Genomic DNA, 72089 nt, shown 5'->3' with positions numbered 1-72089 from the left:
AATGTTAACAAACCCATAGAAAACAGAGCATTCCAGCTGATTTAACAGCTCCCATATTCATTCAACCGGGTGCTGGGTGTAGACGGTTTTCTCGATTCGTAAGTCTAACTTCATTGAAGTCTAGAAGGAATTGAGAGTTGTACTTTTCTTCTGCCCTTACCTTCTTTAAAAGACATATGTATATGCCCTTCCATCTGTACGTTCTGGGGAATGGAAAAGATAAAGGGTATCAATGACACCCTTGTGCTTGTTTTGGCAACACGTATACAGAGAAAAGCATTGAAGAAAAGAAGGGGGCAGGAACTGATGGGCGGTATGCTTCACTTTACTATGGTGGAGAGAAAGGACAGCGGAGAGAGGAACCTGGAAAGAATGGCATTTGCAGTGGTGAATCCCAAAGTTTTGTTTCACATAACCTTTCCTATAGTGCAACAGAAGAAACTCGCTAGGAAGTGAGTAAGCAACTTTTATCGAAAAGCGCTCAGAACCCAAATGGCAAATCTAAAGGGTATACATTTATAGAATTTGCTTCATTTGAAGATGCTGAAGAATCTATAAACCCCCGGAATAAAATGGAAATCAAGGGCAGAACAATTAGCCTAGAGTTACAAGGAACCAGGGTACTTCTTATGGCCAGAAGCCAGTCACGTAAACTGAGTCACGTCTGTCAGAGGGTACCACTGCATCACATGAGGGCTCTGTCTGAGCAAGAATAGTCACTGACTGGAAACTGGTTCCTCCAAAGAGTTTGGCTCTGTAGAGTTCAGTAGCAAGGAAGGTGCCAAAGTTGCCATGGAGCCCATGGAAGATGGAGAAACTGAGGGAAACAAACCTTGGACTGGGCCAAACTTGAAGATGAAGGTGGCTTTGGTGGCCTAGGTGCAGGCAGAGGAAGGTTTGGAGGCTGAGGTAGGGGCCAAGCAGGAATAGGCAAGTTTGCTCGTAGAAGCCAAAAGATTTGGAAGTCTAGGAGGACTCCTAGGTGGTAGGAGAAGGAAGAGACTTCGAGTCACAAGGGAGAAAGATGGAGTTTGAATAGTTTCTTTAATCCCAAATAAAAGAATTCTGTTGAGTGACAGAGCCTTCTGGAGATATTCCAATACAGTATACAGCCATGTGGCCTACTTGGAATCCATATAGATAACATTTCCAGAGAGATCCCTCTTGGTGTTGACCAGTTATTCATGCAAACTTCTAAGAGATGAGTGATAGAGCTAACCCTCACCTGTATATTTTGAATTTATACTGTTTCATCCCATGTACAAAACCATTTCTTCCTACAAATACCCTTTTCTTTGCCTTCTTGTTTTGCATCGAGGACTGTAAAGAAATGTTTTATCATGGTTTCCTTTTGATTCAGTGACTTTAGGACAAATTAAAAGTTCTAAACTCTGTAAAAATAATGACACTCTTATATTCTCATTGATCTCTTTGATTCACTCTGAAGATAGCAGAAAACAAATGGACCCAACCTCTGCTCTGGGTTAAGTTCCTTTGGGGACTGGAGGTGGCAAGAACATGCTGTGTTTATCATTACGGTGTCTGCACAATCAGTTATCTGGTAGCTTGATTTAACACAAAGAACATATGCCTGTGTACCACACACACAACTGGTGCTTGCAGAGGCCAGAAAGAGAGCACCGAATCCCCTGGAAATCACTCACAGATGGTGAGGAGCCATTACGTGAGTGTGAAGGATAAATCTCAAATCCTGAAGCACAGCTTATCCTCTCAACCCGGAGCCATCTATTCAGCCAAAGAAACACATCCTTAACAAGAGTCAAACACGTATTTGTCCCAGGTAAAATCAATTGAGTAGCCACCACCTGATTCATATTGTCTCCAATTTACGGATGAAACGAAGACACGGCTTTAAAATAAGTGGACATGACAAACACTTGCGTGGAGAGTGACCCTCCCTGACAGTCATGATGAGGACAACAGCTGGAAAACACAAGGAACACATTACATTGCACCACGTGTAATTTTCCTATGTGTTTCCTATCTTGTGTTCCAGTTAAACGATCAGTTAACTACATAGCTTTACAACTTTATTTCAGTGTATAACAGCAATAGCTCTAAAAGCAAGAACTGATGTTGCTCACCAATGTTAATACCTACATGCCTCTAGCACGGCTGTTGCTAAATTATGTTCACCCAGACTTATAGCAAAAGCACAACAGAAAGTAGTTTTGAAAAGTATATTTTAGTAAAGAGAAGATTACAAATTAATTTAAAGTCATAATACAGGTATTCATAAATTCACTGTAGATAGGAATGAAATAGGACCCAAAGTGTAACTATATACCAGGGGAACAAATTGCCATCTCTTTTTAAGTTTAGTACTTTTTTCAATTATTTTATTTTTAAGACTATGTAAGTATGTATGTGATAATATCATCATTACCCTATTCTTTTCCCACATTGCTCTCCCTGTTCATTTTCACATTCGCGGCCACTTTTTCCATCAACTAATAAACCTACAGTACAACTCATTCACTTAACAAAGGTTCACAAATCACTGAGGAAGTCAGGGGCAGAAAGATGAAAAGAATCAGAGGACCAGCAAGTTTGCTGTGAGACCTTGTCTCCTAAGAATGCCAGAAGCTAAGCCCACAAAGTTTCACCAAAGTCATTGCCTAGATATAAGCCCAACCAAGACAACATCAGACATGCTAAAGGGTGATGGGAAAAGTCGGTGAATCTCCTACCCTAAGCAAAGACCTACAGGAGATTAAGAAATGGGAAGAGAGGCAGAAATTATACTTTTTCTACCCATTTTTTTCTTTGTGTTTTCAATACATCCTGATGGCTGATTTCCATTCTTTCCTCCTTTCTAGCCTCCCTCCCTTCCCCAGATCCACTCCTCCTCCTCTGTTTCCCTTCAGAAAAGAGCAGGCCTCCCAGGGGTATCAAATGAAATGGCGTAACAAGCCCTCCTACCAAGGCTGAGAAAGGAAACCCAGTAGGAGGAAAATGCTTCCAAGGGCAGGCAAATGAGTTAGAGACACCCCATCCTCACATCAATATAAATCTAATAATCACAGCATGCATGCAGAGGATCCAGTGTAGCCCTGGGCTGGAGAGATGCCTCAGCTGTTGAGAGCACCAGTTGTGCCTGGCGGTGGTGGCGCATGCCTTTAGTCCCAGCACAAAAGAGCGTTGGTTGCTCTTCACACATGTACATGAGTTAAAAATAAAAGAGTATTTCTTTTAAAGGACCCATTCAGAAATGATATTGTAATAACAGATTCTTTCCATTAAGTGCTCTGGTGTGTAACTCAACACATTCATTTAAAAGAAATTCTTCTAAAAAAGAAGAAGAAGAAGAAGAAGAAGAAGAAGAAGAAGAAGAAGAAGAAAAAAAAAAAAAAAAAAAAAAGCCTGTGAGGCTTGAACTTGCAGCAGAGCGTCCTTCTCAAACAGGATCACACGAGGAAATGTCAGTTCACCAGGCAGGTACTAAGAGGCTGCTGGAGTGTTTGTCAAGAAGGTCTAGTTGTTTGTCTTGAGCTGGTCTCAGAAATTTTTGGTATAGAATAAAACTTATGGGGCCATCAGAATTTTCACCAAATTTCCAAAGGAAAGCAGATATAGCCAATCACTGAAGACCAGGTTTGGATTCCCAAGCGAGAGCCTGTAGGAGTCAATTCTGAAGCTGTAAATGGGAAGCCAAAGCACCCGTGGAGACTCCGGGATGTGAGAGATGCCTAGAATGTGTGATGCTTACCAAGGAGAGCTGCATGCACCATGTGGAAGCAGCTCAAGAGACACCGGGTGCTTCCATTAGACAGCATGGAGGTGTGGATTCTTGAGCGTGCTTGCGTGCAGAGTGCTGCCTTGGGTTCCGCACTCCAGACATGAAGCTGTGGGGATCTGATCCTTGCTTTGTCAGTTTGCATTATTGCTTTGGTCCAGACCGTTCTTTCTATCTTCTTCATTCTCCTTCTTGGAATGGGGGTGCTTGCAACCATGTCATTGTGCACCGGAAATGTGTAACTTGTATTGACTTTACCTAGATTTCCAGTGGAGTCTTTGATATTTTAGTAGATCAAGGCTACGGATACCCTTCAAGTTTGACTGACTGAACACCTTTTAATCGTGAGATGACCATGAGCCTGTGGTGTCCAAGAGTACCCAAGTGTGGAAGGTTATGTTTTGAACGTGAAATATCCTCTACAGATTTATCTGTCTGGACACTTGATCCCTAGCTAGTGAAACTGATTTTAGAGTTTTTGAGGACATCGGATGCAAAGCTTAGCTAGCCCAGTCGCAGCCCACCACTGTCAGGCCTTTGAAGGTTGTAGTTCAGAGGCATTTTGCATTCTACACTTGGCTTCGCTATCTGACAGGGTTGGACGCCCGCTCTAGTCTCTTGTCTGTGCCACCACGAGCTCTTCTATGTCAGAACTGCCATGACTGAGTGGGTCAAACTTGCTCTGTCATGATGGATCAACCAAACCTTCCCTGACACCACAGACTCCCGTCTTCTCCCTTTCACGATGGACTGAAGCTTTAAAACCGTGGGACATAATCAATAGTTCCTTGTTCAAGTTGTTTCTATCAGATGTGTTGTCACAATAATAAGAAATGTAACTAACGGATGCATGTATCTTCCCCTCCATCTCTAACTTATTATTATGTGCCTTTGTTACCTCACATGGGAGATTTCCATCCTATTAAGTTTACAAAAAGCAAAGGTTAAAATAAAAATGTCAGCGCCACAGTCCTTATCCATAAATTTGCCAAGGAAAACTTCTCTTACTTTGTTTTTATTTAACATTAAAGCAATCTATAATCATACTTTTAGAAAAAGTAATAAATTATGTATGGCTTTGCTATTGTGACCATCCATGCATAAAATGTTAAATTGCTCCTTTATAAAAATCATTGTGTTTAATTAAGTGAATGATTACTTTGAAGACTAATGAATATAATCCAAAAACTGGCTTTTGTCTCTATAAGTTAGAACTAAGGAAAAAACAAAAGCTGTACTCAATCCATTGAACATCAGAATGAGAACTGACTTTTTGGAACAAAACCCAGAGTCTAATTCTATATTAGCATGTAAATAAAGTGAGAGTCAAACTATTTATTTATCTTTGCAGGGCCTGTAATTGTCATGTCCTGCCATGTGAGGCCAACACATCTTGGTTGTATTGTGCTGTTGTGGTTGTTATTGCTGGTGTGGAAGAACCTGAACCCAGAGAAGTATTGCATTCTTTGGAGAGCTGTTGCCTCAAGAGTCATTATTTACTTGAATAGAGAGACATCTGGGTGATGCTCTCTACCCACTTTCAAACTGAAAATAGTTTCCTACAGAGGAAGTGTCATCTTGCCAGGTCTTACAATTCTCCCCTTTGGATATGTGAGAGTATTTCTGTGGCATTAGGCCTTTACGTCTGTGAGAATTTCTTATAGCAGCAAATGGAAGATATATGTATGTATGTATGTATATTCTTAATTTCATGCTAGAGATTCATCTTCTTATATTTTAATGTTTCATCTTTTCAAGATAAAATAATATAACATTTCCTCAATGGATTACCCAAGGCTGGTACTTCTCTAATGAAAAGGCCAAATCTTAAATATATAAAAACTATCAAAAACCCATGTTAACCATTCAGAAAGCCTCCATTATATTACAAAGTATGGCATGAAATCTTTATTAGGATACGATGATGTTAAAAATTCCTGAATAATTTATATAGCTGATCCAGTCCTAAGCATTATTAACATATACTTATGTATGTCTTCATTTTATAAGTAGATCTTTTTTCCTTTGTCTCTTTCAATGATGTTTATTTTTATAATGTCCTCTGAAGACTGAACACATGCCTTGGCTGCATTTAGTCAAGAATTTTCTACACTGACATATGCCTCTAAGTAAAGCAGATGCTTTCTAGAGTTTATGTATATTTAGTAAGCATATGACAGTTGAAGGAGGTGATGATAAAATAACCCAATCATAAGCAATGGGAAAAACATGGAGAAATATGAAAGGATCTTTAAGAAGCTAAAATTGAACAATGAGGAAGTCTAGACTGCTTCCTGAGAAGGGGACATGGATGTTGGTCAGAGCCATCGTTATTGGAGGAGAGCCTTGAACTGAAGCCTTGAAAAATGATGGGTCAAGGCTAGCTTGGGAGTGAGATACTTTCTTAAGTGAGATACACTTAAGTGTGGGTATCACACCATGAGAAGTCTTCCACTGAAATAAGGTGTGTGCAGATGAGAGACCTGACTGAATCTGTTGCTTTGTTTAAGTATCTTATTTTAGGTCTTGTGAATTCTGACCAGCAATGGCATTGGGAATATTCTAAAGTCAATGGCAATGTCTCTTTTGTGTCTCTAAGGTCCTCACATCTGTCTCAGGTTGACAACAGTAAAATGTTTGGTATCATATGGTAATAACTAGAGAATTTTGGGGTTATTGCAAATGGATCCTGTGGGGAGGAGTTTTCCTCTCTGCTTTAAAATATGGTGTTGAGACTGAGACATTCATTTTTTTCAGCAAAAGCAAATTATGGTTAGATGCTGCTGGTGATGGTGATTTATTCCATGTTGTAAGAGTCCACCAATCCAGCCACAAGACCTTTAACCCACAGCCTTTCCTGTCAGAAAGATGGGTTAGTGGTGGTTCAGAGCTTGTGTGTATGGACAACCAATGCCTGGCCTAACTTGAGGCCCAAGTCACAGGGAGGGAGCCCATGCTCATGACGAGAAACCAGAATCTCGATGCCTCAGAGACCTGGGCTAGAACCAAATGTGACTGAGGAAAAACACCAAACCAAACCAAACCAAACCCACAAACCCAACCAAGCAAAAGGCTCAACAAAATGATTCCTAATGGTACTCTGCTATATTCATAGATCGGTGCCTAGCCCAATCGTCATCAGAGAAGCTTCATCCATAGCTGATGGGAACAGAATCACAGATCCACATCCAAACACGACGTAGAGCTCTGGGAAGAGGGTGAGGAAGGATTGTAGGATCCAGGGGGGTAGAGGACACCAGGAGGGCATGACCCACAGAATCAACTAAGCAGGACTCTTGGGACTCAGAGGCTGAAGCAGCAATCAAGCTTTGGGTTTTTGTGGAACACATACACATACATACTACACACACACACACACACACACACACACAGAGTCCAGTTTCTTTCCTCTCAAGGTCTTCTCAATGTCTTTTATACATGTTAAACATGGCTGAGTGGTTTTGACACTTGCCATACGTCCCCTTTTCTACTCAGAAAGTGTAATGTATCCCTCTAAGGTTTAATCCCCTGTGTGTCATATGTTATCCACAGAGGAGAAATAGGAAGGAGAGGATGGAGATGATGACAGGAGACAAACAAGAGTAGGAAGAGGAAGAGGAACTATCTACAAAGACGTCTCCGCGCAAATTGAAGCCTTCTAGAAAACATGTCCACATCATGAAGACTTGTTTTTACTACAGCCAAGTTATTTCCACTGAGGACACCTGACTTGATCAAAAAAAGCATGGCTCCATTTATAAAACCAACATATTAAATAAAGAAAGAAATGCTTTTCTAGCAGCATGTTGGCTGTTTCAAGAGCTGCAGTGATGCCCAGTACTCAGATGAGAGAATGTGGTGTGAGCCAAGGGAAGAGTCAGCCACCCGCCCGGCGGCTTTAAGACTTCGACTTCTGCTACTTGTTGTACTTGTGACCTTTTACACTTCAACGGAAAGTGCATGCGCTGTTCTTCTCTTCCGGTCTGCTTTACCCAACTAGGAATATAGCCGTAACATATTTTCCCTGGCTTCCTCTAGAGCTCCCACCCCAGGATAGCTCCTGAGCAATATACTTACGTTGAGGAATTACAAAAAAGAAACATCTCAGTACCTTGTCGGTTCGTATCATTTCAGTTTTGGATTGCTTTCCAGTTAGATAATTACTAAGAAAGAAGTACTAATATCCTCATGGGAGATTTGTATAATGTAGTTATTACTAAATAAGAACAAACATATTATTCCCCGGAAACTAAATACTCACTGGAGGATCTAAAAAACATCAACCCTTGCTTTTTGTTTTTTTAAATCTTATTTTCTGCTAATGTGGACAGAAAGTGCTAAATAGTGATTAAGTCCTACCCAACTATAAAAAATGAGTATGCTCAGGAGCTTGCAGCTTCTTGGTGCTCTGTATTATTCTCTGTAGGCGTAACTATCACTGTTCCCAGTTCAGTTTGCCCTTCCAAGCCCAGTTTCCCTCCTCACTGACAATCCTGAATGTTCTGCCTGCCCTTATATTGAACCTCAGCCCATTCCTCAAAGACACTTTATGAACGCATTGCCAGGCATGAGACAAGGGTATGGAGATCACAATATTTAACGGCATTTCCATAGGAAAGGGTGTTGAAGTAAAGTATTTGTAGTAAATCCTTGTATTAGGAATGGTAAAATACAAAGGCCGCATATTATTAGGCTCCTTACCTTTTTAGGTAAGAGAACAGAAATTAAGATTATGATTATGCCATTTCTTTCTTTTTTTTAAATTTTCTTTTGCAGGTGTGTGTGTGTGTGTGTGTGTGTGTGTGTGTGTGTGTCTCAGAGGACAATTTGTCGGAGTTGGTTCTTTCCTTCTGGGGATCAGTCTAGTGGCAGTGGTTTACCTTGATGAGTAATCACTGAAGTCTGGTTGCTTTATTTCTCCAAAAATCAATGTTCTTGAGACTACTGAGGGAACTCACTAGGCTGGCTTATATTCCTGACATTTTCTAGCAGCAAGGGACAACTCTCACATTTTGAGGTATCCTGGAACACAAGTACTCTCTGAGCCCTGTATGTTAGAAACTAGTTCCCTCCCCCAACTGGGCCTGTCTTAGCTGTTTTGGGTACCTTAAGAAAATCAATGCTTACCTTTCTGTTTAATAAAGTTTACTGTTGATTTGACTTTCACTTTCCATGAAGTATAAAAAAATTCAAAATATGCTTCCCACTTTAAAATATTTTTGTGAAGAACTTGTGCAACCAGGTAAAATGCACATTTCTCTCTCTCTTTTTTTTAAAAGTTCTTACTGGATTTCTAATAAAGCATAAAATGTCACAAGTTTGGAAAATCAAGTCATACTTGGTAATAAAATTCATGCTTTTAAAGTATTTATATTTAAAGCAGAATAGACCAAACAATTTCAAAAATTGGAAGAGCAATCCAAATGTATAAGAGTAATAAAAGGAGAGGAGAAAGATGTGGTAAGCAAAACCAAAGTAGGAACTGCAAAATCCTCACTAAAAATACTCATAATTCTCACTATTAAGGTTGGAAGGAGAGAAATTGGGGGGGCCGGGAGAAGGGGAGGGGTAACTGGGGTTGGTATGTAAAATGAAAAAAAAAATACTGTGACAAAAGCAAAAAAACAAAAAAATAAACATAGAAAGTCGAATGCCCAGGATCTCTGAGTCACGCACTAACCATCAGTGACTGCAGAACTGGCTCTCCTATCCAGGACCATCCTATACTTCTTCAGCATATTGTTCCAGAAAAATGGGCTTGTGATCTTGAAAGGGCCATTACAATTTAACCTGTTCTATTAAGTCTGAAACTTCCTCACTGAACCCTCCGACACCATCTTCATTCTGTTTTCCGTGGTTATAGTTGTTGCTGCTATTGTTTTAATTTAATTAAAATGTGTTTACCCCCTTTCCGCTACGTATCTATCTTTAAATCCTGTCCGTGTCTCCCTGTTCCTCCCAAGTTCAAGGGCTATGCTTCTTTAATGATTGCTGTTAACATCCACATAAGCCAATAAACCTAAAGAGACAACTTGCTGAGCCCATACAGTGTTGCCCACCTGTGCATGATTTTAGATTTGACCATGTGGTATTCATCCATCTGCTTCCTCTAAACCTACAGGGAACTGATTCCAGTACACCCTCACAGATGCCAAACCTCACAGAACTTTAGTTCCTTGTGTATATAAACTGTATATCTGTATATAAACTGAGCTGTGCATGTCTATCCTTCTTAAGTTTTAGATTATCTCTAGTTGACTTGCAATATCTAGAGAAAGTAAATTATATATCTACTGTATTGTTCAGGAAACCACAATATGAAACATCTATGCATGTTCAGAACAGTCAACATTCTAGCAATACTTGAGACTGGTCTGCTGTTGATTGAATCCATAGCGTCTGAGGCCCTGGAAATGCAGAGTCATCTGGGGTTCCCATGTATTTGTTATTCATGTACTTTCTGCCTTGTAGGCCAATGAATATAATACTTTCCAAACTTTTAAAATTGGACATCAAAAAGAAATATCTGTTACTTGGATACTATATGTCAAGGAGATGTGTTTGGTAAAACTGTTTCTGAAAATATTTAAGTGTGTGTATTTGAAGAATGTCTTGAGTGGCATATGATTTAAGTGCTATGAAAGTAATAATACATATACAATAATTTGTATACGGAGGACATCAAACACAGAAGCTAGTGTATTGGCTATTATGTTTTAGAAGCATTATTATTATACCTCAAAAGAAGATTTTTAGAGTATATGAGAGAAGAAATACATTCACATTATTTAATTTGGGTTATTAATTTTGGTGATGATGTATGGCAGTAGCTGCCGCTTTCCTTTGTAATACATTCACTCATGATCTCTACATGGAACTTCCTGATTTGTGTTTCTTGAATCTACTAGAAGCACAAACAACTGAGATGCCTCTTCTCAAGAGACTTAACTTTATCATTTAGCATTTTATGCATTTCAGGAAAAATATAGTTAACTCACATCATCTTATCACATTTGATTGTGTATCAACTGAAGAAAAATATGATGGGCAGAATCCAACCATTTCTATACATACACACACACACACACACACACACACACACACACACACACACACGCACACAGAGAGACAGAAACAGTGAGGGACACACAGAGACAGAGACACAGAAAGACAGAGAGAGAGGAAGAGAGAGACATGTTGAGAGGTTGAACTGATGACAAAGTTTAGCTTTATCTTTTTATCACATTCCAGTTCACCAACCTCAGTAAATTTTAAGTCACCCATCATTAATCGTGCATTTAATGAAAGTCTATTTTCATGTGCTTGGGATGAATTGTCAACTTGTAAAGTATTGATTTATGAGCTAGTAACAGCCTAGCTGATAAATCCAGGGCAGCATCCTGTTGTGGAGTATTATTTTAAATAGGCAAAGATGTGTTACATTTGTTTATGCTTTAGAATATAACTTAAACCATGTAAAGGTGTGTTACATTTGTTTATGTTGTCTTTGTTAAAAAGATGTGTTACATTTGTTTAGGATGGATTTGTTTAATTATATAAAGATGTATTGCATTTGTTCACCTTGCTTACTTAAGGCTCCTAGTTGGCCTAATAAAAAGTTGAACAGCCAGTGGCTAGATAGTAGAGGAATAGGCAGGACTGATAGGCAGAAAGAATACGTAGGAGGAGATATCTGGGCAAAGAAGAGAAGAAGGAAGAGAGAATGAGGGAGAGAGGGAGGGACATGCCAGCAGCCAGGCACTTACTAGGTGGACATGGAGACAGCAGGAAAGAAAGATATACAGAAAGAAAGAAAGGTCAAAGCTCCGGGGCAAAGTGTAGATGAAGCCAAACGGTAGAATAAGAGCTAAGCTGTGGGTGTCTGCTTCTGCTTCCATAAGCTTCTAGAGGAAGGATTTAGAATGGCACATAACCTTGTTTCAAATTTAAATTTTAAAAAAGGGGAAAAAAATAAGAGCTAAGATAAGACCAAGCATTCATAACTAGTCAGAAGTCTCCATGTCATGATTTGGGAGCTGGTTGGTGACCTAAAAGAAAAAGCCTGCTACAACTTGTCAGCTAAGCACAATAAAAATTTTCTAGTGCAATGGGAACTTTTAATAAAAGTCAGAGAAGGATTGACATTGAGCTGGACCCATAGGAAAAAAAAAAGCAGAATTTCACCAGTAATTGGAGCAAGGTTGAAAATATTGCAAATGAAATAAAATGTCTGGAAGTATTTGAGAGAATGTCGGCTTATTTCCATGTAGCTACTGTCCTTTCTCCACTTGAGCGAACTATTAGGTTAGTTGAAAATACCAGTAAATATGCATCAATATTATTTTGTGACCTTTGTCCCATATAGTTCTTCACCCAGTACATTAATAATTCTATTATATTCTGTCTTCATGATCAATCCAATCTACAAATGCTTATACAACCTTCATCTAAGCATTCACCTTCCGATTAGTCATTCACTTTGCAATGACCCAAGCAATAAACATTCACACAGCGAATACATATTGTCCGTCACTGAGAAATTTAAGGTTTTGAAATTTGGAAGAAAGGTTTGACTTGAATCAAGTTAATAAATATTAAAGAACAGAATGAAAAAAAATAGAATTTGAATTTTAGAAATCAGTGGCAGAATACGTAAATGGAAATTATAATTTCTATGCAGTGAATGAAACTTCCATGTTATGTGGAATTTAAGCAGTCGGTAAGCTCCAACTTTATGCTTTCAATTGTGTCTGAAGACATAAGGGACTTGAACTCCCTCAGAGGGGACAGAAAAGGTCAAGTGCAGTAGGGTAGGTGTACAAGGCAGGCTACCTTTTATTTCCTTGTCACTTCAGAGCATGAGCCGCCAGCTCTCACAATGCTATAAAGGCCAAAGGCATTTAGATCATTGACTCAACCCATAGTTTTCTATGGATAATATTCTGAATTATATTCTTCCCAAGACTGTCAAAGCAAGTGGAAATATACAGCCCCACTTGTTTTATAATTGGATTCTTCTCCCTCATTCAGTAATCACTGGGCATGCAAATTGAGATTGTCCTCGATCTCTATCTAGTCTTGTTTTGAGGCAGCATGGCTGAAAATATGGTTCCACAATCTTTTTATCATGAAAGTCTAGCACCCTTTTCTCAGAATCTGGTAAGCTTTACGAATATTTTGAACCTCACCAGTGGCTGAAGAAACACTATATGACTCCACAGACAATGTTATGGTCATGTTTATTATCTGAATATCAAGTATTTAGTTAAGTGTTTTTGCTGTGAAATAACCTAGCTGGTTTGACATTTTGTTGTGTGGGAAAGCCTGAGACTGTGGAGAAGCTCAATCCTGTGATTAAATTCTTTACCTGCTGCGATATGCAGCCTCATAACAGAATAGCAGTGATTATTCAATTAGCAAAGTAATCCTATAAGCTGTATTATTTTGGTACCCTCACTAGGTAGATGAAACTAAACTCTGAGTTGAGATTGTGGACACATAGGATAACAATGTACAGACATCCCTAATCAGTGACATGTTTATGCCCTCCAATGTTTCTTGGTATCATGTCACTTCAGTTCAAAGGATAACATTTTTCAGTGTGTCAACAGTAAGATAAAGTTATTTTCAGTTTGCTCTATACAGAAAGAACCTTACTTCCATAGGTATATTAACCGAAGGTTTGTTTAGAAAAAAAATTAGGGTTTTTGAGGCTGGCCTTCAGGGGCCCTGCTCAAAGCCTCCTGAGGCCTGGGGCCTCCACACACATGGAGGGAGCCTGTGCCAGTGGATCAGTCCATACGGAGCCTGCCTGCAGCCTAGCACCACCTCCACCCATGGGAAGGGGGAAGTGAGGCCTGGGGTAACCCATCCCAGGGGACCAGCCCATCCAGAGTCTGCCAGTGCCCTGGTCCTGCCACTACTCACTGGAAGAGGACAACCATCTGAGTACTGGACCTGCTTGCACCCACCAGAAGGGAACCTTTGTCCCATACCCATCAGGAGAGGGAGAGACCCCATCAGTATTCACTGGAAGAAGGGATGGATAGATGAAAGTATTATAACACAGTCAACAACAAAAAGATCAATATGGCACCAACAGAGTCTAGGTACTCCATACCAGCAAGACCTGAACATCTCAACACAGGTGTAGCAGAAGAGAACGACCCTAAAAACAACTTCATGCAGATGATAGAGATCCTAAAAGAGGAAATCTCAGGCGTTGAAGATACACTAGGAGAAACAGATTCACCAAACAAAGAAAATCTTAAGTCCAACAAATCCCTAAGACAAAATATCCAGGAAAGATGGGACACCATGAAAATACCAAACCTAAGAATAATAGGTATAGAAGAAGTAACCCACCTCAAAAGTACAGAAAATATATTCAACAAAATCATAGAAGAAAATTTTCCCAACCTGAAGAATGACATGCTAATGGAAGTACAAGAAGCTAATAGAACCCAAATAGAGTGAACCACAAAAAAGTCCCCTTTACACATAATATTCAAAACACCAAACATATAGAATAAAGAAAGAATATTAAGAGCAGCAAAGGAAAAAGGCCAAGTAACATATAAAGGCAAACTTATCAGAATTACATCTGACTTCTCCTTGGAGACTATGAAGGTCAGAAGGTCCAGAACAGATATTCTACCAACACTAAGAGACCACGGATGCCAGCCCAGACTACTCTACCCGGCAAAGCTTTCAATAACTATAGATGGAGAAACCAAGATATTCCATGACAAAACCAGATTTAAACAATACTTATCAACTAGTCCAGCCCTACAGTTGTGGAAAGAAAACACCAACCCAAGGAAGTTAACTATACCCACAAAAACACAAGTAATAGATAATCACACTTTACCAACAGACAAAAGTAAAATGGGGAGAAATCCACACACAATACCATCACCACCACCAAATCCAAAACAAACAAGAATTAAAAATCAATGGTCCTTACTTGCCCTCAATATTAATGGTCTTAAGTTACCTATTAAAAGACACAGGCTAGATCTACATGACCCCACCTGGATGGCATTGCCCTACATGTGGAATTGGGGTGGGGGGATGGGAGGGGAGGGTGGTCAGGGTGCATGTGAGGGGGCAGAGAGGGTAAAAGTGAGGGAGGGAAGGAGGGAGGGAGGGAGAGGGAACTGGAACCGACATGTAAAATAATAAATTAAATTTAAAAAATGTTGGTGCTTGCTTTTAGGAATAAAATGGGAACATGAGAGCAAATAATGAAATGTGTTATTATTAAGTCATTTATGTTATCAAAAAGGAAATTCACGCCAGAATATGAGAATGAAAGATGGCTGACCTATTTCACAGTTTAGTGAATTTAATAATTCTTTTCATTGACCCATTCATTTAAATGAGCCAAATGTGTCTCCGAATAAAAAAATGATTATTAATGCAACTTCCCAAGTCACTGCTTACTTCCACTAGTGTCTGTGTATAAGTGTGTAGCTCAGGAAACCTCCTCAAACAACTAACCCTGGTAAGGCAGAGCACGGATCTTCTGGGCTGGTGCAAGATGATTGGGCTGGCACTTTCATCATTAGAATATAGGGGTTGGGTTAGTTCCTGTGAGAGGAGGCTGTTTGAAGTATAATTCATTATAATTATTGCAACAGTAAAATAAAATGGCATGTGGTGGTACCCATAAAGACTGTGTAAATAGAATCTATGTGCAGGAAAATAATTATAAAGCATGAATGTTCACAGGGAACTATGGTTCTCACATGCCGGAAAGGGGGCACTCACATTCAAAACATTGCACTCTGGAACATACTTGACCTATCTGATTACATTCTTCAGTGATTCCCTAATCTACTTTATATCCTGGAATTGCACTGATAGATGAGATGAAGCCATAAGGGGTAGTGTGGTGAATGAGTTTTTAGTTATGTTCCTTTTCTATTCATCTCATCATTTGCATAATTTTAGAATGTTCCTCTCGAGACCCACTTTGTTTTTAGTCCTCTCTTAGGAAATTGGCATATGGAGTAAAGTCAGTCATTGAGCAATATATTTTTATAAGCAATTTGATTAGCTTCCTGATAGAATCATAAAGAAATTGCTTATTTATGCCTGCAAGATAATGGAAACAGGAAAATTTCAATTTATATCAGAGAAACTGCAAATAGATCGTAATGGCCTCTTCTGTCTGATTTGCTGTCTGCCTGTCATGAATAGGTTTAATGAGCAGGGTCATAATTTGCATTGTGCTATCTTTCTATTTATATATTGTATTTAAAGTTGTTCCACTAAATACATAAAATACCATAAAATTGAAATTATATGGTTATACTTTATTCTTCACAACAGGATTATCTACAGTATCCCAGGAAAGGGATATTTGCACTTAGAATATGGCTACTATAAATAATTTCTAAAGTTAGCTAGCTCTGAAATCATTTGTGCTTTTATCTAGGGAAGATGAAACATGAACACACAGGTCATAGCAAAGCTCAAGGCCAGCCCTGTAGAGAACTCATATATTGTTACCCATGATTCCTCAAAACCACGGGTGGAAATGTGATCCATATCCTGATGAAAAGCATAAGTTCTACTCTTATCAGTACAAAAAAAAAAGCAACTAAACATGAAAATATCTTTGTCATATCTTGTACAAGAACCATTTACTTTTGAGCAAATATAAATAATTTTCAGCAAATTTCTTTTCCCCTTTCATTTCTACTGGGGGCTGTTTTTGCCTCTCTAGACAAGTACTTTTTCACTGTGATATATTCAGAGCCCCTTTAGTTATTATTGTTTTTATTTTGGTTTTGAGTATGGTCCTCATTAAGTTGGTCGGGTGGCTTTTTGCTTGCTACGTAGTCTAAACATGTCTAGAAGTTGAAATACTCCAGCCTCAGTCTCCCAACCAACTGAGACAGCGGCTATACAGCATCACTCAGAGCCTCCATTTATTTTCTTATCACCAGATTCTGTTTAGAGCACTTTGGCAAGCAGTTCTTCAAATGCTGCCATATAACAATGTGTTTTACAGAAAATAACCCTGAGACAGGCTGAGTGCCTCAGATGGTAAAAGTGTAAGTCCACAACTCGAGTTCAATGGCAGAGGCAGAGAATGGACTCCTGAATGTTGTCTTTTGATATCCATATTCACTTCGTAACACACACACACACACACACACACACACACACACACACACACACACACACCAAACAACAACAACAACAACAAAAACCCAAACCAAAAACACATCTGAAAACAACAATATTTAGTTAATTCCCATAATAGCCCTTTCTGGGCCAAGGAGTTTACTCTCCTGTTCTCAGTAAGAAATTAATTCAGAAACTCATTTCTCACAGATACTCCGCATTGCATAGTTTCAGACTCAGAAGCTCAGCTGCAGAAGCAGTGTTTCTAAACATCAGCATAGCAAATATCATTGTGATAAATTAGCAGATATGCACACTGGTTTATTAAATGCATTGTTATGTGCTGAGCGCCCTATTCATAGAAAACGATCACAGTCTGGGGTCTAATTGCTCAAGGAGCCTGTGCATTGTGAAACCGGAGTAATACAGCATTTTGGTTTTCTTTTGTTTTCTTTTTTGAGACACGGTTTCTCTCTGTAAGCCCTGGCTGTCCTTGAACTCACTCTGTAAACAAGACTGGCCTTTGAACTCACACAGATCCACCTGCTACGGCTTCATTTCTACCCTCATAGTAAGTGGGTATAGACTACATTACATGTTTGTAGTATGCAAACGTGGTAGAGTGAGGTATAATTAAGTGGTTAGCTAGTGAACACATCACAGGAAGAAAAATGTCTCAAAGACGCCACTCTGATAGAGACAAATGAGAAATTGCTTTGATCAGCTGTGGAGGAGGAGAAGGCGCATGCTTGTATGGCATTGAATATTTTCTTAGTTATGGAGGTGATCTCTTAATTATTTTCTGTCTTGACTGTATGTTAAACATTTTGAGTGACTCCCAAACTCATTTGTGTCCTGGATTACGGTTTAGTCAACCCGGGCATCTTTGAAACACCCAACAATTTGAAAATACAATCCAGTTTGCGAATCTTGTCTGTGACGATTGTAGGCGCACTGAACTGGTCGTTCTTAAGAATTGCTTTGCCCAAGATTTTTGGCAGACAGGAAGGTAATAAAAACCCATGTTCACTTAGAATCTAGGCACAAAGCATTATGCTATTTTTACTCAGATGCCAGGAACTTCTGATTAGATCCATAAATGACTTTCTTTGTATTAAAAATCAAAAGCTTTTAAAAATTAGCTTGTCTGTGTTGAAATCCCAGGGCCATGCTGAGCCAACCCTGACCTTCTCAGGCTCCAGGATATCCAGCCCTGCCCTTCACTGGACACTGCCTTAGGAGAACTGGCTGCTCTCTCCCCTCCGCCTCCATGGGAGGAATGGCCCCACCTCTCACCACAGGCATGGCAGAACTGGCCCAAATGGTGTGGGCCTAGGAGAGCTGGCTCTGCTCTATGAGGTGGGTGGTCCTAGTAGCCCAACTGCTAAGCTACCACCTAGACCCATATCCTGAGCTGATAGGAAATATTATCTTGGATATGTTTCTGTTATTGGATGATGAATAAAACACTGTCGGGCCAATGGCCAATGAGACAGGAAGATGGGTGGGAATAGAAGAGGAGGAGAAGTCTGGGAAAAGTAGTCAAGAGAGCCTGCCAGGACAGTCTTGATGTAGCAGGCAAAGGAGTTGCAGATCCATTATTCTCTGGTAAGCCAAGACCATGTGGAAATACATAGATTGGTAGTTAGGGGTTAATAATTAGGGCAGAATTAGCCAATAAGAAGCCCAAGCCATCAGCCATCAGTTTCATCATTAATAAAAGTCCCTGTGTGTTTTTGGGAGGCTCTAGGGCCATGGGACCAGGTGGGACAAAGGACTTTTGTTACAAAGTGGTGGCAAACATGAGACAGAAGCAGGAGAATCAGGAGTTTGAGGTCAGCTTGGGGTAGAATGAACTCCAGCCATCGGGGCCTAACACTGCCTCATCTGTGACCTGCTGGAGTGCATGAAGGGACTGGTCCTGTAGAATGATGACTACAAGATCTCGACGGCTCAGAGCAACAACAGGGTATTTGAGAGGAGTTTCGATGGAAGCCCAGTGGTGGTGATGTACCAGATACCAGGGGCCTTGCACCAGAATGACTCATGGCAATGAACGTCTTCTGGGTGGGTGGGGCTGACTATACGAAAAGGGTATACTGCCTCCCATACTGCAGCTTCCAGTGCAACTAAGGTGAATGTAGAGGTGTTGGAAAGATGGAGGATTGAGGTAGGGTTTTTTTTTTTTTTGTTTTCTTTTGGGAGGGGCAGATGTGGAGGAATTCAGAGGTGAGCAAGATTGTGCATGATGTGCAATTTCCAAAGAATCAATAAAGAATTATGCTTTAAAAATTAGCATATCGTCCTCTTACATTATGCAGCTCTCACAACTGTGACCTTCATCCGTGTGACTAAGGCAGAAACCTAGATAGTGAACTGTAGTTTAGAAAGACAAAGATCAACAGAATTACATATTCTGCGGTGGATTGAAACATGTGTCCCCTTAATGCAATTTCAGCATTTTCCCTGGTCTAGTCTATCTGTGTTTCTTTCCTTTGTTATCGTTTATAGCATTGCTATGGGGACCCTGATAGTAAATGCATTTTCATATTTTTTGTTTCACTGTTATGCTGAAAGTATGGCTACACTCTGTGAGTCGATACACTGTACCCTCACAGTGGGACAGTTAAGGAATGGCATAGTTATGTTGAAAATGACTGAGATCGTACTAAGAACTTAATTGTTTAAGTGTTTGTTGTATTTTTGTTTATGTGCATGTTTTTCTTAGAGTGTATCATCAGAGGTGAGATCCCTTGGAGTTAAAATTGCTTGTGAGCCACCTGACATGGCTTCTGGAAACAAATTCAGGTCTTCTGCTAGAGCAGTGAATGCTCTTAATGGCTGAGACCTCTTCCAGGGATTTTAATTTCCTATTCTTTTTTTAATTCCATGCTTCTATGGACCACATTCCCAGGGATCCAAAATACTAAATGGTGATTTTTTTTCACTGTTTTATAAGGTTGGTGGTGATTTTTCTTGTATTTTTGTGCATAGATCTAAAAGACTTTATGTTACAAAACATACACATTTTCACTGTTTAGTAGCATATGGAAACACGCCAATTGTGTAGAAGGCAATCTAGTTTAATGCAACATCCAAAAAATATATTTTCTAAAAGAATGTTGAATAAGAAAATGAACACACATTAAATTCCACTTCAAGTTAATTCTCTGCAAACACCATTCCAGTCTGATCAAGAAGATAAGCCCAGTCCCCTTTCTGAGGACAAGACCAAGGTGTGAGCTACAAGACTTCTGCCGTGGTGTGGTAAAAATACCTTTCTGAGGAGGTAAGATAAAAAGGAACTCATGTCAGAGAGAACGATGTGTTAGCGACTGAGGAGGATGCAAAGTTAGAGGGTAAAAATGCATAACTGCCCCTGCTCAGGGGAAACACAGGGGGTAGGTACATTGTTAGAACCTGTGGGACTAATGGTTCATATAACGGGCATGCTACAGTACAGGTGACAGGAACATTGCAGAGCAGGCAAGAGCTGTGGGATTGATGGCTTACAGCGCAGGCATGCTACAGCAGCCAAGGAAATACGTACAGAATGAGGAGAAAGCGTACGAACTATATTATACATTTTCTCCAGGAAACTCACAAGTCTGTAGTAGTGTAGTGAACACATGGCTTTAAAATATATAAACATGTATATTACATGTACACAGTGTATGCACATACAACACACACACACAGTACTGTAACAAGTACGGTTTTTCTGCCCGCCACCTGCTCTTGTTCCGCCACCAAGCCAGCCCCAAATAACACACTGAGACTCTGTATTTGATATTATACTGTTGGCCAGGTACTAGTTTCTTATCGGCTAGCTCTGTCTTAATTATTAACCCATTTCTGCTGATCTATGTATTTCTCTTACCGGGGAGCCGGCGGCATACTGCTTTCTCCAGACTCTCCATCTTGACTCCTCCTTACTACTTCCTATTTCCTCCTTGTCTCCTAGTCCCTTCTATCTTCCTCTCCTATTGGCCAACAGTGCTTTATTATTAACCAGTATGAGAAACATATACAGAATGACATCTCCCATCACAGTACTTGGATAGAAAGAGAAGGCTTATATCATGAACCTTCTAGAAGCAATAAGGTAACATCAGCTGTTACCATTTGAGCTATTTTTGTCTTTTTCTATATACAGGCTTAAAACTGTTATTTCAGATATCTCTCACAGATTTCAGGGAGGGCCACACGACACACCACTGAGAAAGATTTCAAAGGCTGGGAAGGAGATCAGGAAGAAAATCACATGTATAGTAGTTTCAAGAGAAAACTAAAATACCAAGGCATAGATATAACCAAGGGGGAACGAACTCTAATATGGAAACTGAAAGATGAAGGAAGAGGGGAAGAGGGCGCTGGAGGATGCAGACGACTCCCGCGGCCAAGGATCAGCAGAACTAATATTGTTTAAATGGCTTTGTTACTGATAGTGAAAGTGAGTTATGGTTTGAATGCAACCTTGATGAAAACTGTAGTGACACTCTTCTCAGTACTAGGGGAAAATGCTCAAATTATATACAAGTATGGATCATTCCAAATAGCTCAAACAATACTGAGCAAAAGAAGGAACACTGGAGATAAAACAAGACCTTATTGAAACTGTTCCACAGAACCATAGTAACAAAGCCAGCACAGTCTGGCCACCAAAACAGATATGTACGATTGTGGAAGAGAATGTAACACCTAACAATAAGTCTATGCAGGGACAAGCAGTTTGCTTTCAATAAAAATATCAAAAGCATACAATGGAAGACAAAAACAACCCTTTCAAACCTTGTGCTGAGAAAACATGGATAGTCACATTCACAAGAATGAGGTTAGATTCCCCATCTCTCACTCTGTACAAAACGATCCAAATGGAACAAAATGTAAGACCCAATGCTTCGAAACTGTCATGGGAAATCATTTCAAGACAGATTCTCAGAGACTGTCTGAAAAAGGATCCCGAACAGTCCATAAAGTAGTGAGTATTGGGACTGCATGAAACAGAAGTATTTCTGTTCAGCACAGAAAACAATTAACAGAGTGGTAATACAGAAGACAAAATGAGAAAGTCCTCAATAGCTATTTATTTAACAAGGGATTAAAATGTAGCATATATAAAGAACTCAACAAATTAATCCTCAAAAGTAAATGAACAGATAGATGAACCAGACAGCTCTCAAGCGAGAGAGGAAGATACATGCTCAAAATATTTTTTAAGGTTCTTCTTAGAGAGTTCATCTCAGTCAGAATGCCGATAATTCAGGAATCAAAGAACCGACACTGGCAAGAATATGAAGAAAGAGCATTTAGTCTTTGCTGGTTGGGATATAATATAATCAACCCATTTATGCAAACAGGAATGGAAATTCCTCATGAAGTTGAAATTGGTACAACTCTCCTGGTACACTCTTGAAGTACTCTGTGTCTGAATACCATAGAGATGCACGGTGGCCACGCAGTATAGAGATGCACGAGCATCCCATCCATTATAGCGCTAATCATACTAGTCAGAACATGGAACTAATTTAAATGCCAATCAACAGAGGAACATCAAAAGAACATGTGAGACCTAAACACAATGAGGGCCTCCAAGCCCACAGAAGACAGGTTTATATTATCATCAGGAAAATGCGTAAAAGCTAACTCTTTGTGTTAAACAAAATAAGTCAGACTTAGAAAGAGAAATAACACATTTCCCCTGTCTCAAATATTGTATAGATATGATAGATAAGATAGATGGACATACAGATGAGTTAAAGTTGAATAAATTGGTGATGATAGATGGTACAGCTAGATACTTAAATGATAAAGATATGTAGGTATGGCTGTAAATATAGAGATAGGTGGGAAAAGGCTATTTGGAGAAAGGATGACTGACAGGGAAGAGGGAAGGGGGAAGGAAGCTTATGATGTGTGATTATTTAACAATGTACAAAAGCTTACATGTATGGAAACATCAAAATGAAATACATAATTTTATACATTATTGTTCAAGGTTAAAATTAAAAATACTAAGTCAAAATAGATGTAACTGATGAAAATTGGCACCGTAGCATGGAAGACAGATGCTTATTTCAAGTGCTCACATTACTACAATCCTGCTAGAGAACAGAATTCCAGAGTTACAGAGTAGAGTGTCAGGAACACCATTTCATGGGCTACAACGAGCTCTCTCTAATGGTTAGTCAGCTAGATGTGCTAATTTAAAAATTATGCGTGGGTCAAACATTTAATTTCTGCATTCAAGAGGAAAAGATGGGCAGATCTCTGTGAATACAAGGCCATACTGGTCTATGTAGAGTGTTTCAAGCCAATCAGGGGTAGGTAATGAGTCCCTGTCTCAAACAAACAATAAATAAATAAACTATATGTGGACTGAGATTGGAGATCTGTGGGAGAATATTTGCCTAGGTTGCGCAAGGCCCTGGGTTCAATCTGTACCTTCCTACACAAAGCATGCTACTTTCCTTTGATAGAGGAAAAGTATCTCGTGACTGATAGGCTTGATTTTCTTGTATATGCTACACCATGGTATGCAATTCAGGACTAAGAACAATATTATCTGCTAGGGGCCTGCATAGAGATTGTGCCCTGAGCACACATAAAACACAATTTCTGCCACTATTAAAAAGATGAATAACACAGATGAAACATAAACATTACACAAGCTTTTAATGCTAATCTCTAAAACAGAGTGCTGCATATTACGTTAGCCTAGATTTATTGAAATTCATCTTAAACAATTGGATTTTTTTATTATTGGGTTTTGAAAAAATAAGCAATCTGAAAACTGCTTGCTTAAATCCTCCTTACTCTATTCTGCGATACACCAAGATAGATAATAAATATTTATTAATTTCAATGACAGGAAATACATTTAATCCTAAAAAAAAATCAATAAAAGCAACCCGTAGTAATTTCCTCAGTATATTCAAGGTCATAAAGAGCCTACTTGTAATAATTCACTTAAGCAATATAGTTTGAGTTGGAGACAAAAGTCACATGCTCACATAATTGAGGGAGACTTGGCTGGAAGTCATTTGTTTTAGATGACATTCGCTTCCACCCCAGGACACGGCGCTAGAGGAAGGCCACGCCTTGCTCCTCAGTGTGAGATTGTGTGAGGAGTGTGCCTTTGGTCATTTCAAGAAATTTTCTGAATGCCTTTTCTGATGAACACAGAACAGGACATTTCCATTTGTTTGTATTGTTTGAGACAATATCGTGAGATTACATAAACTACTAAACCTTACATGCCCACAATCGCAAGTAGCAGTGCTAGAATAAGAATAGTAAAAAATAAACAGGACTTAGGCTCATCTGTAGCACATCACAGTGCTCACGCCATGTCCCTGTTGCTCAAGTAGTCTTCGATCTTACCCGTACAGCCTTGCGTGTCTAGGTCAGGCTGCTGTTCATGACATGTATCCTAACTGCACTTGATTAGGGAGGCTGCGGTTCCAAGGTTCAAAGGACCTGTTTGAAACACAGGTCCTTTCTCCCACAAGCCTTTCACATTCTCTGTGTTTATTTACACACAGAGCCTACCAAGTTGTTTCTGTAGTGACCAAAACAAAGTGGGAAGTCAGAGTTTCTGATGACAGTAGTTAGCTGTTGGGAAATTTGTTGAGACAACGCTCAGATCATTTAGTTACTCTGAAACATGGAGGCACATTAAAATTCCTAAAAATACAATTTTTTTTTTAAAAAAAAGTGAATGGAAGCCAATACAAAATTATCTAATTGGCAAGCTGTGTGGTGAGGTCCTTTGTGTCAGACTATTTTACATACTGTGAAATAATTCTCATAGGCCGAATGTTATATATGTAACTTAAATGTGCATGTTTTTATGGGGACGTAGCTTATGATTCCAAATAAGGTTCATATCTGTGCTGTTTATGATAATATAATACAAGTATGTTTTATAATTACTAAAAATTTATTTTTCTGTTTTTGTTGCTGCAATGTCAATTGTAATTTCCTGCTTTTGAATCAAGTTCTTTGATAATAAAACATTGTTTTCTGATGGGCTTCCCTGCGTGGCCATAGGGACAGCAGACTGAGCTGTTCTCTGCTGAGAGCTGCCTAATCATTCCGTGAATTTGCTGTCCTGCGTGGGTCCAGCATCTTGAGTATACACAATGGAGCTTAAAGACGATACTTTAGTAGTCATCACTGCTGACACACATGGATAAAATGTACCTTGATTTTTGTCCTCGAATCTGGAAACTTGGAAGTAATTGTCCTGGGTGGATGCAACATCTGTGTTGGATTTGATGGGCTGAGACTCAAAGGAGGAGGCTGATCACGGAAAACTGATGTCAAGCAGAGCTGGACAGTCTCTTTCATGGCTTTCATCTGTGATTCCTGAGAGAGAGGGAAGAATTCATATTTTTACCTGCGGCTCTTGAACACCATTCCCCATATTGGTCTTATCCTACATTCACTCGATATCAACTACAGACAGATTTCCAAATGGAACTTCTTGTTCTGTTTCAATGTGGTGTCTACAGTAGGTGCTCTACTTGGACACCTTGTGCCCAGCTGATGGCACAGTTGAGGTTGTGGAACCTAGGCTGGGGGAATGGAACACTGGGAGACAGGGCCTAAAGAGGAAATAGGATGTGCATACTTCTGACCTGATTGTCGATCTCCGATTAGACTCCTGCTCTCTGATCTCTTGCTTCTCCAACCTTGCATTTACTTTCTCTCTTCCCACCTCCTTCATCTCTTTCTGCTATCTGATCTGGTAAGATTTGATCAGGTATCCCTAGCTACCACCACTGCCTCTGACAGCCATTCCTGCTACCATGTACTCTCTCCCAGGATGACCACGGATGTCTCCGGCATTGCTATGAGCTAAGAATGTGGTCCAATGCATTTGTATACATGATGTTATTTCACATTGTCAATAGTATGGATACTCATGAAACCTCTCAAACCATAAGACAGACTAAATCCTTCTCTCTTTTTAATCTATTTTTTTTCACCATATATTTGGTTGCGTTGTTGAGAAAAATAACTAACTCGGGAAACTGAAGCCAAGATATAGGTCTCTTGCCATTACAGACCTGATCATGTCATCCGTAAGTCTTTGGAACTGGCTTACAAGGATATATGAAACAGTTGGAAGCTTTAGGTAAGATAATTGGAAGAAACCAGATGCAATATTTAGTAGGTGATTCTGGTGGGGGTACGGAGGAGCAGTATCCTATCAGAGGAAACTGAACCTTAGCTCAGGAGGCCTCAGAGGGCAAGAAGAGTTATATAAGACCTTGACTGAGAGGTCACAGATGCTACATTCTGGCAATTGTTCTGCCTGAATTCTGCTTCTACAATGAAATGTGCACATGGATGGATAACTGGTTTGATGGAAAACATTTCAAGAAGGTGTACTGTCAGGCTGTGGGAGGGTTGCTGTTCATTGCGTTTAGTGAGGTTTAGAATAGGGCTTCAAAGCAGGAAGTGCAGTGGGAAAATGCATGTGAGTGTGGTTAAGGTGGCAGGCATGTGGCAGATACCAATAAACTGCATACAGCTATTAAAAATTCTGACACTGTTACGGTGAAATTACACAGTCTACAGGGAACAATAGGAAGGGACATTTAGGTTAAGCCCTTACTCTAGAAGGTTCTAGGGGAGACAGTGTAAAGCCATTTGAAAAGAGAATGCTTGTACATAGGAAACGTCCAGGGTATCTTTTTTGACAGTCTTAGGGCTTCAGGCAGTTAAGAGTGTATTCTGTTCCTATAGAGGACTGGAGCTTGGCCACCAGAATCAGAGCATCCAACAGTCTTCTGTCCTTTGGTAGCATGGTACTTATATATAAGATATATAAGATACCATGACCCACTACACCCATACATATAATTTGAAAATAAAAATAAATCTTAAGTTGAAAGATGATCATTGGCCTCTAGACTTCTGATTATTGTTAGGCATATTAAAGATTATGTGGTTTTTGATGTTGGACTGACTGAATTATTATCATGAGATGGCTATGAATATCAAGATATAAGTCTATGATACTGAAAACCTGTAGAAAGCAACACCATTTCCTGGTTACATGCATTTTTTTCTTTCTTACTGTTCACACACACCATACACCTCACAGATGAGTCTTTGAGAGATTGCAGTGTCTTTCCAGTTGGCAAATAAATCTCTAAGTCAGAGAAATAACTCAACTCAGTTGCTAGAAGTAATGAACAGCCATGAAGTGGTGATTTTAAAGTAATTATGTTTTGGTATATTGTGAAAGACAGTGCACATATTTCAATTTTACTTTAAATTCCGTGTCAAATATATGCACTCAGAGGCCCTTTACCTCATCAGGAAATCTTCAGGTTATTATAGTCAACATTCTGTCTCTAACCATTCAAGGGGTGTCAGAGTGATTTGTACTCTGCTTCAAGCTGTTCTTAACATGTTCCTTCCTGGGTTTCATCCTTGGGACTGCAGCCTGAACTGGACCTCTGCTCTTACATTTTGGTAGAGTTCTTTGTTGACAGTCTAGACAGATGCTACCAGAGATCCCTGGTCTGAGATTTGTCACCAGAATTAGTGCCATTGTTTTTCTATCACCCTAACAGAATGCCTCTCATTGAACAAGCCTGTTTCTTTTGCTGCCAGTGTTGTGTTCACATAGGTTCAGGGACAGACTCCAGACAATGATCTGATAGCACAGGACATTACATCATCATGATGCTTCCAGGGCTGTCTATACTGAGGCTTCAAGCAGTTTGATGTTGACTATAAGTGATGTCCCTTACTGAAGTATGTGGTAATGCATGTCGCTTGCTTTCCTCTGAATCTAAAGAGCTATTCTTTTCTCAGATAACTCTTGACTTTCCCTTTCCCTTCTTTCTCCAAACGACTTCTCCCATTCGTTTGGCCCTCTACTCTTGAAGTTAAAGAATCTGTAGCTAAAATGCCTCATCTTTCACTTTACTCCAATTATAGCTGAATGAATAATTAATTTTCTGGGAACTCAGAATTGATGCATAGAGTTGGAATTCCTTTGGTTACTTTTCATAAGGAAAATTGGCATTAGAAATAACATTCATTAGAAATAACACCGAGAACAAAGTTAGAACGTGAAGATGTTCCCACAGTCTTCTGTGATGGTTAAGGTTAAGGTTAAGGATGAGGTATAGGACATCAAGGTAAACATGCATAAGGTATGAAAACGTCTCCCATAAAAAAGCATCAGGGAGGAGTGAAAAGCAGTATCTTTAATCAGTAATTTTTCCCACTATAGATTGAGATACAACCTTTCCACCTGAGTTTAGAGCTACAGTTTTTAAATCTCACATGCATCTTGCTTGATATTTGTTAAAACCAACCTCTAATAATGTGCAATTTTTTTATAGTTGTATGTACCAAAAAAACGAGGTGACAGAATTATAAAGGTTAAAGATAAATACTCATCACAAAAAGGCAATCTCATCTCATTCACTAGTGCGTAAGCTTTCCGTGTATTTTCCACATGACAGGCAATATTCCCATCAGTCTAGGTATGCATATAACAACTCAAATCACTCCTAAGGTTTATATGGTATGGCTGACTGCTATGAAGCATAGCACTGGGAGGATTTGAACATGGCCAGTCAACAAAGGATCACTCAAACACAGGAGAACTCACCCTGGAGGATAGCTAGCCATGACTCCCAGACGAATATGTGCCATGGCAGGGTATAGAGTCAATGCACGTGGTGCATAGGAGTGACACATAGTAGGACATCACACAGAGCTAAAGGTGAAGGGCCAGCTCTGCATTCGCCCCCTCATTCTTTGTCACGGGACTATTTCTAACCAGTAGAGTGTTATCCAGAAGTACTTGTGATGCATAGATTCATTTTCTATTATTCTCTTGTCTTGTGGGTCAGAAAGAATTATTTCTTGATTGGTCCATTTCATTTGACATCGACATCAGAACAAAGATCACATTTCATACATTTTCTGATTCCTGTCATGTCCAAAGAATAGCATCTCACAATAGCTATTTTCATACCTAATATCCATTGATCAATTAAATAATTATATCGTGTCAGATCGGGGAGAATATTTTAGATAGAATAATTCAATGGCCAGACATGATAGTCTTAGAAGTTGGGATATTACTGCAGGTCCTTGAAGATTTGATGTCTTCTTAGTATACAATAAACTTTTTCAGAGACAGTGGCAGCAAAGACAAAGAATAATTTTTAAATGGAATCTAGGAAAATTTAAGATTGTATGTTTCCCTTGGTTTTCTAATTCCACTAATTCTACAAAAGTCCCATGTCTTTTGTATAAAGCAACAGAGCATGAGTGGTATGAGATGAGGGGACCATCACTGGAAAACCTTGAAATTAAATTTTTTATAAAACTAATTCTGGTGAAATGAGTTATGCCTGATCTACTCCGAAGACTAGAAGTCAGGCTGCCCTGAACTATTAAATGTTAATAACTTGGATATGTTAATAAATGGTAATTCCAAAGGACCAAGGATGGTGAGATATCTACTTCTCTGAATATTTAATTTGTCCCAGAGCTCTAGATCTTACAGAGGAACATCATTAACAGTCAGATATGTCCTTCCTAATTTCTATATTGTGACACAGCCTACACACTCCTACATAGCCTCTCTCCTGTCTGTTCCACAGCAAAATATCCACAATTCATGTTGGGTAATTAGGAGGCAAGCTTCTTTCTTTACAAATTCTCTGGGTTCATATAATAAATTATTGAAGAAAATAAGTTCACAAATGCACTGGTGTTCCTGTTCAAGTTTACCAATAAAATTATTACTAAACTGTGGTCACAAGCATAGAAAGTCCTTGACAGAAGGCGGAACACTCTAAGTTTAGCCAGCTGATTTTGAGAACTACAAGTCTGACAGGAGATGTCATTCTGTAAATATGTTTCTCATATTGGTTAATGAATAAAACACTGTTGGCCAATAGGAAAGCAAGATAGGTGGGACTAGGAGACAAGGAGGAGAGAGGAAGAAGTAGGGAGGAGATTCAAGATGTAGGACCAAGAGAACAGGGGTCCCAATTCTTTCTCTGATAAGACCACGTAGAAATATTTAGATTGGTAGAAATGGGTTAATATTTAAGACAGAGCTAGCCAATAAGAAATGCTAGTAACAGGCTAACAGCGTTCTATCTAATACTGAGTCTCGTGTGTTATTTGGGACTGGTGTGGCTCTGGGACCAGGCCGGCTGAAAAACCTGCTCATAACACAAGGCTATGCAGACAATAATATTATGCATGAGGTTAGCAGCAGTCTGAATTGAATGTGGAAAGATGTCTTCATAACCACTTAATATAGCTGTATTGTGCATAAAGTACAGACAGGTACATGTTTATAATGCAAATAAATATGCAGGCATCATGTGCCTAATATTTATATCTGCATATATACTGCATGCATAGCATACTTGCAATGTTTATATACACACTACTACTACAGACTATTACTTTGCATTTATTCAATGAGTCGAGGGTGAAATGTGGTACATGCAAGTGTTCTTTGCAGCAATCTTAGAAAATCATTAAATCCAAAATTTTTAATATTTGTTTTTTTCTTGTTCTACCACCATAAATACTTTAAATATTTGTCATATGTTTGAAGAGTTATTATTTATGAACAAAAATATATTTTATTTTATTTGCAATTTTTATGTTTGGATTTCTATTCCAAAGTATGGCTATACAGTAAATACGATGTCATATATCCTCTGTTATTGACAATATTGCTTCTACCTGTAACATCCTTGTGCACATTTCCAAGTTCTCAAACACGAGGAACAGTTCTAAGGCACAGGCATGTAAGACAGATTTTTAGCTACTCATGGTTACTTCCATGTTGTTTGTTTCATCCAGAATTAGCAGAGAACAGAATAGTTTCCACATTAAGTGCACTTCTCCATGGTGTTATGGAATAAATGTGCCAGTAAGATAAAAGAAAAAGGAAGTCATAAACGTGCAGCGGTCACCCTGTTTACTGAGGCAGAGAGAAGGAAGAGAGTATGGAGTACAGGAAGACATCACACATTCAGGAGGTCTACGATCAGCTTTTGTGCAGCAGCAGTGTCTAGAATTGCACTGGATGACTGCATGCACGGGCAGCAGCTAACGTGTCCCGTGTGTGTGTCTGCAAGTCGAGTGGTGATGGCTCCCACATGGGAACTTACCCTGTCAAGAGCTGCTTTCTCAAGTTCGGTTTTGGCTACAGCTAACTTTTGTTCCAATTCGGTGAGCTGTTGGGCCTGTAACAGGGAAGAAAGGCAGAACATTTTAGGAAACCCTATAATCTACACACTTGTCCTTTACCAAAAAAAGAATAAAAGAAAGGGAATAGAGCCCGTTAGTTTAATTTAAAATTCAGATTACAAATACAAAGTTAAATAGACATTTGATATGTATGCAGAGAACACTGTGATCTGAATGAACGAGGACTAAAGCCTCATGGGTTGAGTCACCTTGTAAAAACTAAATTCAAACTTTCTTGCATTTTTTTGTAAGTCCTTTCGTCACAGATATTTCTAGTCCTTGGGGACTGAACTGTATCTCCACGCATTCCTGTGTTGATGCCTGACTATCCATTTGAGTTTTACTTTTTTATTTGGTGATAGAACAATTGAGAATATAATGATGTTTAAAGTTCTCTCTCTCTCTCTCTCTCTCTCTCTCTCTCTCTCTCTCTCTGTCTCATAAATATCAAACATTCAATGTGAAGGTACCATCACCAAATCACCAGGACAGTACATGTACTTTCCAAACACCGACTCAAGGAAAATATGAAAATGTTAGTCTAAAGGTTAGAGCTTGACCTATCTGAGGGGCCCCTGGAAGCAGGAACAAGATCTATCCCTGACGCATGAGCTAGCTTGTTAGAGCCCATTCTCTATGATGGGATGCCATGCTCAGCCTTAATGTGGGGTGGGGGAAGGGCTTGGCCCTGCCCCAACTTAATGTGCCAGGCTCTGTGGACTCCCCATGGGAGCTCTTACTAAAGGAGTGGATGGGGGCTGTGCTGGGGTGATGCAAGGGGGGTAGGCAGGAGGAGGAGAGGTTGGAGGGAGAACTTTGGTTGAAATATGAAATGACAATAATAATAATAATAATAATAATAATAATAATAATAATAATAATAAAATGAATGTCTAGTCTTGAGGGCTGTGCAGACATGTTTCAAGTGAGCTGCCCAGTCTGCAAAATCTTTTTGTGGTACTCCAATAGGATTAAAATCACAATGAACGATCTTTTTCTTTACTTTTAAGATTTTACCCCCATGTCACTGTATCTTAGCATGTCTCTGCATTTCTCCCAATGTCATAACTCGGCTCTTCAGTGAAAGTAACAGTGGATTCATAACTGAAAGATGTATATTCTACAAAAAACACCAAGCTAACCGCCATAACATATATGCAGAGGATTGGCGACTAGGACCATGTGTCTCTGACTCTTCTGCCTGCTCTTAGAGCTGTTTTCCTCTTTGGTTGCATTGTCCAGCCTTCACATGAGGGCCTTTGTCTTTTCTTGCTGTATTGTATTTTGTCATATTCAGTTGTTGTCTCTCAGAAGCCTTCTCTTGTCTGAAGGGAAAAGGGGGGAGGTGTGGATCTGGGAGAGAAAGGAGGTTCTATTGGGGATCTGGGAAGTGTGGAGGGAGGGAAAACTGTGGCCAGGATGTATTGTATGAGAGAAAAATCCATTTTCAATAAAAAAGAAAAGAAGAAAGATGTATATTCTAATTTTGCCTTAGCTACATGATCTTGGACAAAACAGTTGACACTTGTAAACAAAGCCGACAGACGTTTCCAGTCGTAAACCCTCACTGTGAAGCTTGGGGGAGTTCATTACCAACAAACACATAGTATTTACCCCACTTCTGCTTCTTAACCCTCTGAGAGTATCCCTTCCAGCTTATTTCTATTTACATTAAGAGCAAGAAACACTAAGTACCTTTATTTCAATTTGTGTTAGTAATGCTGCTGTCTTATTCCCTATTGGGATTAATTCCATCATTTCCTAATATAAGCAACAGTGACCTTGTAACACATACAAGACATGGATTGTGTGCGTGACTATATACTGAGGAAGAAATAATGGCAACGACGAAACGCTTCCCTATCATGTGAGTTAGTTAGCGACAGCTGTTTCCAGGAAAATGGGGAATGCAGGGGTCTACATTAATCCCTGCTTCTCAAGGCTCCTGCCCCTTAGCTGGAGGAATGGTTTGGTGGTGAAGGCTCACTGTTCTTTTAGAGCTGAAGTTCAGTTCCCTTCACCCATGTAAGGTGACTCACAACATCCCATACCTCCATCCCCAGGGGACTCAACACTGGCATCTGGCCTCCATGGGTACCCACACTTACTTGCACATATTCATGTACAGATACGTGAACGTATGTAGAACTTTACAAATAATTCAAACCTTTACAAAATAAAATGATCTCAACCCCTTTGCTCATATAACCCATCCTTCCTCTCCTACACCAGAGCTAGTGGAAGCTCACTGGCTCTAGACGGATAGCTGGGGAGCCTGCACAGGACTGAACTGGGCCCTCTGAATGTGGGTGACAGCTCTGTGGCTTGGGCAGTTCATGGTGGCCACTGGCAGTGGGACTTGGTCCTGCCTCAACTGGGAAAGAGGAGGGGAATAAGGGAGGGAGTGGGAACTGTAGTCAGCACATAAAATGAAAAAAAGAAAACTTTTAAATAAATAAAAAATTAAAAAAAAATAAAATTGAAGAAAAAAAAAATCATTCATGTGTTTGGTCCCGTGTCTTGTAGTTCTTCCTCTCAAGAGAGCGTTTATGTTCTTGATTCTGAATGAGCTCTTTTAGGTTCCGATGCCATCTTTGGCCATTGGAATACAGGAAAGTTCTTGAGAAGCAAAATGAGATGGACATGCAAACTATCTCTCAGAGTGGGGTGGCTCTCCTCACGTCCCCACGGAGAGTCCGAATTGAGATCAAACCCGAGTGAAAACAGGCCAGTGGAAATATACAGCCACGCATGTACCCAGCCAGCATCACTGGCTCCTTGTAAAATGGCTGGTGTAGGTGGTGTCACAGTACAGCTTATTGTGACTTAAGATAGCCAGGTCACTTAGCCAGAGAGTAAACTGGTTAATAAAGTTAATTTTATAAAGTTTACTTAGGAAAACATAATGCACTATAAATTAAAATATGATGCCACCTCGGAAAACCCAGTATTGACTCTGGATGAGCTTTTCATTCTCAGATAGTCATTGACTAATATTTGTGACACGACTAATTTTTTTCCAAGTCTAAAACAAATAAAAGTGAAAAAAAAACCAGAAGAAAAAGCATGCACAATTCAAGTTGCTGTATGAAATTTGAACAGCTAAACCGTGGTTGAGTGTTAGTGACAACTGACAGAAGGAAGACATGTCAGCGTGCCTGAGAGAGAGAGTTAGACAGAAGCACAACCAAACCTTCCATTTTCTCACAGGGTGCGCTTCCCTAGGAGCTGTAAACTTATTTCCTGGACGAGGCCCTGATCCTCTGTGGCCATCTGTAAATACTTGCAAATAAGGGCAAAACTAAGTGGATTTGTTACTGCGTTTGTGCAGGAAGAGTAGAAGAAGAGGTCATGAAGAGAGGGGATGAGGCGAGGAGGGAGTTGGAGAAAGAGAGAAAAGGTCTATAAATGGTGGAAATACAATGTATTTATGTATGACATGCTCAGATAAAGGAAAGGAAACAATGGTTTGGGTACTGACATTAGTATCATTTCTTAATTTCTTTTTCTAAAACTGTGACTTCAAATCTCCCATAAGACACTGAAGTTCTGGCTGTCATTACGCTTGAGAACAAGACTTTCCTAGAAGTCTTTCTCGGGTTTTTTTTTTTTTTTTTTTTTTTTTGTTTTGTTTTGTTTTAAGAATTCACTTTCACGTCAGCTGGGCAATAATGAGTAAAGCAGTTTGATCCTCAATGCACGAGTTGCGATTTTCCCTTCTAAGAGCATAAAGATTGATTGTTGCACACAAGGGCACATTTTATTTGAACTTGCATGGGACTATTTTACAAAATATTTTCACATGACTAAATCTGTGAGAGTTCAGTCTGTCATATGTTAGCATGTAAATCTATGTTTCTGGAAATCTTGTTGATAGGGTTATTTCTATTCACTCCCTATACTTTCCCCCAGGTAACCATAGTCTTGGCTCTGCCTTCTCTAAAAGGCTGCTCTAAAGTGTACACAATGTAAAATGATTTATATGTTTTATGATTTCCTCTGGAAAGTAAAGTAATTTTAACATTGAAGATTATAAGGTTTTAAACACAAATTGAGCATGTTGGGGAGCAAATCAGAAAGAGATACTAATAAAGGGAGCATAACTTTGATCCTTTTGTCGGGTCTGAGCTGTAAATTTGTTTCCACAATTCTAATAGCCAGTTGCTAGTGCCAAGATCCTCATAAATGAAAGAGACACAGAGCATTCAGAGTTGTCCAAGTAATAGATCCTTAGGTAAATTTTTAATAAATGTTAGAATCCTACGCAGGAAATCATTTTTGTTAGTTTGTTTTCTGGCGCCAAGAAAATGAAATCTAGGTCTGTATTTAATCTTAAACAAAAGACAAAATCTAGAATATATTGTATGTGAGTTTGCATGCCATGAGTGTGTGTGTGTGTGCGCGCGCGCGTGCGTGTGTTTTTGTGGTTTCACTGCAGAAATCCTAAGACTGAAGTTCCTTTTGGGGGCATGAACAACACTAACTATACTACCACATTCTGTTGAAGATTAACGAAAATACAAATTAATGGCATGAAACGAATCATCTCAATTATAAGCTAACATCTTTTTTCCTCTGAATCTCAGATCTTCATAGTTAGTGGTACCACATAAGTTGCCTCAAGAAAGAACACAGTATGACGTTAGTTCTCTTTTAAAAATGAAGAGAAATGAGAGAGGTTAATGAAATATCTTGCTTATTATCACGCAGTTGTAGAATTTGAATACAAGCAGATTTAGAATTTGAAAATGTGCATACCGGATCTACAGCTGTACTCATAATCACTGACAATGTTCGTGTACAGAATTCACAACTAAATTATGTGCGTATATTCAATGGCATATGCTCAAAATTCACTGATGTACTATATAATTTGAAATGTTCCAAGAAAAAAAAATAGATGTCTCAGACGTCATGGTGAACCTATGAAAGAGAAGGTTTTTAAGATCACTTAATGAAGTTTTTGGTTGTTTATTTGTGTGCATGCATGTGTGCTAGCTTGGGTTTGTTTGGGACGAGGGGGAAGATATCCAAAGAAGCCAACGAGGGTACTAGCAACCCCGAAACTGAAGCTGTAGACAGCGTTAGGCCAAGAAATCTAGACAGGTACCAATTCTGTGTCTTCAGGAAGAGGAATAAGTAATTTTAGCTGCTGAACCATTGCTCCAGCCTCAAGAGATACACTTAACTGTCAAACAGAAACTAGATAGCTTGATAAAAAAGACACTATTGCTGACAGTGGAACCAGGATGTATCCCTGGTTCACGAAAGGACTTTGGGAGCACATTCCCCACGGAGAGATGGAGGGATTCTCCCTTATCCTAGAGGCAGGAGGGAGGGCCTAGTCCCTACCCCAAATGACTTGACAGATTTAGATGACCCCTCCAGGAAGGCATCACCCTAAATGTGGAGTGGGGGGGTGGGTGGGATGGAAGGGTGGTTGGGGGGCTTGGGAGGGTGGAAGAGAGGGAGGGAATGGGAACTGGGATCGATATGTAAATTAAGAAAAAGAAAATAAAATAAAGACACTATTGTATTTTGTGCAAATTATCCATGAGCTTGTAAGAACACACCCCTTACTCGTCATTAGTCCTAAACTAGTATTTATGGATCACTCTAGGGACACAGAACACCAGATGGCAACACTTCATCACCTTCATTTCTAAGTCACATTTACCATAAGGTTACACAGCAGACATAATCACAAATGTCATTCTGCTCTTTAACCCTACTCTAATAGAAGTACAACATTTTATTCTTCATATGAAGTGTGGCCATCAGGTTATTTGATGTACTGTCTGCCCTTTTCAATATTAATAACTTGGGAACATATCTGAAAAAGTTAGCCAATACATTGTATGAAACCAAAATGAGTTCCCAAGTCACACAGATCAATTTATAAAATCCAAGAAAACTTTCTTTTGAGAAGTATGTTTACACATACAATTTCCAACTTCAAATTCTTGTAAATATAATTTACTTTCCTCATGCAAAAGTGAGTAGCATGTGGGCTCCCTGGCCTCTGAAAGAAATTACACTTGAATAAATATCTATGGCCTTGAAATTTATTCCCTTAACTCCCAGACCTCAGGAAGAAAGTATGTTTCCTAGTGACTTATTTTATATGAGATCTGAAACCTCAAACATGAAGATGAGGATATAATAAATTATTTTTTAATTAGAGTGGGGTTCATTCAATATTCAGGTTATCCCAAAACTCACTATGTATTTTAGGCTGGCCTCAAATTTATGGCAACCTTCTTGACTTAGCTTCAAAAATGTTGAGATTATAGTAATGAGACATCACAATTGCTTTGGGATATGACCTGGTAAAGGAATCAGCCAATCTCAGCTCTCTGGTCAACAGTTGTGATTATGTTAAAACATTTAATTAAGAGGTAGGAAATGTCTTGATGGGCAAGATAGTAAATAGAAGCTTTAGAATAGGCATGTGTAGATACGAAGGGTTGGATAGAGAGTGGTCAATAGGTTAGTGGCAGGCAAGTAGATATCGAAGCTATAGATAATCAATGGACAGATAGTGATAATTTGTGCTGATGGGTAATGAGTGGATACTGATAGATTGATGCTGGTGGAAAGGTAAGGGTAGGTCAGTATTTGATGATAGTTTCTTGTGATTGGTGTTTGTGGATATGTCCTCATGGGCAGGGACTGGTGGATAGGTACTGCTTGTTGGTAAATACTCATAACTCATATACAACTGCTGACCATTACTACAATAAAGATTCTCTCTCTCTCTCTCTCTCTCTCTCTCTCTCTCTCCTCTCCTCTCCTCTTTCTTCCCCCCTCCTTCAACTAAATGAAGGTAAAGACAATAAAGTCTAGTCCCTCCCTCCCGCTCTCTCTTCCCTCTTCCCTCTCCCTCCCTCAAGTATGAACATAAAGTGTATTTTTATTCTCTGCATGAATATATTTATGTATAATTTTAAAAACTTAAACACTCACCATTTATTGAACAAAAGGTAACAGCATGAAACTATTACTCTTATGGAAGAAAGCAAAACAGAAAACCATACCTAATTTAGCGTGGGTTCACCGAAGACTTGGAGATCTTTGTATTCAAACAAAAATCTTTAATCAGCCCTTACATTTTAAGTTGGCAAAAGTAAAGCAATTTCCTTATATTCAAAAACCTTATATTCAAAGCATGCATTACTCATTTATGTTAGCGAAGAATTGTTTGAATCCTATTCTTCTAGGCATGGCAGAGTAAGCAGAATTATAATAGTCCTCCCACAAACAGCTGCGATTCAGCTGTGCCTGATGGGCTATTGATACCAGAAATATGGAACGTCCTCTAAGTGCATCTGTCTTCTAACTGGGGACCATTTCCTGACCAAAGTCTCAAGAGCTATGACCCTAAGGGCTCATATTTATGTAACAGTGCTAATACACTTCCTTAATAGTTCTGCACGCATCACTGGAACTATAAATTTATCTATCATTCAAGTATTTAAACAATGTAATGACATTGGTGATATTGGTGATCTATTTGAGCATCAAAACTGTCTTTACTAATACAATGTGCAGCAGTTTTCTATGATATAAGGAAATGAATATTTGGACTTGGGTGCATTCTTGATCTTTCAGTCGATGTTACAGTTCATTGAATGAGGGAAACTTTCATGTGAATCTGCCTTTTGGTGTCAAACCATGGGAAACCCCTTGTTATTATCCACGACTGGTTAATTTCTAAACCTCCTTTATTCACAGATGGAAAGCTAGTCTTGAAACTGGAGAGAGGGAGCAAAAGTTAAGAGCGTACATTGCTCCCGAAGAGATCCCAGGTTGTGTTCTCAGCATGCACATTAAGTGGCATAACCAACTAAAACTCCTCCAACAGGAGATCTGACAGCATCTTCTGGACTCTGGGGGGTCCCTGCACATTTTTGTGCTCAAGCCTACACACCTTCACACACATAAATATACACGTACTTAGGAATCTAAAAATAACTTTAAAAAGGTAATTCTCATAGATATCCTTACTGGGCTACAAATTTATTTTTAATATTCTTATAATATTCTTCAAGGGAATGTTGTATATTTTCCTTCCTACTTCTCATACTATTGTAATATTCAAAGTACAAAATGATTTGCTAAGGAACAGACATAATCCAACAAATGCATAACTTTGCCCTAGGTGCAGGAAATTCCTAAGGGTTTTCTAATAGACAGGGCTTTTTTTTTTTTTTTTTTTTTTTTTAACAGTCCAACAGTTTCTAATCAGCATTCTGGTGAATGCTCACTCTGAAGCTGGCTTGCCACACTCCCATAGATTAAGCCAGGAGAAAGACAATGAGCCCAATTCAATTTGGATGGTTTAGAGCTCACGTTTTGAGCCTGGGGAAGATTAGTGTGATATTGGCAACTCATATTTTCGGTCTCTCATGGCAGTGGACCAAGGATGCCACATGACAGACAGCCCATCAGTGGGTCTTACTGTCACTGTGAACCAAACTCTAAACTATTGCCAAATAATGTCAGGGTCTACAGCTGGGCAAGGATAATGGGAAAAGTTCAGTGCTCTAATGTAAGTTATAAGAAATGTTTCCACGGCAGCCTTCTAATAATACTAATAATAAATTTCATCCAGCAGCACTCCATCCAGCTTGAGATAAAGGCAGGTGAAATTCATCCCGCTGAACCACATAGGTGCTTCCAAGGCATCAGGGCAACACAGCCAAATCAATCAGACGAAAGTGATTGCTATCTATTAATAAGTGGCAACTAAGTGTGAAGAAGATGGAAAGAGGATAGATGTAAATAAAGAAATTGATGATTACCCACCAACAAATACGAAAATATCCCCATATTTGGACAATTTCCATGGCTATGTTAGTAGAGACTGGCTTTATTCCATCCTGCTTACTGCAATTATCATCCATCTGTTTTTATATTTGGTAGCTTTTTTGCTTCAGTCCATCACTAAGGGAGTATTATTGACAACTGTGACTTGTGTTTGTCTTGGTGATCATTGAGTCAATGATTTTCAGAGTGCTCAGGGAGTGTTTAGTAAACATTTCATCAATGGGAAAGCAGGTGGGTACACATGATGCTAAGCCATAGGCTGAAGTAGGAAACATGCCTCTTTGGTATGAACTGGTACATAAACATCCTGAGGAGGCAGGCTTTTCCTTTCTCTGGCATTTATTAGACAGCAGCTGTGTCTGCAGTAATGGTTACAAGGACGGATGGTGGTTAGTTAACATTGATGACTAGCATATTAGCATAACAGACACAACCTACCACGTTTTATAGATTTTGGGACTAAGTCAGTTGGGCTATTTCTAAAATGTGTTTTATTTCTTATATGAGAATAGTTGACTGAATGCCAATGTCGTGTCTATTTGTGCAAAGTTTTCTGCCATCAGAAGAATGGATTTAGTGAAATGTCTGTGTCCTGCACAGATCAGCAGCTATACGGGGTGCTTTTCCTAAATACTCTTTCAACATTTCTACTTGACGATTTAATTTTCTACAAGTGACACATACTAAGGCGTCTGTCCATGGTGTCAAATTCCTTCTCTTCTCAATATGCATTTTTCTCAAAAATTCATTTTTATGGTTGTTACAACAAGAACGAAAGAACCACAGAGTTCACTTTGGTTTTCTATTCCCCAGTGACCATCTCAAAGTGAAACCAATAGAAAGAAAATGTGGTTGAACTGCTTACAGCAGACAGGTAGACTAGCCATAGGGAGGGAGGCCTTAGACTGTGAAGATGCAGAGGGTGGGTAGTGCAGGCTTTCCTTTTATGACAATGCCACCTTTTACATAGTTGTATGTAACAAAATTTTCTTAAGCACTTCTAATTTTTATATGCATTAAATACTATTTGGTGAATGCAATTCAGATAGTAAGAAATTAACAAATATAGAGCAGTCAAATATAAGGGCATCTAGAAGAGTAGAGGACGGGTACAGGTTTTTTCTCCTCATGGCTGTATGAAAAAAACAAAACAAAACCAAAATGGTGCAAATATAGTTAATTATTGACAGTAGGTAAGGGAAGGAACTGGGTCTCAATTTTAAAACCCATATTGCAAATCTCTCACTTCTCAGTCCTCAGGGTTTTAAGCAATTCTCTCAAATGCCAGTTGTTTGCAGAGATCCATCACTTCGCTTCCCATGAGGAATTCTCAATAGTGCACTCATGGCTTTCTGTCATTTACAGTACAGGTGTAAATAATTTTGGCTATTGGATGTTGTCTATCGTTCTATGGAGATTGTGAGTGAAGGTTAACCCTGACTGACACCTTGGTAGGAATCAGAATCCTGCTTAGGAAGCTGTGTACTTGGAAGTGATAGTGTTTGGGGTGTGTGTAGCGGGGATGCATATTTCCAGAAGGGAACTGAATGTTGGGAGCGCATTGTCACCGGCTGGGCTTCCAGATTGCATGGAAAAGACAGAGCTGAACATGAGCATTGGTCTCTCTGCGACCTGATTACAGACAGAATGTTAGGAGCTACCTGCCTCTCCGGATGCTGCACATTCTCTACCTCACTGGAGTACAGCATCAAACCGGGAGTCAAACAAGCCTCTCCTTTCTTAAACCCATTTCTTCATGTGTTTTGTCATGGTGGTGAAAGAAAAAAAAAACATAGCTAGTATTGTCTGTCCATTGTGAACACCAGTCCCTTAAGATCTATTGAAAAATTTGAGAGTTCTCAAGTTAATAATGTTAAATGTACTCGAAAGCTTTTCAAAGCAAGAGTAAACTAAATGCTGAATAATAGACGGAAAGAACTAACCCAGGAGGTGCACGTTTGCCTCGGTTGTGATGGTGCGTATGGAACTGTACAACAATGGGCAAACCCACTGAGAATGTGGGAAGCATCATTCAAACCATTTCAGGTTGATTCCAAATATAGGAAGCAATTATTTCCTATGGGCCAGTGAATATGCAAATTGTGAGAGTTACACATATTCAAAGGAAACAGATCCTGTCCCCTGGGCTTCTCCACCATGGTAGGAGGGGTGGTTCCTGGGTGGGAGGGGCAGCTGCTATGAAAAAGCCTGCTGTCAAGTTCTGCTGGGGGGTTGGGGGTTATTGCATTTACTGTGACATAAAAAGATGAAGAGGAGTCTCTTTCTAACCTAGAAAAAGTAACTCCTAAATTCTAGTCTGGGATTGAAAAGGCTGCTTGAATATTTTCTGAGACCCAATAATACACGTTTTATTTTTAAGTACGTTTTACTTGAGCTAATTGGGTCAATGCCTAAAGCTATAGCGAAAGATAGAATGTCATTGGAGCCTGAGTAGAAATCTACAAAGAACAAGCACAAACTTGGTTGACACATTTACCCAATCTTAATGTTGTAGACTTAATTAAATGCTCATTATCAGAGCTACCAGAAAGAACAATGAAACATAGTGTAAAAGTCTTGACATACCCCTATTGTCCCCATGTTCCAATTACTTGCCTTGAGAGTAAAGGGAAGCTCCTTATTCTTCAAGGCCATGGCTTTCCTTCTCTAACACAGAATAATATCATCAAAGCATTTGCGGGATACTGCGTATGTGCCAAAATGTGGGCTGCGTGGAGGAGCTGGCTATTTCCACCATCCCCAAATGTGACACACATTGTTGTCAGCACGAAGGGAAGGAGGAAAAACAAGATAGATGCAGCTTTAGAGCTCACAACCTCAGGATCTCACTAGTGAGTGGCTCTTGGTGCCCATGCACCTCATCTGGACGCCTTTCCCTAACTAAGACATAGCTCCGCAAAGGCACTCAAAGAGTAAGTGGCGTATCGGTTTTATGCCAGTATGATGCCGATGCTGCTTCACTGAATTCCAAGTTAGTCCCAGGGGATATGAACTTTACCCTGGCCCTCTCGGACCGACAAAAGATATTGAATACTAGCAACAGTTCACCCGAGGTAGTTTGTGAAATTGCCACAGAAAATAAAGGAGATAAATTTCCTTTCCCCGACGTCGGTATCAACCCCTAGCATGCCAGTTAAATGCCACTGAGCTACTCTCACAATCCCTTGGAAAGCTTCTTGCTGAAGTCTTCATTAGTGGATTTTTTACTGTTGTAGAAACTTACAAAGATAATCAACTTAATCCTCTATGAAATTTCCTTCTTAATAAGATAGTATTAAATATTTAGCTGCATGAAAGAATAGTCCTTGGGCTTAGATGTGATAAAAAAAACATTCTGAAAGAGGAAATAAAGGCAAAAATTCTGATATGCATCACTTTCTCTCACTATAATTTAAAAAAATATATTTATTTTTGCCTTTAAGACAATTATTTGAATATTACAACTGTAATTTTGTTTCAGTTTTAGCAAAATCGCCTTTTTGTAACTCAATTCATTATCTCAATTGCTTTTACAAAGGTAAAAAGAATTGTTCCTTCATCTCCATCTCATATGTCACTAGTTTCCTGCCGGGGAGGCTGCAGGTCTCATGCAGTGCCCAGGAGAGGGCATGCGCTTACTTCCCTTGTCTACAGCTGTCATACCCTTTAATCTAGTTGGCCAGGGCTTAGTATGCAGTGATCTTGGTCTAATCCAAGGTATTAATGGAATATTCATTAATAATGCATCTGTTTTAAACGATACTTTATTTCTGAATATGGGGAAATACTTTGTAATGACTGCCTTTATACACCTTTCATTTATCCCATCATTCATCTCCCTATTTATCAATTCAGCTGCTAGTTAGTACATCATTCATCATGATTCTTTATACTTATAAACCATCTACCTTATCTGACATCCTTCCCCTTACCTGCCCACATATACATTCGGTTGGGTGACTCTTGTTGGCTGCTCGTACCAATGAAGCTAGTGAAAATATTGCATTGCACATTCATGGATGATTTTACATTACTAAAGCTATCCCAAGTTGGGAGGAAAATTGAGAGTTCGGGGTAATGATCTAGCTATATGAGACCCTCTTTAAACACACACACACACACACACACACACACACCAAAAATCTCTATCTCAACAAAATCAAATCAAAAAAATTGTACTAATTAGTCAAGTGAAGAATACCTGTGAAGATAGTTCATGGAAAGGAACAAACCTCAAGGAGAGCTAAGATGGGGAACAGAAAACTGTCAGAAGCTGTCTTTGTGGGACTGCAATCGGAACCAGCCGTGAGCCCCAAGTTCGTACCTGAGTGTTGGCTGTAAAGTGCTCAAAACAGAAAACTACAAGAAAGTGACTGACACCCCAAAGAATGAAGAGTTTGAAGCTAGCTCCTGGACTGCCTTGAAGGCTGTATTTGTGTGAGAACTGCCCAGGCAATGGAAAAATTGGCAATACAGAGTGGCTTGATTTAAAATTTAAACAAAAGATTATTCCATTCACAGTGTGGCAGATACTTGAGATTCCTGTAAGTGCTTGGAAAGAGAGGGGTGGGTCTGGACTGGTGGAAGAGGAGCTTGTAGGAAGCATTCTAAGGAAGGGTTCTGACTTTCTGTGGTAATAAATGAATGTGCATTGCGTTGGTGGCATCTCATAGATCTTACTGTAGGCTTCTGAGCTTCAGAATACGTATGCTCATCTGCTCCGTTCCTTCCATATTCCCCATTATGGAAACAGTGGGGAGGAGTGGGGAAGGATGTGGGCAGGATGCATTTTGACAGCCAGTTGTACTTCTAATCTCTAGAGCTGGCAAATAGGAGCCTATTCGGGAATATGTTGCTCTTGCCAGTGGCATCTGGCAATTAATGCTGAAATGTGGCTTCCAGCTTGCAAAGAACTGAGGATTTCTCTACATGGATTTTAAGAGGATTGGCTCTCACTCACAGTTTTCTACTACACTGTACAAAAGTCAACTGTGTAGAAATGCAGTTAGAAATAATGTACACTAAGGCTAATTCTATACATATTAACCTTCACATAAGTTCAGGAGAAGTTCAGTAAGAAGTATAGTTAAAGCTGCTATCCTGAGGCCAAACATAACAAAAACAACAACAACAACAAAATCAAGCACTCCCTCCCCCCCCAAAAAAAAACCCAAACCAAAGCAAAATAAACATCAGAAGCAACAATGAAATGGATAAAACACATGTCTGACCAATGCAAGCTTTCAGCTTCAGTTCCAGGTCCCAGCCTTTGGCAAATGTCACTCAGCCCTATACATTTTTATTGTAAAGTGGACACACCCTGTATCCTCTGATGCCTGGGACCCTAGACCACCATGCTATTCCATCTACTCCAAAGTGTCTTCCCCAAGTCCTTTAAATGCACAATGACCTCTTACTCTAAGTGAAGGACAAACTTGATTTTCTTAAAAATATTATTGAAAGGTTCTAATCATAACAGCACCTCTGGACAACCTCAGAGTGGTAGCAGCTCACGCACCGCTGTGACTCAGTAAACTGGAATAGATGAGTGTTAGCTTGACTTCATTAAATAATCCAACAGAGAGGAAGGACTCGCATTCACATGGCCATGGTGGAATGCAGAGAGACACCGAGCTGGGAGGACAGGGGCACACAGAATGCAACCTGTTTTCTCCAGGAGAATAGGCACAGTCAGAGAAGATGGAGCCTGGGATATAACAGACAGCAAAGGGAGTGAATCAATTATCCATCTGAGTCTTCTCTAAGCATCCCACAGAAGTGTAAACCTCCCTCACTTTAGAGCTAAAACTAAGAATTTGTATAATTTGATCAAAATTGCTCAGTCAGGGTAAAATCAGAAATTCTGAAAAATCAGAAATCTGAATCAAAATCAGATTTCCAAATTTCTCTTGTATACTTCACATTCAAAGTACTTATGTGGTGTACATAGCTTTTGACACAAAGCTCCCTGCTAAACTCTATTTGAAAGTGACATGAGGTCTGATTCCATGACCCAGGCGTTACAGGGTATGGGGGTGAGCACTAGCCAGGATGTATGCCTGCTGTGTTCTTCTCAGCCAGCTCCTACCTTACACTGAAACAACTAGATACCAATAAGGACAATCTGAGAGATTCCCTCACACTCGATACAATGTTTCAATCGATCTCTCCACACTTGAACAATGTTTCAATTGATTCCCTCACACTCGACACAATGTTTCAATCAATTAAACCCACACTTGATACAATGTTTCAACCGATTTCCCCTCACACGCGATACAATGTTTCAACCAATTACCCTCACACTTGATACAATGTTTCAATCGATTCCCTCATACTTGATACAATGTTTCAGTCTCTGCCCATTACTGTTCTGAGCCTGTCAAACATCTATAAGCAGACATAGGGGTGGGTGAGCCCCTGTGAGAGTGTCTAAGCAAAGACTTCTCTAAGAACAAAAGGAACAATAATATTTGGAAACATTAAAAAACTTGACTTGACAAAAATTACAACATTGTAAGTTTTGAAAACCACAGCTAAACACTGAGCCCAACTCCTGGAATCCAGTTGGAGACAGGGAGGAGTGATGAACAAAGGAGTAAAGACCAGGCTGGAGAAACCCACAGAAACTGCTGATCTGAACAAGGGGAGCTCATGCACTCCAATCTGATAGCTGGGAAACCTGCATTGGACTGGCCCAGACCCCCTGAATGGGGTCTTAGTTAGGAGGACTGGGCAGTCAATGGGGCCTCTGGTAGTAGATCAGTATTCATCCCTAGTATATGAATGGACGAATGGACTTTGGGAGCCCATTCCACATGGAGGAGGTACTAGGTCCTGTTCCAAATGATATGACAGACTTTGAAGACTCCCCATGGAAGCCCTCACCCTCCCTGGGGAGCAGGATGGGGGTTGGTAGGGGGAACTAGGATTGACATGTAAAACAAGCTTGTTTCAAATTTAAATAAAAAAATTATAAAAAAATTAAAAACAAACAAAAGAAAGAAAGAAAGAAATAAAGGAAGGAAGAAAGAGATAGAAGAAAGAAATTACATGGGGGAAACATCTGGATGACAGGGACAACTGGCAATGAACTTGTACCTGAAATACGGGCAGGGACAAGCTAGTGTGATCATAAGATGTGTTTAAATCTATTAAACACTTCATATCTCCAAAGACTTGACACTCAAACAAAACAGAAAAGTGCTTACCACCGTTAATCCTCATAAAATGAAGTTATAATATATGTTCATTACAATGACTATAGATGAAAGGCAATATTTAAAACAACTGATTAACCAAGTTATCAGTGCAGAACAAAGAATTATCTGTAAATTTTTACTCAGCAAAGTTTATTTTAATGCATATGTATCTGAATGTTAAACACACACACACAACATACACACACAACAACCACATACATTTTGATGTATAAGTAACAAACTCAAAGTGCAAGTTATGAAACTAGTGTGCATTCATTAAATGGGTCAATGTGAAATTGATTTTTTCAATAAATGTTTCTCAAGAATATTCAGTGTTTTAGGCATTGGACTGAATACAGGCCATGTCTAAGGAAATCATCCAAACATAGCATTTTACTGAAGCATTATCAGTTGCTGAGTGGAGGCCTGAATTCTTGCCCATTCTCAGAGTGCCTTTATCTCTACTCCATGTTCTAATACAGGCTGTATCCACAACACACACACACACACACACACACACACACACACACACACACGAGTTATAAGTACATTGCATCAACAGCCTGCAACAATGTGTCAAAGCACGTTCACACATAGACATTGAGGGAAATTAGCTTTGTACATTTCCATCATGCAGTAATTTTCTTTCCCATCAAAACACGAGAGTAACACAGTTTTATCTCTGGGTACCTGGTAATGCAAGGGAAAAGGGGGAACATGTGTCTATTTTATCTGCAGATCTTAAATAAAACAAAAGCGAAAGTAAATTGGAAGAAGTACAGATGACAGCTTGCATTTATTGGATGACTGGTAGGTTCATTTAGTATTTCTATAGTATGGTGGCAATTTCAGAAAAATCAAAGTGAGATTGCACAACTCCCTCAATAGGAGAAAAATCCAGGATCCTACCTAAATTCTAGAACAATGGATTGCTGACATTATGACAAAATAAAAATAAAGTAGAAATTCTAGGTCCCCCCCCCCGAGCAATGAAAGCTAATGCTTACTCTGCTTTACATACTAGATGGGAGAGTGAGTTGATAATTTAGCTAAATTTATTCATTATATTCTCAAAATAACTATTTGATGGAAAGGACAGCATTACTTTCATTTTGTAGACGAGAACACAAAAGTTCACTTGTGCTCAAATCCATACCGTAACTAGCAGGATGTTACACATGCCAGGGTGATCTAGAGTCCATGCTCCTAATCACTGAGCTGTCTTTGTTCCTTTGCAGGCCATAGATGGAGAGAGTGACACTTCACTAAGTGAAAGACAGGCTTGGAAGCACCTAAGGCAAGTAAGAATATCCCTGGATACCTCCTGACGTGATGGTTATTTTTGATTGTCAACTCTACTACATCTGGAATGAACTAGAATCCAAGCTGATGGGTACACCTGTGAAGGATTTTTATTAATTAAATCATTGGAAGTGGCAAGGCCCACCTTTAATCTGTATCTTTTCAGGCGGGAAGACCCAGGTAATTAAAACTAAAGATAAATATCTTTAATATTTATTTAGAAATAAAGATTGAGATGCAGGCCACACTTCCTGGTGCCAGCCTATGTCAGCTACATAGAAGAAAATTCACTCTCTCTTTACCTGCTTGCCCTCACTTTTGCTGCCAAGTCCATTCCTCACTGGAGTTAGAGCAATGCATACTTAAGACCAGCTGATAATTTCGCTTTGTAGACTGAACAACTACTGGATCCTTGGACTATTTGTAGGAAGTCATTGTTGAACTAGCTGGACCACAGCCTGTAAGACACTCTAATAAATCCCAATGCACATACTGGGGTGAGTTGCTGTGAAACATTACAAAACTCTTAATACGGGTAATGTTCTGTTCCTCTAGAGAATCTTGACTAAAACACCCTATCACTTGTTATTGTCTCTGTCTTTAACAATCAAGTATTTAGTTTAAATGAGAAAAGTTTTACACTCCATTGAGTAGCACTAAAATTTCCATCATCATTAAATTTCATATCAGGAAGAAGTAGGAAAACATTCTATCATGAGGCGTTCTGCTCTGTTTTATGGGTGCAAGGCTTCTCTCCTATCCCTTGCCTTTCTCTCTTCCTTTGTCTCACACACACGCATGAGTCGGCATATTTCCCTGTTCAGTCACTGGTCTTGCCTTCGTGTACTGCATTCTGAAGATCCTTTCTTCTGGGTACTTTGAGTATACAATGAGTGATTGTGAAATGCCATGATCTGAGTGTGCTGTGAGCACTAGAACTTAATCTTCCTTCTTCAGCACAGTGACTCCCTCTTCTGCAATAGTTGCAGAAGTGGGATTGCTAGGAATATGGAATTCTGCTTAGAGTTTAAGTATTTGTTTTCATTTTGATTCCGTTTATTTTTTTTTTTAAGTCTTACCATTCAGAATCTCACAAGGCCATTTTCATGCTTGCATAGAATGAAATATAGTTCAAACATATTTCCCTGTACTGTGCTACACTTCCCTCACTCCCCGGTCCCCATAGACACCCCCAGACACTATTGCTACCAATGTTTCAGATTTTTGAGGAAGGCCATACTATTTGCCACACTGACTATATTGATTTATAACCCACCATGTGTGCATAAGTTTCCCTTTCTCTAGGTCCTTCCCAGTTTTTCAAACATTTTATTTGTTAATAACTGTCCTTACAAGATGGTTGAGAGGAAATTTCTCCAATGCATCATCTTGCTTTCTATATGTTTTCATATATGTGTATAATTATTATGTATCAATTCTAATGACATAAATAGAGGCTGAGAAGAATACTCAGTGGATAAGTTGTTGGTTGTGCAAGTGTGAGGACCAGATATGTGAGCCCCCAATGCCACATAAAATCGGGATGAGCATAGTGATAATCTGTAAACCCAGTACTAGAGAGGCAGAGACAGAGACAGAGGACCTGTGGTCAAACTGGCTGGTTAAACTAGGCACAATTGGCAAACTTCAGATTCAGCAACAGGCCCTGCCTCTTATGCAAAAGTGTAGAGCCATGAAGAAGACACTTGGAAGCCTTGGGCCTTTGCACATATGCACATGCAATAAAAATAAATGATATGAAGTCATATCAAAACTGCGATAGTAGCTTCAAGTTGGGAACTGCTAAGGGAAGAGATAAACCAGAGCCAACGAAGCTGCTGCTGAGTGGGAAGCACCTGTGTGGGTCCAGGTTGTTTCTGGCATAATCCTCATGGCCTCAAACAATACAAGTCCAGCGACCATATCGAGGGAAAGACGAAGAAGAGTAGAGTTTTATCACCACATCTGCAAGCATATAGATGCCTGGTTCTTTTCCCATGAAAAAGATTAGAGTTACATGCAATATTAATTTCCTTTTATCCATAGATAATTTTTTAAAATATGTCTTTCCAGCGGGCCTCTTGATTACTTTTCAGCATCTCTCCCTAAACTCTGTTCTGAGTCTCTTCATGACCGCAATGCTTGTCATTACTTCCCACCACTGTTCACTAATGATGCAAGGTCCCGCTATTATCTTCTGGGCTGGATTTCTTTCTCAAAGCAGATGGTACTCTTCCTTCCTCTTTGGTTCCTTCGTCTTCACCGTCATTATCAATATTATTATCATTTCTTCTCTACAAATACTGTCAAGCACCTATGCAGAGTTGGTACATTGTCTCCAAGATCTAATCCAAGCTGATCCATGTGTGAAGCTAATTCTGAGGCATTAATAAAATCCTCTATAACCAAATCCCCTTTTCTGATCATTCACATCACAAGCGGTAGACAAAAGGACTTCAAAAACATTTAATTATATTTTATTAAAATCAATAATTAGCTGAAAGTCTTTATTTTCTGTATTCCTCCTAAAATGTATCAATTGTACTAATGAAACAAAACAATGTAATAATAAATGGAAGTGCAATTATATAACAACAACAAGAAAGCATTTCGTTGGAGGAAGATGATGTACAAGATAATGGGGCCCTCAGGTTGAATTGACCTAGATGCTCTCTGCTGCTTTGTGGTATTGTAGCTTACTCAATGTCAGCACAACACACGGCTGCAGGCTTGTGATGATTTTGTGAGAAATCTGAAGGATACCTGAGGATATGTCAATATCCTCAATAACAATAACAATAACAATGTACACGGTTATGCTGCTGAATGTGTTCATGGCATGATACATGTTAAGTCAATTTCCTACACTGTACCTAAAAATATTTTGGTATAAACTGCAGAGTGTGTTATACCAGCATCTTGCATTTCAAATTTGTGTAGGGATCTATTTTTCTCACAATGACTGAATGTCACAAAAGCAAATTTCTGTGAACTGTCCCCATGTAACCCTGTGACGGTGTTCTCTTTAGAAAGCAATATCAGTAAATTAAAGGAACCGTTAAAATGAAATGTAAATAGATCAATTTCAAGTACTGGTTCTTTTAACTCTGTCAATGTTTAGGGAACTCTAAAAGTGAGAAAAACAAAACAATCAAATGCCATCAGAATTGATTAATTGAATGGCTGTGGCCCTTAAATTTAAAGTGAGTGTCATAGATTTTGAGAATCGGTTCTCAAAGTTTGGCTTTTCAGAAATGCAGAATGCTAAGTCACATCTGCATCTGCTAGATTATTTTTTAATATGTCAAATTTGTAAACATTCAATAGCACATCTTGGTTTAGTTGTCTAAAGATGGGCACTGTTATTAAAACACCCAGAATCAAACCAGCAATCTATGAGAAATTTTAATTGCTATTGATGTCTTGCAGTACAATACACTGAAATTCAAGCAGCATACAATTATAGGGGTACAAATCATCCATGCCATTGATATAATAAAGTGTGATTACTATTCTCCACAATACATTTTATTTAAATAGTTTTAATACAAGAAGAAGTGGGAGGTACTATAATACAGATCTGACACAGTTTCTGCTCTACACTAGGGAAATGCCTAGAGATCTACAGGGATGACCCCACCTAACAATCTAAGCATTACTGGAGAGGTTACCTTAAATGCCCTTCCAGGATAATGAGATTGACTGACAAGTACCTCATATGTCATCCTAGAGCCTTCACCTAGTAGCTGATGGAAGCAGAAGCAGATACCCACAGCTAAACACTAGCCAAACTCTTGGAATCCACTTACAGAGACCGAGGAGTGATGAGCAAAGGGGTCAAGATGAAGCTGGAGAAATTCAGAGAATCAGTTGACCTGAACAAGGTGGAGCTCATGTACCCATCCAGTCTGATAGCTGGGAAACCAGCATAGGACCCATTCAGACTGGCTGAATGTGAGTGTTAGTTAGGAAGACTTGGCAATTTATGGGGCCTCAAGTAATGGATCAGTATTTATCCCTAGTATATAAATGGAATTTGGGAGCCCATTCCACATAGAGGGATACTTCCTCAGCCTAGATACATGAGGGAGGGCCTATGTTGTGCCCAAAATGATATGACAGACTTTGAAGACTCCCCATGGAAGGCCTCACCCTCCCTGGGGAACAGAAAGGGTATGGGCTGGGGTTTGGTGGGGGTGATAGGGGAGGATGGGAGGGCTCAGCAACTGGGATTGATGTGTAAAACAATCTTGTTTCAAATTTAAATAAAAAGGGGGGAAAAAGAAAGAGAACAGTCCATAGGGCAATTTTCAATAACAATAGTATTTCAGCAGACTTTAGAGATTTTATGAAATAATTCAGTAGGCTAATCTTTATAAAAATTAATCTAAGATAGAAGAAAGTATAATATTGAAATATTACAGTAAAGCTTTCCCTTACATATTATATATTGGATTTAAAGGTCAATTATTCTCACAAAGAATTGAATTAAAACTGGTGGAAAAGGAGACAAAAATAATATAAAATTTCAAATGTGTTTTGGCATAATTTAAGTTGCAATTGTGTTAAGAAACTGCAGTTATTGTGCTGGAAGATGGCTGCATTAGCAAAGTATCTGCTGTCAAGTATGAGAGACCTGAGTTCATATAAGACCTGAGTTCATATGAGAGACCTAGAATGCATATAAAATATCAAATGTAGCAGTGGGTCAGTAATTCCAGCTCTTAACAAGCAGGGTTGAGTCCCTGATGTTGTTCTCTTGCTATAATTATTGCCCATGAAACACAAACATGAGACTCAGTGCCAACGTGGAGTTCATTGAGAGAGGGGAGAGGAAGTGGGGAATAGCTGGTGGCCAACCAAAAGCAGGAGAGGGAGAGAAGAGAGAGAGAGAAGGGGAGAGAGAGAACCAAGAGAGAGACGCACTTGGCGTGCTTGCTTTAAAAGGGAAACTTGCACATGCGTGACTGAGTCCCCTGGCAGCCAGGTAAAGCTTGAGCAGCCAGGTAGGTCATGATGTAGAGAAGACATGGCCATGAGCATCCCGCCCATCATCAGGGGGCGGGGTCAGTAGACTGCTGGTTCCCAATACCTGAAGTTCATTGACTGGTCAGCTTTGCTGTACTGAAAAGCTTTATATTTAGTAAAAGGCCTTGTACCAAAAATAAAGCTGTTAAATCTAGGAGGCTGTGAGGTCAATACAGAAGGAATCAGGAAAATGACAGCCACTAACATTAAAATTACTTGATACACTGTCTCAAGGAATCATATTACTTTATATTCGAAGTTTGGCTACATGAGCTGACAATGCCTACTACAAGAACTACTACACAAGCTCCAGTAATAGGTACAATAAACCTCCTTTAGATTAATTGATCAGGGTAGTTCAAGTAACACCCAAAACAGTATAGACTATTGATATAGTCCTTGGTTACTTCTCATAGGTTGAAGGTAAGACCCTGTTGCTATAGAAAATGCAAAATTAGGATGGAGGATTGGGGTGATTCAATCTGGATTTATTTTGAAAGGCTCCTTTCTGTGATCTGGCTTCCATGATACCAGAAATTACTATGCAAGCTTCCAAGGATGAGAAGTAATTAATAGTCCTACCCAGTTGCAACACCTATCAATCACAATAATGACCAGCATGGAAAGATGTCCATAAAGGTTTAATACATGACAGGCAGAGGTTGGTGGTAACTAGCAGCTGTCTAATTAAGTCAGACTCATGAGGAGTAAACTCATACCTGGTGCTAGAAACCTAGACAGTTTCCCTGGGCTAGTGAAGCCATGGATCTTAAAAAAAAAAAAAAAAAAAAAATAATCTACTGCCATCACATTGCTAGACCAGCACAATCTCTTACTACATTCTATTTTTTTTTTTCACATGAGCATGTAGGGACCAACTTTCCTGAAATACCCCTGTAATAGGATAAACCCAGGCCTAGTGGTTCTACCGTTCACGTAACACTGGGAGAACACCCTAGTGGGAATTGCCTATGAATTCTGCTCTAGTCATTCCTATCAGGAATGAAAAAGTTACGGAGGACTGTCTCTCCTTTGTACAGACTTCCATAAATAGTGTCTGCTGCTCAGGTTTTTATGCAATTACCTCAGGCAGCAACTATCTTCTCTTTTCGCTGTGTACAGGTGAGCAAACACCCTTGCAAGTGAATAAAGAACATGAAGGGTAATAGAACTAAATCACGGATGTCCACAGATGTAAGTTTTGCTTTGTTTCTGTTTTTGGAGACAGGGTCCCATACTTAGACCTGGGCTGTCCTGGAACTAGCTATGTGGCCAAAGCCAGCTTGGCACTCATAGATAGCTATCTGCCTCTGCATCCAGAGGGCTAGGTGAACAGGGACACAGTACACCCATCTCCCATGTAGATTTGAAATGCCACCTTGTCATAATAGAGGACAAACATCTAATGATGCTGCCAAAAGAGTCTTCATAGGACAACGTTTTGCTCCTGTCATTTAAATCTTCTTTTCTCACAATTAATATAAAAGATAGTAAAACAAGGCGCCTTGAAAACTACATACTGTGTATGAAATTCCTGGATGTTTATGGCTCTTTCGCTTTATGGTGATAATAAACTTTTAAGTTCAGAATAGAAACATTACTATAGTTTTTTTTCCCTGTATTTTAATTGGAGATGAGAGCTGTTCGATGATTGTTAACTACAAGTATTGAGAAGAATGAACTTTTCCGGGAGAATAAGTTCAGGGTACTCAACTGTGTACCTAATGTGCTGTGACCTCTAGTTTACAATTTCAGAAACTGAACTGAACATGTCTGACTAGGAACATGTGTTTAATCTGTGTACTAAGGAAAACTAGAATGATAAACATTTATGAGCGCTCTCTGCCACCATAGCATCTAATTTGACCTTGGGCGGCTGTGCAAAGGCTTGACCTGGAGTATCTCCAGAAAGTTCCCGAAGGAAGTGCTTTTCCCCCAAGAGGTCCATGATATCTGACTGCTCTTTTAGTACCAGGGAAGAAATAGGGAGTCATCTTCATTTAGGGTGAATTGAAGTCCCTTCTCAGGGAGAAGGCTGCTTGGGAGGCAAAGTCATAAGCTTACCATGATGGACTTGACAAGAGTAAAGAGCAAAGGTAAGCATCAATTCCAGGCTCAACCCACCCCTCGGGCCCAAAGGGCAGTGTACTACCAGCATTACTGACTTTATCTTGACTGGCTTCTGTAACATTCAGAAGTGTTGCAAGCTTCACAGCTCTAACTTTTCTATCATGCCTCTACAATTGCCGTCAGTTACCACTGCAATGACGAGGCAGAAATGATCCTGTTCTATCGGGGTTGGGTGGCTCTGCAAAAGCACCATAGCACAAAGCTTGACATTTGAGTGCCATCTAGAAATGAGTTTTATTGAAAACTATGTTCAATTTTGGAATGAGACTTTGAGGCTAGATGGGAAGTCAACGGGAAAGAATGATAGGGTTATCAGCAATGTCCAGAATGGATAGTCTGGAATTGGGGAAACACAAGCATAATGAAATTTATAACATATTTAGAGAGCCAGCGTTGATCTATATACTTGTAGACCCACCATGACTTAGACACACTTACCAGCAGAAAGAAAAAAAATCCCTCTATGCAAGCAAGAGTACTCAAAATGATAGAAGACAAGTCTACACACACACACACACACACACACACACACACACACAAACACACAAACACTTCCTAAATTTCTAAACTTTCAAAATACTTAATAATAAACTGATCTATTTTATAGTGCTCCACAAGGGAAAAAAATGTGTCACCTTACAAAGCCAAGTACTTTCAACTGAGCAACACTGGATGAATCTTAGATATTCTCTAAACTAAGTCCAGCCTTCTTCTCTTTCCCACAGTGAGTCATAGAAACTAGTTCTTCCTCAATGCAGTCATGACATTGACCAGTAAAACCCCATCCTCCTCTGTGGATCTTTGGAAAGGCTAGCCATAAGGACATGATCTGACATATAATGGCTAATTACAGGTCACAGACATGACATTCCAGAGGTGACAGGCTAAGCCCAAGTCGTGGGTAATTCCAGAAAGACTGAGAGGGGATGGATGACACATATAAGTTGTTCTGAGCAACTTCTTAGTTCAGTTATGACATCTTGTTCTTTATTCAGTCCTACTTACATATACTTGTTCATTCTGTACTGAAATTACTCATAAACAATGACAGCTTTCTCCAGCTATTTGGGGCTTCATCTCTGACAGGTCCAGATGTTTCCTTAAGGCTCTGGAGGCTGTGGACTAAAGGGCACCAAAGCTAAAGCAAGTAGGGAGTTTGTCAAGATGTGACGAAATCACGGCTTAGGTACAAACGCCTGTTGGTATAATCGGAACACCTCCCCTGCTTCTAAAGCCAAGAGTAAGTACAGTTCAACACTCCGGCATTTCTAGTTGTTTGCAACAGAAACCACTTCACTCCCACATTTGGTAAAATATCTATATCTTAAAGGATCTTAAAGGTAATCCTCAATTTTTCACTTACGGTGATCACTACAGTAAAAAAATATATATATTAAGAAGTAAATATTACATATAATTTAATCTTATTTTACTGACATATTATTATATCCACTTACAAAAGTCTAAGGGTTTATCCCAGTGCTGCAGGAGAAAAAAACAGACAGACAGAAAAAGAACACAAATCAAGGGCCTTTGCTTCCTATCCTTGAGTGAGAATGCGTAATTCCCATAAGCTTTATTGTATCACACAAAATGTTCTATTGTTTTCAAGATGGCAAATCTGAAACGAATGCCGTGGGGTTATGTCATAGAACAATCTTTTTGTACACTGTGAAGAGTGTTTCTCTCGTTGTTTTAATAAAGAGATAAATGGCCGACAGCTAGGCAGAGAGAGGTTAGGTGGGGCTTGTGGACAGGGAGAGAACTCTCTGGGATGTCAGACAGACAGAGGGAGCAAAGCATACAAGAGGACAGCTAATGTCATGAGTCATGAGGCAACATGTGATGGACAAGAACGGGTCAGTTTAAGCGGTAACAACTCTAAGATGTCAGCCAAGGCTGTATAGTTAAGAAATCTCTGTGTGCTTATCTGGGAGCTTGCTGGAGGGACAGAAAAGTCTGTCTACAGGGCTGTATCGAGGAATCTGGGGAAAACGGCCTTCATTCTTTATTATGCAATTTCCATGACCACATACACTCCTCTCCTGACTTTCTTGCTTCATTTCTTGGCAAAAATGCCCAAATATTTAAGTCAGTGATAATAAAGTTCATCTTTCCCTATAGAGATCTGTAACTTAGTCACATCTGCAAAGCCTCCTCTTCCGGAAGATGATGCTCCTAAAGGTCAGGAGTTCAGAACCAAGAGTCCCCATAGACAGCCACTCCTCTCTTCATGTTCTCAGTGGACAAAGATTTCTGAAGTTCAGATTTTGAACTGTGACTGACTTTGTCCATAAACTTCTATTAAGATTGCAAGATTGCCAGTCAAATGTGTATGTTGAAACTCTCTCAATATATGCTGTGTTCCATGGATATCTATCACAGATAACCCTCCTAAATACTTAATGACTATAGCAGAGTTATAGGAGCTTTAAATACGTTAGAATTGGACAACAAATGGAACCTGGTGATTCACTCATAGAGAGAAACCTAATGCAGCCAAGAGTGATTCTTCATTAGAAAGTCCAGAGATTTCAATTAGCCCAAGTAATATTTTTGGTAGATTAGGTGTTGGGCAGGCATTTAGGAGGAAAAGTAGGCAAGTTGCTTACCTTAAATAATAAATCTTTCTTCCCATAACGGAGCTCTTTCAGTTGGGCTTGGATTTTTTTCGACTGTAAAAGCAGAGGTATGTGTTAGTAGTTATGCTCACTTATATTTTTAATCTTGAAGATTTAAAATTATTTCCACACTACACAGGAATAAATCCTTCAGCCTACTCAAATAGAAGCCTATAATTTGGACAATCAACAGAGAAGACTAAATTTAGCTTTGACATCAGACATGTAGACATCTGGGTCAGGAAGCAAGAATTCACCCCGTTTAAAAAAATTATCTGTTTACAAAGGTGTTATTTAAATAACCTTTCTGTGTTCTACTCAATACATAAACATACAAAATATCTGCAATTTAAACATGACAAAAAAATCTAGTTTTAAGTAGCAAAGACATGTGTGTAAGTGAATCTCTCTTTTTATTTAATTACTTTTTAAGATCAATGATGGGTAAGTGTAAATGAATGGACATGTTTTAATTCACTGTATTTTCAATGGGAACTAACAAGCAAATGGACAGAATGCCAGCAAAATTCTATAATTGAAAGGAGGACTGAGTTACAGAAGACCACATTTTATAACAGGATCCTTATAAACATAAAAATGTTTAACAATGACATACTGTTATACACATTTACCACATCCTTATAATTTATATGTAAGCAGCAGAAGGCCATGTATCCTTAGCCTTTTAGAAAAGGCATCGTTACCAATACTGTAATGGGAGTACTTCAGTTCATTCTTTCTACTCTTGAAATAATAGGTCCTCATACGTCATTGGGGAGAAACATCCATACATGCACATATACACATGATCCTGGGCAAATGTACAAAACGTAATGAAGAATAGTAGGTTCTTACTTCTTTAGTCCACATTCTAAAATCAGAATGATGTCAAAAATAACAGGCTGTAAGATCTGAAATTACTTGAAAGTTTGTGAAGCAGTCCAGGACAGCTTTGCTTATGAACTCAGAGCAATTGTGATAGCATTCACCAAGCCTTTCAAACCAAAGCTAGACCAAATTCCAGGATGGAAAGGACAACTAGTGTTTCCCATGGATGAGCTCCCAGGTACCAGTGATTAGCCCTGCCCATGCAGGCAACACTAAACAGACCCAACAGATAGTATTTATATATTTTATATGCGTGTCTAACATGTGATCAAAATAGATAGTCTGTGAATTTGCGGGGTAGTAGGAATTAGGAACATGGGAAGAATAAAAGGTGAGAAAGACAGGAGCAATGATGTAATATTTTAATTAAATTAAACATATTTCTTGAGAAGTTGGTAACAAAGCCAACCATTTGAAGTTTTTGCTTTGTTTTGTCTTTGAAAAGGATCCCATGTTTACCAAAAGTTACCTTCTTTTCCTGATATGTGTAATGTCAGAATATGAAGACCAAAGTTTACTAGCGACAACATAGAATTGTCAGAGGCTGGTAATAAAGAACACTTACACACAACCCTTTGGCTGCTGAACTTACACTTTTATGTTAGAATTAATACTTCCTGTAATTGCTTTCCTTCAGAGTTTCCCCAGTGTTCAAAGTGATAATACCTGGTTCACAGCCTTGTCTCACACTAAAATTTTCTCTGTCGTGATTCTGATGCACATTCATTTTAGTAGAGGACAATCCTGTTCCACCTGGTCTCCGGGACTCTCAGCTAAGCCCGAAGAGTCTCTCAGGGAAACAAATAGAGTTGATAGGTGTGAGTGGGAACTGGCTGATCACTGCTGGAGATCACACAAATGTGTGATCCGTCCAAGGCCATCTTCAAGCATGATAATTAGTGCTGTCATTTACAGAAGTCCAAACTACTAATATTAACTATTTGTGACATCCATTTGCAATTTATTTTACATAGAAGGTGGACATTATGATCTAAACTTTTCATTATAACAATAAATATTTAAAGCACCATTAGGTAGTGGTTTTAGTACACAAAATTAGAATTAAATCAATATTTTCCCTGTTTTTTCTTTTTGTGTGTGTGTGCATGTGTGAGTAAGTGTGTATGTGTGTGTGTGTGCACATGTACACATGTATGTGTGTGTATTTAGTGACCACATCATGGCAGATTTCTTGGCCTTTATTATCATGAAGATAACTTAGGAATTGTTTGTACTCACATGTCATCTGAATTTTACAGTTCACACCTAATTTTCAGTATACTAAATCAATATACAAAATCCTTTCTCATGTTTTCTCAAAGAGTATGCAAAAACAAACATTTCTGAAGGAATATATCCACTCTGGGATGTATGTTATTTTGAAACCATATAGCATGCTAACTGTCTTAACTTGTCAGCAATATTTGATTAAGTCAAAATTAACCAAAGGGATAAGCCTCTAGCAAATAATACAATATTTAGAGTGTCAGTAATTTTATTTTTACTACATAGATAACTGTAAATGTAATTCCAAATATCAGTTCATGAAGGTCACGAGTGTCTGCATGTGCATGAACTAATTACAGCTGGGAGTAATGATAATGGCAGCCAGAAGAAAATGATGATGAGGATGTAGGCAGCCATGACAGAACATTTTAGCTCCATAGTCTCATTTAGCAGACAACTATCTAATTTGAGATTCTTTCCTGCAAATTTATGTTCAAATAATTTTCCCTTTATGAAATAATAGTGGTGGTGGTGGCAGATGGTGTTGGTAGTATTTGCAGTTTTTAATGTTTGTTGTATAACTATTTTCTGTGGATTGAAACATTAGTTCTTAGAGGAGGGAGGCTCTAAGACTCCGGAAGCTGATTATTGTTCACTATGCTCAGGAAGCCCAGGAATTTAGAAGCCTCCTGGCAGCCTCGACAAGGTTATATAAACAGTGGCGATTTCTGGGTAGCAGGGAATCTCTAACCCACTAAGCTGCCTTCCATCGTTGCACCAAGGCCAGAGAGATGCAGCTTTTTTGAACGTTTGCCCATGCTGTGTGAGGATTTCTATGATGCAGCTGCCTTTATTCATTCTGTTTCTAGTGCCCTATGTGCGGTGAATACATATTTATTCACCTCTCCCCAGGAAAAGCCACAGTACATGTTCTTCTATGCCAAATCACAGCATATTTCATTCCTGTGAGGGTATGGAGCCGAGAGCTGGTGGTCTCCAGCAGAAAAGACTGTTATTATGTTTTAAGAAACAATGATGAATCAAATAGTAAAAGTTCGTATGTGTTATTTTAAAATACTATTGTGACAGTGTAAACATTTCCCTTCTTATCTGAATACTGAACTCTAATATTGTTCTATAAATATTTAACAAGATACAGGAAAGAAAATAAGTTAGGTGAACTAATGACATTCCAACCATCAAGGAAATAGCATGAAGAACACAGCGATGAACAAATGAGATTAATTTCCACTGAGCTGAGGGAAATTAGGAACATTCTTGAATGAAGAGGATAAACTCTAAAGGTTTAGGAACTATTTTATTTTCTGAACACCATCGATACTGCTAGCGCCCTCATCTCTCCTGTACTTGAGTTTTGTGGGGGCCCTGGTAACATGTTCAGTGTATCTTTTATCCAGATATTTTCTATCTTTTGTTCATTTCTTGAGATAGGGTCTTAAGTGGTTCCCTCAATAATTACTCAAGAGTCACTGTTGTAGCTGAGAATGACCTTGAACCCTTGGTTCTCCATATATATATATATATATATATATATATATATATATGTATGTATGTATATATATATATGAAACTTATTATCAAAATGATCATATCACATGTAAGCTTTGAGGTATGGTGTCTTTTTGATAATGGCTTTGCCTCAGAATATATTTTGAGCTCTCATATTGCCTATATTGCCTAAGGACGTAACCTTGTTTTTACAGACAGGAGAGTAAGGGAGATTGTGCTTTTTCCCAACTGGAAGACTCAAGACAATGTTTCTATTCCACCAAGAAAATGTCCCTTTTCCATCTATAGAAAGGTGATGCGAAAGTGATTCTTGACAAAGGGGCAGTGAGGTAATTTCATCGTTAGATAATGATGGATCGGTCTGAGTAGCTCTCGTCTTCTGTCTGGACATCTAAGGAGAGGAGGGTCAACTTTCTATTAAGCTTCCCGCCTTCCCCGTTTCTTCATAGCCATCAGGTCTTACTGGAGTGGAAAAGCTATTCCATATAATTTATGGGATTTTCCAGTATGTAATTTGTCTTCACATATGCTTTCTATATATTCCTGGGACACAGGGACTCTTGTTTCATGTCTTTAAATTACCCTTCTTGTAAACTTCATTATTACTTTACTACTATCCTTAATAGTTCCTACAAGCTACCATCAATTTTGAATTTAGCACCAGGTCAAAATTAGATAAAACTGACTATAGTGAATCCATATGTATTACTCAGAATGTTTGTTCCTGCTTGAGTAACATATGAGAAAATATTGTTGCACGGGAAATAGGTGTATTTGCTTGGTAAACTAATATAACTTTAGGAACTTTGCTGGTGGTGTATAGATGTCACAAATCATTAGGAAAATACAATGGGTATCTGATAATTTCCTATTGGGGAGAATTGGTTCACACAACTGAGGTAGGCTTTAGAGAATTATCTTATGAGTATGGCACTGGGTACATTTTTATTTATTTTTTTTTCATTTGTGTAATGTGGAAAAAATTAGATACATACAACACTAAAATGTATTTTATTTTGTATCCAGTACGTGATAGGGGAAAAGGCAATTTAATTTAATTTTAACCAGTTAAACTTGTGAAAAGGTCACATTCACTCACCTCTTCTGCATGAATCCCACACAGCTTACTTCCTGACAACAGTTTGTTTTTCAAGCTTTTATTCTGAGGAAAGAAAGAGTAGTTTACACAAAATGTGGTAATTAAGAACTTCCTCATTTAATCCAGCCATATCACTCTATGTTTGGCTGGCAGATTAAAGTTGCATGTTATGTAAAGAATTTGTAAGAGTTTGTTTCCTCATTATAAAACCATCTCTTCAACTAAAATTTTTGTCAATGAATATTAGGTTGTTTACTCAAAAAAATAAAACTTTGGCCAATGAGATGGCTCAGTAGGTCAAGATACTTGGCACCACGTGAGAAAACCTGAGTTGTGTCCCATGATCTCACGTAATGGGAGGAGAAAACTGATTCCCAAAAGGGGTCTTAATATCTCTACAGACACACCATAATGCATGAAGATGAACACACACACACACACATACACACACACACACACACACACACACACACACACGGGAGGGGGTTGGGCACATATACAAATGTAAAGAGAAAATTAAAATACAAAAATTTACCTAGAGATTTTCTTCACTTACGTTTCTTCACTTTCACATGTAGTCTGATAAAATAACCTCAGCCCCACATGAGCTCTGCATGCTACCTTCTGCATGCATCTCTCTGATGGCACCTGCACCAGGGGCACCATAGTGCCATTCCAAATAAGTCACATACTCAAAGAGCATCTGTGTTTCCCCTGGAGACTCCTTTCTGAATTATAACCTATGGATAGACTTCGTATTTAAAGGTTCTTTCGTGTTTAGAAGCCAGCTCTGATTTCAGGCCTCAGAAGCGAGTGATTTGTTAATCCTATAAATCTTCCAGCATTGGCAGAGGCTGGGCCATAAACATTTGTTTCGCTGAGTCTTCCTGGCCTTATGAGAAAAACCAGAGGTGTGTAGCACAGAGGCTGGGCTATGCTGGCTTACAGCTCCACTACTGAAATACGGGCCTCACAAACATTCATTTCCATCTGCAAAGCATAGAGAAATCCAAATGAAAATGGAGTATTTTTACCTCCATCCCTAACTTTTAATCTTCTTTGTCTCTCCTTTGAGGCTCCATTTGACAGTTCATCAAAAAGCCAGGCTCACTCCCTTTCTAATGTTCTTACCTTCTCACTGAATCTATGGCATTCTCAGAAGAAACTCCAAAAAATAAGACAAGAGTCTCAGTCTTTTCCATTGAATGAGAGAGGCCAGGAACTATAAACACAGCAGCTTTCAAAGCACAGAGAATCTGACACTTCCACACTAGGCTTTCTTTATTCTCTCTTAATGAGACTTTCTGCTCTAGTCAAGGTAGGCTGTCACTGTTCCTGATTCAGGCAGCCTGGTAGACCAGTTGCCCAAGTGTATAAATTGCCACTATGCACCTCATGTCTACATTCATTTCAATTTCTGTTAGTGTCCATGAAATTTTCTGCCTGCACATGGTGAAAACAACCCTCATTCCTGCTTTTGTTTTTGTTTTGTTTTTTTTGTTTTTTGTTTGCATCAGAAGGCAAAGAGGGTGGGGAAAGGGATAGGGAGAGGGGACCAGGTAATCATTTGTTAAAAGTTTTCATAAAATTTATTTTGATTCTGGAATAACTTCAGAAACCAGGAAAAAAAAAAAAAAAGAAAACATGTCGGGGGTGGGGATAGGAAGGCCATAGAAAAGGAGATAACCTTTTATAATATGGTCTGGGAAATGGAGAAAGCAGGGCCTAATCAAGGGAGGTAAAAACAAAAGAAGGAGGGAAGAAGGTAAAACATACACACACACACACACACACTCACACACACACACTCACACACACACTAACACACTCACTCACACACAAACCACACACACACTCACACACACACTAACACACACACTCACACACACACTCACACACACAAACCACACACACACTCACATACACACTAACACACACACAAACCACACACACACACTCACACACACACTAACACACACACAAACACACACACAAATCACATACACACACACTCACTCACACACACAAACACACACACACTCACACACAAACACACACACTCACACACAAACACACACACACACACACACACACACACACACACACACATTGTTTAAAGGAATTCTTCTCATCTGAGCTGACAAGATTCCATCCAAGAGCCAAATCCACCTAACAAAGACAGCAACAGGCTAGGACACAGATCTGTAGTTCCTTTCCCAAGCACAAGCCCTGACCCAGATGAAAACTGTAGGTTCCTTTCCCAAGCACAAGCCTAGGAGGAAAGTCTCCAGGTCAAATCTAGGCCCAAGAGCAGGGCAGAAAAAAAAGAACTAGGTAACTGTTTGCAGGGAAGTGCAGAAAGAAAAATAGAATGGAGAGGGGCAAAACTATTGTTTGATCAATCACTCCTTGCAATGTTTTTTCCTAGCAGACAGATAAAGAAAGTGTAAACAGCAATATAAAATCATTCATTCTTGATGGTCAGGGAAGCATGTAGGTTGACTGCAGATTTCACTCCTCTGTTTCTTCAAATCCAATCCCTGAGTCCCACCCCCAGCTCTGCAGGGAACCCCCGCTGAACTCCCCAACAAGTCCCCACTTTCACAAACCTTCCCCTCTTAACCGCCCTTCCCCCAGGCATTGCTTAACACCAATTCCAACAGGCAATCCCTGGGAACACTCTGGACAGGGAGGCAGGTAGGCTGACTGCAGAGCTTCACCTGTCCCTCATTTTCTCCAGGTTCAACTACTCTCATCCCAGCTCTGTAGTAGCCCTTCTGCTGTTGGTATTTTTACAAAATTGAACACATACTCAGGCACAAAGCAAGTCTCAAAAAATGCAATAATATTGAAATAATACCCTGCATCCTGTTTCACCACTACAGATTAAAGGTGAATATGAACAATAAAGACAATAGGAAGCTTACAAACTCATAGAATCTGAACAGCTCACTACTGAGTGAAAAATGAGTCAAGAAAGAAATTTAAAAACTCTCTAGAACTGAATGAAAATGAATACATAGCATATCCCAAATATGTTGACACAATGAAGAAGTTCCTAAGAGTCAAGTTCATAGCACTAAGTTCCTACATAAAATGTTAGAGAGATCCCATACTATTAACTTAACAGCATACCTGAAAGCTCTAGATCAAAAAGAAGAATTCACACCCTGGAATAGATAGGAAGGAATAAAAATGCAGTGGTGAAATCAATAAAATAGAAATAAAGAGAAAAACACAAAGAATCAATGAAACAAAGAGTTGGTTCTTTGAGATAATCAATAAAATTGACCAACACTTACCAAATTAACTAAAAGGCAGAAATAGAGTATACAAATTGGGTAAGTTACAAATGAAAATGGGAATATAAAAAGAAATGGTGAAAAAATCCAGAGAATCATAAGGACATACTTTAAAAACCTGTACTCCACCAAAAGAAATGGATAATTTTCTTGATACATACCACTTACCAAAGGCAATAAATCAAGGTCAGAGAAGCCAATCTTATAACAACTAGTGAAATAGATGCAGTTATTAGAAGTCTTCCAACTAAAAATGGCCATGGCCAGATGGTTTTAGTGCAGAATTCTACCACACTTTCAAAAAAGAGTTAATGCCAATATTCCTCAAATTATTTCAGAAAATAGAAACAGAAGGATCATTGTCCATTTTATTTTCTGAGGCCACAGCTACCTTGATACCTAAAGCACATAAACATTCAATAAGGAAAGATGATTTTCCTTATGAACACAGATGCACAAATTGTCTCCAAACCTAGAGAGAACCAATAACCAATAACCAAACCAAACCAAAACTCTAAAATTGAACCTAAGAACACATCAAAGATCATCCTCTATGCTCAAATAGGCTTCATCTCAGAAATGCAGGGATGGTTCAATATAAAAAAAATTGATAAATGTAATACAACATATAAATAGACTAAAAGACAAAAACAAATATGATAATCTTAAAATGCCTTTGATGAAATTCAACACCCCTTCACTGTAAAATTCCTGCAGAGATTAGGGACTCAAGAAATATGCATCAACAAGACAAAGGCAGTTTACCACAAGCCTACAGCCAATATTAACCTACAAGGAGAGAAGCTCCAGCATCCTCCAGCATTTGTTTCCAATGGCTGCGACTCAATAACATTAGTCAAAGGGTAGTAGAGGAGAGTTGTGAAGGAGAACTATGCTATTGCTAAGGATAAATCTGAAGAGCCATCAACAAAAGTGGCATGCCTGTGCTGTTTCTTCTTCTAACAACAGCTGAGCATCCTCAGTACAGACCTTCAAAATAGCATTCCTATGATCTTTGTTTCTGTGACGGATTCTTGGGAGTGTAAAGGAAGTAATAACATAAATATTTGACAAATTTGGAAACACACATTTTCTCTTGGAATCTTGAGATGTGGAAACTGTGATTTACGAGTACGTTATTCAGCGTTCACAAATTATCACTTACTGCCAAGGAACACGGGCAGTCGATATTTCCTTCATATCCACCAGCAGTTTCCGGCATCCATTTTAAGTTCTAAAGCTGTGATCCTTGTGCTGTTATCCACAGCCTTAATTACCAGCGTAGGATAGGTCCTCGAGAATGTTAGCTACATTGATGGATTTAGTAAAGATCATGACCTGCTTCTGAAGGTTTTCTAAGTAAAGAATGTTAGGCTGAAGCCCTGTGTGACTCTGGAGTAGAAAGTAAACCCCATGAGCTGCTTATTTAGGTATCGACTCTCACCTGGATGTGTTCAGAAGTGGAATGACGTCAGGACCCAAACATCCTACTCTTTTTTTGGCATTCCAGCTCACGCTTATGTTTGAAATTCTTAGGGATGCTATTTAACAATACACAATGTTTGTATTTTAAAACACAAGTCCAAATGTGTTATAGTATAGGCAAACTATTCTTTGCTATTTTCATGTCTATGCGTGTATGCATATGTGACAATCCACCATATGCATTCAGCATTCACAGAGACCAGAAAATGGCATTTGACCCTGTAGAACTGGCATGAAAGGGGGTTATTGGTCACCATCTGAATGCTATAAATGGAACCTGGGTCTCTGTAATAAATCACTATATAGGAATCACTGAGCCATCTCTCCAGACCTGCAAACAAATATCTTTCACAAATAAACCTTTTGGATCTGGGTTTCATCTTTGATGGTAAGATTTCAGTACAGCTCACACAGTAGCTCAGAGGAACAGAATCTCTGGCTTGCAAAACAGATACAAACACCACAAGTCTGGTACCTCTTATCTGGATGTAGGTAACAACAACAGACTTCTGGCAAGAGGCTCCATTTATTTTGAAATATTTCCAGATAAAATTGGATGTTAATCAACTATCAATAATGATTAAATGGTTCACAAGTGAAAATTTAGGGAAGGATTTGTTTGTATGCAACAGACTGAAATCCTGTGAGACCTAATAAATGGGTTTGAATTGAGTGGAAGGAATAACATACAGTTGAAGATGGTAGCAACCAGTGCAATGCAATGAATCTGTACCTTAATTATAAGGCAGAGTGATGGGGCCTGAGTGAATGTTCATGATGAAAATTAGATGCTAAGCAAACTTAATATCATCAAATAAAACTGTATGTAAATGCATTTATCATGTTTCTTTTTTCAATTAAAATGAAATATTCCGCTGTGGCCAGGATGTTGCAAATATGCAGAACTGTACACTAATTTCTCCTGAGTGCAATTAAATCTAAACTAAGGAAAAACACCTGCAGTGCCTTCTCCAAAATAAACGTAGACATGGCTGCGTCTTGCCGGGGAAAGCATCTTCTATTTTAGGACCTCTTAACTCTGGTTGTGCAGAGACAACTTTAATGGGCTGCTTTAGGCTCATATTTCTTTCTGCATAAATGTTTTTCATTTTTTTTTAAAAAGTAAAAAGCCACAAAATAGGGTTGCTCTTTCAAATATGTCACGTTGCAAATGGAAATCTTGCACACTGTAGAAGTATCAAGGATTGGGCAGATATATGAACAGACAGTTCCCTCCTCAAACCCTGGCAGATACAACATTTTAAAAATCCCATGTCTGCCTTAGTTCAGGCTGATGTAATAAATTCTTGCCATAGACAAGACAGCTTACTAACATTCAATTTTTTTTTATGGTTCTATAGTTTAGAACATTCTAGACCAAAGTTCTAGCAGATTCCTCATCTGACCAGGAGCTGTCTGGTGACATATCTGCTCTGACCATCCCTTTACATCCTTAGCATCCTTAAGGATCCACTATCTCCTGACACTGATGTATTAGTGATCAAGTTTCAGCATATGGACATACATGCCACTGCCATACCTTATTGAAGAAATCTTACAAAATCCTTCGTATCTTACTTAGGCTTAGACCTAAGCCAGATGTGGTTATTTCAGAAACCCATTAATGTAGGTCAATTTACTGGTGTTTGCGAAGTCAGGATGTCATTTACGTTATGAAATTTTAATCTCTCTGGTTTCCTACTCGCAAGCAATTTGCAAAATAAGAACAAAAGGAACGCAATTACCCTAGTTGCTTTTCATTTAAAAATATCATTGTAAACTTCCTTCAAACTTAGAGCAAATTGGTAAGTGGATTGCAGTATATTGGCTCATGTCTAGAAATTCTCAGCTGCATGGTAAATATATGCAGGTTTTAAAAAAAAACAGGGACTTCAGGGAAACAGTGACTTCTGGGAATTGTAGAATTATTCCAAGTTGACAAAGAAGAAAAATGACACGAAAAATTTTCTATGAAATGTAAAACCAGAGCTCTAGACACTTAAAATATCTTTGGTAGAACAGAATAAAAAATTGTGTCAAAGAAAAACATAATGTGTACTGGGAAGGACTCATTATTGGAACCAAACTATAGCAATTAAGATTGTATGAATAATCACTCCTCTGCTTGAATATAATGGTGTGGTTTTGCCTTTGTGTAGACTAATTGCTAACTCAAAAAGTCATAATTTGGCAGACTGATGTAGATTAAGTAAATCTGGCAACAATTTCATTCAATAATAAAAAATTAAGGCTATCACCACATGGCCATACCATCTCCAGAAGCTAGGCAGATATCTGAGTTCAATATGGACCTCAATAACTTGAATCCTAAGCTTCCTACAGACATATCAAAATCACTGGGCCAAGCTCCAGGAGTTCCTCTGAAGAAAGGGAAGATAGATTATCCCAGCCATGGAGAGCCCACAGAGATAGCTGACCTGAGCTTGTGGGAGCACATGGACTCTGTACCAACAGTTAGAGAGCCTGCATGGGACCCACCTAGGCTGTCTGCATGTGTGTGACAGTGTACGTAGCTTAATCTATTTGTAAGGCTCCTAGCAGTGAGATCAGGACTTGTCCCTGATGCTTTGCTGGCTTTTGAGAACCTGTTCCCCATGCTAGATTACCTTGCTTAGCCTCGATGCAAGGCAAGGAGCTAGGTCCTAACTCTACCTGATGTGCCATGCTTTGTTCAAGCCCATGGAAGGCCTGGACCTTTCTGAGTGAAGAAGGAGGAAGTTTGGATGGGGAAGGGGGTAGATGGGAGTGGGGACTGGAGGAGGAAGGGGAAACTGTGGTTAGACTGTAAATAAATGAAAAAAAATGTTAGTAAAATAAAAAAAGAAGTACATAGAGTTTTCTCATTGAAGTTGTTTTAGCAAGAGCATTTTGCACTAAATTTGGTTTGATTCATTTCAAATTATAAGATACCCCCTCAATGTATAGGTGCATGAAGCAATGGGAACTTCAAGGTCATCCCTGGAAGCATCTACATATCAGAACTCTGATTGGGTAAGTACAAAGGCTTAAGTCTTAAAGGCTTGCTGCAAGAAAAATTATTAACAAGTTTCCATATACTGACTACATGAATTATATATTTCTTAAGCTAATTAGTTCCATCTCATTTCGAGCTCACTTCCTAATATTATGAATGCAATATTAAATAGTGGCTTGGTCCTTTGATCATAAAACTTGTATTAGAATCCTACTTCTTATAACCTGCAACTTTAGAAAAATCTTTAAAATTTTGCCTTTCTCTGATTTATAATTCACAAAATGATCATGGTCCATTTTGGAGATAATGTATTTAGTAAGTCAGTCATGCTTAGTGGCTAACACTGGGTCAGCACAAGGAACATTTTAATTTTGTATGACACTAATGTCTTCTGCATCTTGTAAAAAATGCAGCATCATCTTGTTGGATCAACGGGACAGTAACTTGAGTGGCTTCTGGGTGACAGCTCTGAATCTGTACGGGCTGTCATTATGGCAGATTTTAGCAGTGATTTGAACAAATGAGTCACTGAACTTTTCTTCTGTTTAATTACATATTTAGCATAAATGCCACTGAAGTCAATCCTATTTTCTATGAATTTGCCTTTGTTCTTCCTCTGAAACAGGCACATCCTTTTGAAGACAGAACATTCTGCCTCTGTCGGTAATAATTCATTTCCATTACAAAGGAGTTCTGGTTGTGATGTGTTAGATTGCGTCTGTGTACGTGCAATCCGTGAGAAGGTTTATATTTACCGTGGACTTGAATGGATTTAGAGCCACCTAGGACACACACTTCTGGGCTTGTCTTTGAAGAGTTTTGTAGAAAGGTTTAAGTAAAGGAGAACGACCCAGTTTTTCTTGGGGACAACACTATTTCGTGAGCTGGAGCTCAGCAGTGAAGAAAACTGGGAAATAAAGAGAAAACAGGAGCATTGCTTTCTGCTTCCTTGCTATAAATGCAAAGTGCCCATGCCTTCCTTCCATGATGACTTTACTATACAAACTCTACAGGGAAATAAACCCTCCCTTCCTAATGTTGCCTTCTAAGATACTTTGTAACAGAAACAGAAACAAACTAAACACTCCCATATTGTAGAAAGGGTAATGGCGAACCTTTTCTTTGAAGGATTTCACAACTCATAAAGGAACCCATTGTCTCATAAATTGATCTGTAGAGTCAGTGAACCTGCTCTGTGTTGAGAGGCGTTCAGGAGTTAGACAAACAATAGGAAATGCCAGAGGGAGGCAAAGATAGGGAAGCTGTTCAGGGACTAGTTAAAGACTTGAGAGGGG

The 72089-nt window shown here is 39.1% G+C and overlaps 1 protein-coding gene across 1 annotated transcript; it reads right to left on the bottom strand.

Annotated features, from left to right (window-relative positions):
* Positions 1-25069: 25069 nt before the first annotated feature.
* Positions 25070-63129, bottom strand: LOC127213799 (leucine zipper protein 2-like). The gene is made up of 4 exons (XM_051174252.1): positions 63013-63129; positions 58260-58322; positions 31078-31152; positions 25070-25264 (listed from the first exon to the last, which is right to left on the bottom strand). The coding sequence occupies exons 1-4, from the start codon at positions 63127-63129 to the stop codon at positions 25070-25072; spliced, it is 450 nt and encodes a 149-aa protein (XP_051030209.1).
* Positions 63130-72089: the final 8960 nt, after the last annotated feature.

The sequence above is a fragment of the Phodopus roborovskii genome, unplaced genomic scaffold (assembly GCF_943737965.1).
Source record: "Phodopus roborovskii unplaced genomic scaffold, PHOROB, whole genome shotgun sequence".
Lineage (NCBI taxonomy): Eukaryota > Metazoa > Chordata > Mammalia > Rodentia > Cricetidae > Phodopus > Phodopus roborovskii.
The sequence above is the reverse complement of the archived record's forward strand: the minus strand, read 5'-3'. Positions and strand labels throughout refer to the sequence as shown.

What these genes read in the sequence shown, in the direction of transcription:
- LOC127213799 (XM_051174252.1), bottom strand. Translation starts at nt 63,129, where the DNA reads ATGAGGAAGTTCTTAATTACCACATTTTGTGTAAACTACTCTTTCTTT. An exon ending in GTGGGATTCATGCAGAAGAG is followed by an intron (nt 58,323 to 63,012) that starts GTGAGTGAATGT and finishes CTGCTTTTACAG; the next exon opens with TCGAAAAAAATCCAAGCCCA. An exon ending in AGAAAGCAGCTCTTGACAGG is followed by an intron (nt 25,265 to 31,077) that starts GTAAGTTCCCAT and finishes CCTCTCTCTCAG; the next exon opens with GAATCACAGATGAAAGCCAT.